General features: G+C 39.5%; 3 protein-coding genes across 9 annotated transcripts in view; 2 read left to right on the top strand and 1 right to left on the bottom strand.

The window, feature by feature from the left end:
• UROS (uroporphyrinogen III synthase) overlaps positions 1–9865 on the top strand; it is an 18002-nt gene extending 8137 nt beyond the window's left edge. For 3 of the 4 annotated variants that reach the window (XM_035329416.1, XM_035329417.1, XM_035329415.1), the window contains 6 exons: positions 618–692; positions 1940–2014; positions 4612–4695; positions 5193–5278; positions 7196–7294; positions 9060–9865. In XM_035329416.1, coding sequence (XP_035185307.1) covers positions 618–692; positions 1940–2014; positions 4612–4695; positions 5193–5278; positions 7196–7294; positions 9060–9227 — 587 coding nt within the window. In that variant the 3' untranslated portion in view covers positions 9228–9865. Of the gene's footprint in view, positions 1–617; positions 693–1939; positions 2015–4611; positions 4696–5192; positions 5279–7195; positions 7295–8409; positions 8487–9059 lie in introns of all 4 variants that reach the window. The other variant, XR_004751808.1, reaches the window with a different exon arrangement.
• Positions 9866–13067: 3202 nt separating this feature from the next.
• On the bottom strand, positions 13068–35524 carry EDRF1 (erythroid differentiation regulatory factor 1). 3 transcript variants are annotated; one of them, XM_035330298.1, is made up of 25 exons: positions 35376–35524; positions 35050–35276; positions 33986–34052; positions 33543–33668; positions 32905–33029; positions 32348–32507; positions 31006–31107; positions 30594–30715; positions 29517–29628; positions 28707–28854; positions 28512–28620; positions 28290–28401; positions 27252–27512; positions 25759–25830; positions 25496–25646; positions 23375–23563; positions 22228–22428; positions 21685–21903; positions 20546–20769; positions 19695–19853; positions 19287–19436; positions 18157–18310; positions 17795–17910; positions 16819–16982; positions 13068–13926 (listed from the first exon to the last, which is right to left on the bottom strand). In XM_035330298.1, the coding sequence occupies exons 1-25, from the start codon at positions 35433–35435 to the stop codon at positions 13755–13757; spliced, it is 3702 nt and encodes a 1233-aa protein (XP_035186189.1). In that variant the 5' UTR covers positions 35436–35524; the 3' UTR covers positions 13068–13754. The 3 variants fall into 3 exon arrangements, with proteins under 3 accessions (XP_035186189.1, XP_035186190.1, XP_035186191.1); XM_035330299.1 differs by having other exon boundaries at positions 35050–35258; XM_035330300.1 differs by lacking the exon at positions 31006–31107.
• Positions 35525–39083: 3559 nt separating this feature from the next.
• Positions 39084–44503, top strand: TEX36 (testis expressed 36). 2 transcript variants are annotated; one of them, XM_035330219.1, is made up of 4 exons: positions 39084–39204; positions 40014–40145; positions 42733–42813; positions 44146–44503. In XM_035330219.1, exons 1-4 carry the CDS (start codon positions 39154–39156, stop codon positions 44392–44394), a joined length of 513 nt encoding a protein of 170 aa, XP_035186110.1. In that variant the 5' UTR covers positions 39084–39153; the 3' UTR covers positions 44395–44503. The 2 variants fall into 2 exon arrangements, with proteins under 2 accessions (XP_035186110.1, XP_035186111.1); XM_035330220.1 differs by lacking the exon at positions 39084–39204 and adding an exon at positions 39603–39831.
• Positions 44504–71571: the final 27068 nt, after the last annotated feature.

The following is a 71571-nucleotide window of genomic DNA, read 5'->3' as shown; positions in this document are numbered from 1 at the left end:
CTAGTAATTTTGGTCTCTGGTACACTTTATTTTAGACCTAATATCTTTTGGTGTATGTTTAACATACAATCAGATTCTACATTTCCCCCATGTAAGAATAAGAGTTACTTTATAGAGTATGTAGTGAATACATATAGATTTTTACCCTTTTTGGTGTTATAGAAGATTAGTTCTTTGTCTAACCCTTCAATTTTAAATCTCCATCTGTATTTGATAGTTATAATGTTTAGGTTGAAATTCATCAGTTGGTATGTTGAAATCTCACTCTGTCTGCTGTTCTTTCTCAGAAGCTTTGTTTTAAAAAGTCTTAATACAAAATATAAATAAACATTGCAAGTTGCATATGATCTGACGTAAGGTGAAACACATTAAAAATGCTATTTTACATAAGCAGATAAGCGCTATTTACTCAAATTGAGCTTTTAACAACATGTTTTTGACTGCTATTTGCGCAATGAAAAGAATACATTAAAAATCCATTTTTATACTTCCCCAGATTGCTGAAACACATAGTGATGTATTAGTATTTTGCTGTACTTGTTGATTTTATCTGAAGTCCAAATACACATTTAGCATTCATATTTTGTCGCCATGTGCTTAAACTTAATGTTTTACAGCCTGGTCAAAATCTCTTAGACAAAGATGGAATACCAAACCAGCGTACGTGGTAGGGAAAGCTACAGCTTCTCTAGGTAAGCTGGAAGTTGAATGAAGAAGTCTTAAATTTGTCTTGTAAGTACAATTTTTGGAGTATTGGCAGCTGTTCAAGGGTGCTCAGAAAAAATATAGGTAAGATTTATAAATGGTTATTTTTGAAAACAGATAACGTGTCTACAACTATCTGAAGTAAGGACGTACAGATCACCATCTGGTCTTCAAGTACCTTTGTTGTAATGTGATGTTAACTACTTCAAAAATTTGGTCAAAAAAAACCCCACACCTCTCACTGTTCTTAATTCCCAGATTATTTTTTTTATTCTTTTTGGAAACAAAATTAGATGGCAGGAATTACAGCATAATTGTGTGAGATGGTAGGAAACTTGATGCACTGGCCCATCTTTTGCCTTCTGTGTCTGTCAGGTATTTGCCAAACAGAAGTCACCAGTATGCAATCCGTTGACTTCATCGGGCCAGCTGCTTTATTTGTCTTCACACTGGTTTTAATCTGATGCAATATAAATTTGATGTGCACAAATAAAAATTCAGTGTAGGTTTTAGTTTGTGTGAGACTTTCTTGTTGTAAAATTGCATAGAAGCTTTATCTTCCCGTTGAACGAGGCATGAAACATTACCAAAAAAAACTAACATTGGAGAACTCTGTCATGGTTTTTCTGCCTCTAGTCCAAAAATAATTTGGTAAGTACTGGCTACCCTTATAAGAAGAGTTTTTGCAGGCAGGCTGCTAACAATGCTGGATCATATAATGGTGACTCCTAGCAACCATCATGAATCAATTGAGTCTAACCCAAATTAGTTAACTTGTCAGGGATTCATATTATGCCTATTAACTTGCTTAAATAACAGTAGTGTTAAACTCTGAGATTTTCCAATGGGATTTCTGCCTTTGTTACCAACAACAGCAATAGTCTCACTGGGAAGCGAGCTGCAACCAAACCATGTCAGGAATTGCAGCCCATTCAGCAGGGTCAGGCAGAGTTTTCTGCTTCACCACTTCAGGTGTGAGAGTTAAACTCTCAAAAACAGACTAGCTGTCCCCAGAATTCTTATTTTGTACTCTTCGTGTATGTGTCTCTAGAGCCAAAATTGCATCCTTCATAGCATGTTACATGTTCAAATGCTCAGATTTTTTGCTTTCAAAGAAGTATTTGTTTCTAGATCAAATTGGGTCTCCCTTCTCAAGCTGCATGTTTCTGTGACTGTAAGTCTGAATTGCTCTTATTGAATTCTGTTACTGTTGTTTTGCTGCTTTTGGTTATAGTGGAAGAAATTGGCCTTTCCCCACAAGGAGAAAAGACTGGAAATGCTGAAAAATTAGCTGAATATATTTGTTTGAGTAAGTATCTAAAGTCTTCAACTTAAATTAAGCTCATGTGCATAGTTCATTACATATAAAGTCAGGTGGATCTTGAAACAGGGAAGTATATACTACATAATTCATCATAGGTAGAGTCCTTGAATTCAGCATCTGGGGAATACTAGTGTTATCTCTAAAAGACAATATTTTGAAACCCTTATTAAGAAATACTAATTTACATGAAATCTTGGACTCTGTAATTGAATACTATAAGACCCAGTAGACAAAGTGCTTTTTTAATTAATGGTCAGAGCTGTAATGATTTGCAGTTGCTGCTTAATCATGATTTAAATGATTCTGACTGTAGGTGTGCTGATTCTCTGTGAACTTTGAATGACCTGACTCTTTGCTTCAAACCAGCTGATGCTGGGCACTTTTCACCGAGCCATAATTCAAAGTAGACAAAGGGAACTCCTTTCCTCAGAATGAACACGCAGTTTCAGAGAGCTATTTTTCAGCACCGAAGGAGAGGGGTTCTAGAGTGGTTGTGAAGAAGCAGCAGCTTCTGACAGCCACTGGTGGGAAAGCAAAGGTTTACAGCCTTTCACATAGAATATCTTGAGCAGAGGGCAGTTTCTTACAAGAACACCAGCCAACTATAGAAATTAACACACTGCTTTAGCATTTTGATTATCCTTACAAAAATGACTGCCTTTGAATACCCTTCAGTTTTAATAACCAACCATTGATTTTTTCAATCATTGGAGACTGCTTGTTGTTGATAGATACAATCGTGCTTGGAGATTTATTGGATGGTGCATATTTATACCCTCACAATTTATAGAAGTGGCTTACAGAAAAAAATACACAAAGTAGTTTATAAGAACCTCTGAAGCACAGCTTAAATTATATCAAGTTCTGTATTTTGTATTCATTTTTCTTTATTCTTTTATTTGTTTTAACATAGGTAAATGAAAAGAGTAACTTAACATCTTTTATCATTAAAATTTATTGTCAGAATAAAAATAAAATCTGCAGCAATGATATTTCTTTGCTATTTGCTGTGCTTTGGTACCAACTTCAACTTAAGTGAAATAAAGGAGTTTACTTAACTAAATAGCCAGGTTTAAGGAAACTACTTGTCTTGAAAAGACACTAGTTTTTCTTAATGTGATGAGGAACCCGCATCTATTTTGAGAGATGATGGCACAGCTGTGTGCAGCTGTATACAATCTCACCTCTAAATTATCTCTGTAATTCTATTATTTGGAGAAAAGACAAGCTCTGCAAAGGAAGTCTGCTGTTTTAATTCCTACCCAAAACCATCAGAGCTTCTATTTTCCTTTAAAGGTAAAGGATTACTGATGAGTTTCAGTTTACGTTAAAGAAAACGATTTCTCTAGTTTCACTTATTTCTCATCAGAACTGCTCTTTCACAGAACATTTTAAACAATGTATTTTAAGCATTGAACGGTCAGTACACTTAAAACAATCACTGTATGGGCATCTAGTTTTACTAGGGATTTTAGGACTTTAACAGCCCTAAAATGCTGTTGTGTAAAAACCGAAGTAAGATAACGGTGTTTGTTATAGTGCTTAAAAGCTAAGGCTGTAGTAATGTTCAGAAAGTCTCACACTTAATCATTTTTATCTAATAAAATATAGTACTGAAAACTTTCCAAAATTAACTCATTTGAGAGCCCTAAAATCACCACGTTACCTAGAATCTCAGACAGTGCTATCTCATTCTTCCCAAGCCTGCTGTTGGCATTCCCCATCACTGTGTTTTCCCCTTCCTGTGAGTGCACTCAGGGTGCACAGAGTTAGGATGGCTGCAGGAATAGAGGTGTAACCCAAGAGACACATGTGAGTAACATTGGTAGGATTTTTTTTTTGAGCAGAATTTTTCTCCTCTAATTTATTAGAAACATAGAAGCCCTATGGAAACTGTGTCCCAGGTGTGTCATACTCTACAAGAGATAAGTTATAAACAGGACCAGAAAAGTCCTGCTCCCAAAATAACCAGGGGGCTTTCATGTGTAGGCAGTGCAGCAATAATCTTCTAATCTGAAGAAGTAAAGGATAAGAGGACATGAGGATACCCGCTTCCACTCTTGCTTTGGAAGTAGAACCATTTTTCCTTGGGGAAGTAAGAAAATAGACTTTCAGATTTACTGAAACTTTTCAGCAAAGTCCTCTTCTTTGACTGCCTGAGTATTCTTTTATAGGGAGAGTGCTGTCATGTACAAAGTGGGACTGAAGTTTTAGATACAAGAATTGGGGAAGATTGCCTCTCTGAGGGAGAGGAGATGAATTGTGCAGTACTTGTTTTTCTTTGTAGACTTTCAAGGGGAATAGAAATGCACTTTATCTTTCACAAGATCTTTTTAGACAATGTATTCATATTATAGTTGTGGAATATTTTTTAATTTACATGCTAAGTAGCTCTATCCTCTGAACTGTGGATGCAGTTGCACTGTAAATGTTTTCAGCCATTTTAGGGCTGTGTCTGTGATGGAGCATGCAGCATTTGCAGCAGTGTTCAACATTTGATACCTTTAAAATGTATTAAGTCTTATGTTTATTCTCTATTAAAAATGTTAGTTAATTAAATGTTTTTATTTTTGTATTTCCAGGAGAGAAATCTAATCCATCATGCCTTCTTTTTCCGTGTGGAGCCCTGAAAAGAGAAGTACTTCCTACAGCACTTAAAGAAAAAGGTTTAACATCCAATAAATGCTCATTAAACTAGTCAGCTATGGGAGTATTTGTATCTAAAGATTTTGAACCAAAATTGAATAAGTAAAAATTAAGCTTTCTATTATGTTGTATAGAGGATGGGAGTAAAAACTGTGAGGTTGGAGCGCTGTCCACAGTGCTTGGACTGAGTTGTAGTATGGCTTGAGCAAGGTTCTTTGCCTTAGTTCATCACCTTCCTTCTCATCTGTGAGAAGGAGGAAAACTTATTCACAGAAATGTTGCAAGACTTGCCAGTTTTTCCTAACATTCATCAAGGTCCTCTGGTTACTAAAGCTTTATTGTTTCTTGCATAATTGATAGCAGAAATAATCCAGGAATCCTTCACATAAATTTTTCTGTATCTTTTTAATCTTCTTAGCCTGAAATTTAAGTGCAATGGGTATGTTAAGAGTGTCTTACTGAAATCGCAGAAATTAATGAAATACTGTTTAGTTATGAATGTCTGTTCTGATTCCAGGCATACCTCTGGAAAGCCTTACTGTATATCAAACAACCCAACACACCAGTCTCCAGGGATCATTGAGCAGTTATTTCTCACAACAGGTATTGGATGCTGATGTAACTTGAGAATTTTTGAGGTCTGTGATAAAACATAGCAAAATATTTTCATTTTTATCATGTGTCTGCAAGCAACAATTCTGGTGATGCGTGAATTTCCTACATAGGCTTCTTTTCTTCTTACCCTGCTGACTACCAAGAAAAGTCTTTGGCAAATGCTACAGGCAGAGAGTTAAGTCCCTCAGTTACTTGTTCCAGCAATTATAAAAGTCTAAAGCACACAGTGCCTCTGAGGGAAGAAGAAAACAAAACCTTTCACACCTTGTCTAATTTCCAGAAGATAAGTAAATTTCAGAATCACTGAGAAGTAATGGCATAAAAAATGACACATTCACTTTCATCCTTTGAGCTGGATGACTGCTTTTTAGATAATACCATGTCAGAAATAACATTTAGTGAAGTTTTTGAACAGGATTTTTTAAAATTATTATTGTCACTAATATTTCTAGACAGCTTTAAAACTTTGTAGGGCAGAAAACTACTACTGCTTTTTGATTCATAATATAAAGCCAGGTTCCTTCTCTGATTATCCAGTTTACTAATATGGATCTAATTAAGTGTTAGAATTCCAAGTGACATGCTGTTGACAAACATACTGAGTTAATTTGATAGCGTTTTCATTATTTTTCTCCTTTGAGAACTGTCAAATGTCACTAAGCCAGGATGATTACATAGTAAATGATTTGAAGCTAGTAATAATTGACTTTATTTTGCCCAGATTGGCTTTCTGAATTTTCCATTTGTAAGAGTCTACGTTATATCTAGGATTAATTTCCTTCCAAATGCAGCCTTTCCTTCGTGGAGAAATTTGGCCTGCCTGAGCATGTTGCACCTCTCTTTAAAATCTGTGCATTGATGTCTTATTAAATTACATATTGATTTTTGAAGTCTTTTTTTCAAGAGGTCCCAAAAGGCTAAGGCATGGGCTGTCTAGCTGATACATTGCAATATCCTGCTATTCCTAGGTGGATATTACAATTCTAATCCCCATGGAACGTAGTTTATACCAGTTATAAAAGTGAGTCAGTAGTAAATACATATCCTGTAGCTTCCTGAGCTCTTTTTATGGAACTCCTTACTTGCTGCAATTAGTATGTTAGTTTCAGTGTGAAGCTATTAAAATGTGTTTCTCATGAGCTTTTTGGTTAAGTGATGATATTGTGGTTATGTAGTGCCTGGATAGCTGATACAATATGACAAGTGTTTAGTGCTTTGTGAGACAATGAACAGCACTGTGGTAAACTCTCATTCTCTTTTCTGTGAGCTTCCAAGTCATGCACCGTAAAATAACAGCAGATGTAGAGCGAGCACATCCTTCTAGCCAAACAGAAAATCATGATAAAGAAGGCATGTGCTTTGGGTCTGCAGGCTGGGAGCTTGGGACCTTCACGCCAGACAGAATTTTGCAGAATTTTCTTTTGGCTACAGCATGTTTCTGCTGCTATCTTAGGGCAGCCTTGTTCGGGGAGAGGAAGCCTTCCCAGTGGTGTGCAGTTTTAAGCCAGCACCTCATCTTTGTCACAGCATCTCTGGGTGGGAAGAGCCTAGGATAAGCAACATGAGCTGGGAAGCAGGGAAAATGTCCAGAACTGAGACTGAGAAAGGATTTAGGGAAATAAATTGTCAAGTTTATTTTTCTAACCAGGAAAATGAGTATGGCTGCAGAAAAAAATCCGTACTTTTATCACCAGTTTGTGTGACAAAGTATTCAATTAAAGTCGCACCTGGATTTCAGCTGACTATCTGCACCACAGGAAACCCTCTTTGTTGGTTTAACATCTGTTTCTCATCAACAAAAATCATGTCCATGTAGAGACGGTTAGAGAGGCTTGCATGAAAGTGTACTGATGATATGCTGCAAATGTGAGAAATCTGTGCCAACCTGTGGTTAATTTTACTCAGGGAATCCCAGCAAGTGTTGTGTTCTTCAGTCCGTCTGGTGTCAAGTTTTGCCTCCAGCACATTCAGAAGCTATGTGGGGATTTTATCAACCATGTGAAGGTACTTTTTCTTTTCAAATAGTGGTGAAGTATGATAGGGTGTAAGCTTAGGTTGGGAGACTGAAGGAGAGGGAAGCTGTTACACCCTTTACAAACTTCTATTTTCTACCAAGAGTGCCTTAGACCTGAAAAAGTGAAAAATAAGAAGTCTGGAAGGGGTAGGACTCTAAGTGTAGTCTCTAGCAATCTATGCAAGCTAAACAGAGGTTAAGAGTGCAAAGTGTCTGTAAAGAAGCAGCAGTTTATCTAGGTGAAGACTGCAGAACACAAAATTTGGAAATTGTTTGAAAATTCTGTTTTGGGTTGAGTGCAGAGGACAGCGCTCTGCTTGCTCACAATACAAAACCAGCCATCATAAAATAAGCACATGGAATATAATGACATAAGAATATTAAACTTTGAGAGCAGGTCAGAGAGAATTGTGTTATGAATGCTTTATTTCTTGAAAGTGATCAGATGTGTTAAATGTGAAGTAATGATCTGAAAACTCACAGAATAATTCACTTCAAAAACAATTGTCAATTAAGTCTAACAAAGCAATACCCTGAGAAATTGAAATTGGAAAATTTGTTTTCTAACTTACATTTTTAAGACAATAAATCTGTGTGAGTTCTGTCACAGTATTGCATAAAATGAGAGGAAAAAGCTAATGTTTTTGCTAGTTAAAAGAGTCAGAAGCATGTATTCTTGAATTAGGAACTGCTTTAGGCTCAAAGGAGAGGAGTTTGCATCAGTATTATTTGACACTTCTTAGTGATCCTAGGAATTAGTACAGAAATTCTAGGAAAAAAGGAAACAAAGCATTCTGTAATTAAGAGACTTTCATAATAGCAATTAGAGATGCAAAATAAATAATTCCAGTTCTAATGTCCTTTAGAGTTAGGAATATATAACCATGCTTCTCATTGCAACAACATAAAGAAGAAGAAAAACATCTTAGTGTACAGGATTTCTGAACTTTCTATTTACGTATGAAAATATGTAATTGTGATAGCGGATAAGAATGCTAGTTTGTTCCAATAAATTCCAGTAAAAAGAAACAAGTGACTTGCTGAAGCTGGTACTGGCACTTACTGATCATCTACCTTACATGTTTGTTGGTAGAAAAGCAGCCTGATTTCAGTGTGGGGGAAGTAAGGCCAGTGGCTGTCTCTCAAGGAAGCTCATAATACTTCTGTCTTCAGCGGTACAAGGTAGCTTGTAATGTGATTGTCCTTGTTACGTGTGTTCAGCCTAACCAGAGATGGGCTATCATTGCACCCATGGAGCTGTTCACACTGTATTCCTTGTAACCTCTACTTGTTCTGCTTTCTTATTGACACGCTATCTTATGCAGCTGAGAACCCTTTAAAAAAGAGGAGTTTTTGACCTAGATTTTTTATTTTCCCAATAACTTGACCAGTCTCCCCTGGGTAGAGGCTTTATCTCCTGGTCAAGGTGTGATTAGCTCTTGCTTGAGTCAGCAATTACAGGCTTAAGCATATTAAAATTCCTCTCATCTTTCCTGTTTTTTGAAAGACCAACTTTAAATGCTTCTAATGGTGGAAGAAATGATCTATCCTAAGTAATTTCTAAGTAGCTCAACTTGTAGGTAGTTTTTTGTACTGAGAATCTTCAACCTGAATGGCTAGTTGAGTAAGCTCAGACACGCAAGCTGATATACTGACAAGGCCAGCAAATAAAGCAGGATGCGTACCGAAGTCACTGTTAAGAGCTTGTACCATACCCGCCTACCCTAGTTGTAACCGCAGCCAATGTCGTTTCAGTTTGCTGCTATCGGTCCAACAACTGCTGAAGCCATGGAAGCAGCAGGGATCCCAGTAAGCTGTACTGCAGAGAGTCCAACTCCCCAAGACCTCGCTGCTGGGATCCAAAAAGTGCTTTGCCTACAGAACTGCGTTCTGTCTAGGAACGCTGCACATATTTCAGGCTGAGTATGGCTCTGTAGAAGGTTTTTAATTCTGCAGACCTGTTGTCCTGCAAGAAAGTATTGTTTGGAAACATGCAATGCTATCCTTACCAGCAGCTCATGAGAGCAGCTGACATCTAAATATCTAAGAAATCTAGAATTTGTCCAGCATGTTTTAAAGCCTCTGGCTATTCCCCTTCATCTTATTTACATGTGCAGTGTAAATATTTTATGTGGCCATTCCTGGAAAACTAGTTGCAAGAGGCTAATCTGCATCAGTGTGTTATGTTGACATTTCAGGTTCAGCGTGTTACCTCAGGTATCTTCCCCTAGTCCCCAGGTTTTCATTCCTGTGCATAGTCAGTTTTACAAGCACATCTATTTCTTTGGTAAAAGAAAATCATACTTACAATGAAGTATTTTTTTGTTTGCTTTAAAGCTTGTTTGTTTTGCTTTCAAATATTTATATTAAAATGATTGTAGATCTTCAATAGAATTGGACAGTTCCTGGAGTAAAGTTGCACTGTGTGGAGCTGATAGCAGGTCAGTTATTGACACTTAATATCCTTACAGTACAGGGTCTTAAAAATTAGGTTTTGATTTCTGATTCTGTAAAGATGGAGGATTTATTAACAGAGAAATAAACTGGCTTGTCATTGTTAATAATGGTGTTAGAGTTGTCTTGTTTGGTTGTGGCTTATGCTTTAATTGTTTATCTGTGAAAGGAGAAAAAGTAATCCTATTTAGTATTAATGTTACCTTCAGCCAATTCTATGAAATTCATAGATTTAAATCATAATAGACTCAATTATAATCCTCATGAAAGTCGCTCATGTTGTTAGTGTAATGCTAAGGTTCATAAAATAACAAATCCTCATTTGCTCTGAGTTTTTATTAGCTTAATTCTGAGCATATGACCTGAATTTCCAATTAGGTAAGAAGCTTTGTACCTAGGATAAGAGTTGATCTGAACCCAATTATGTTAATATAGACGGAAATAATTTCAAATTGTATATGTGGGTTCAGCAGTCAGACTGGGCACAATAACACAACCCTTTGCTTTATGAAGCAGTTTGGCTTCTTGAGATGAAATAGAATCTCAGAAGTATACTAATTGCTGGAAGATAATGCTGAGAATGCTGAGCAGTGGGAGGAATATTTCATTAAAGAACATCCTGTAGGATCCTGGGATCGCTATGGTAACTGGCTGGAGCTGCAGGACACCGTGCAGACATGCCCCCGAGGAGAGAAGGAAGAGAATGAACAAGAAGCAATTGTTGACTTTCTCTGACACTTTTTTTTAAGGATGATTTGAAGTTAAGCTGTTTAACATTCAGATACAGCTGGGTAGTGTCATTACAACATGGAGTGTGCAGAACTGTTCATCTCTGCATTCAAAAATAAATCTGCAGCAGACTGAAGATTTGGAAGTCAGTTCAAGTCCCCTGCAGTACTGCTCACAGCTGTAGCATTGGAATAGAAGACAGCTGGAGAAGATTTGTGTGAGCTAGTGTTTGGGGATAGAAGAAAAAGGAGAGGTAGGGTCAATCAGAGAAGAGAGCAAGAACTAGAAACAGAAAGCATTCACATGGGCTTGTGTTTCCTTGTACTATGTGGCAAATACTTCTGGTATCTAAGCCATATCTAATTATTTGCCTTGTTTATCAGCTCAGGCCCTTTCTACAGGTCTCTCCATGAGACACTATCTGTTCCCATCATTTCTAAGTAACACAGACTTACCACATTTAATATAACAAAAAAAAAGACCACAAAGGACTCTGACAGGAAAGTGGGTTGCCTTACATCTGCCACACCAGACTGTGTGCTCCTTCTTGACCTGTGGCAAACAGAAAACTCAGAAGACTTGATCTGCAATAGGTGAGGTTGGTCTAAGGGAGGCACAGCTGGCATTTGCTGAGGAATTTGGAGGCTGTGCAAACTGTAGCTGCAACTCAGTTGACAGTGTCTGAATTTCAGATTCAGATATACTCATTGTTTGTCAGTGAACAGGAAATACCAGCTCTATAGCTTGGTTCACTGTAGCACTTAATATATTTCATTAAAAAGAGAGAAAGGAAAAGAATTGCAGCCACTGAGTGACCTTTCCAGCCAGGTCAGCTGAGGCCTAGGCCTTTCTTGGCTTTATCCAATGAACCCATCGACAGCTGAAACCATTCCCAGGGCTTAGTTGCCAGCTGTGTTGGGGATTAGGATTTCATCTTTTTAGAAGACCTAGACACCCTTTACAATAGGCCATGAGTTATTTTATCCACTGCCAACCTGTCTCTGGGACATGGCATGAGCCTGCTCCCTACAGACAAACACTGCCTAAGGAACAAATCACTCTCCCAGGTGTTGACTTTGTGATAGCAAGCCTGCCTGTGTAATTAAGCAGCAAGAACTGTCCTGCTGTCTTACTCAACCACTGTAAGAGTCTTAAACCAGGGGGGCTTAACATTTTATTAGTAATACAGCACAGATGTGCTGTATTCTGTGTCTTAGAGAAATATGCTAGAGTATTGGTTCTCTTTTGTTACAGGAAAGCAAGAAGAGGTTACACAGCTTCCCCCAAAATCACAGCACCAGGCTTAATTACATACAGTGAGAGTTCTTCATTCTCAGGGCTTATGCTGAGGGTCTGCTCTTAGAGGGGTGTGCCAAATACTGAGAGCTGCAAGAGAAGCACATGCTGGTATCTCTGTGAGCAGCTGCCTCTAAAATGGAGGAGAGGTGACTGGTACTGGAGAAAGCAGTGCCTTTGAGCCCAGATTGGTGTAGTTCAGTGCTAATAAAACAGTCAGGAAAGGTCTCTGAAAAAGCCTGTTTCATCATATTTCCCGCCCAGGACACCCAGAGAAGACAGTGTGGTCTTACCCTTTTCTCTGGGATAGGCCTCTTAGACTTTTGTAGTAAAAACTGCAGCAGTGCATGCGCTGAGTTAGCCTGCACAATCAGAGCTGATCAGTGGCTTTCAGGGGACTTCTCCCTTAGTGCTGCCAGTGCGATCAGCACACTATTCACTAGCCAAGAAAAGTGTCTGTTCTCTGCACCCAAGACTGCTACTGATCTCAGCAGTCTTATTTAGCTACCCTCAGCTCTGAAGAGGAGGTTGTCATGAACATACTGCTCCTACCCATCCCCACTGCCAGGCTGCCTGAGGATAACCAATTCCAAGCACAGTTCTGTTAGGCATCTTGTCTCAGAAACCTGCTGTTCAATTTTCTGCAGCTTTCAGCTCACAAAAAGTGAGGGCCCTGTTAAGAGGTGATGGATAAAGGCAGGCCCCAGGTGGAAAGCAGGAAAGGACACCGAAAGCCCTGCCCCCACCCTGCCCTTGCTTTCAAATCAGTCACCCAAAACTGGAAGCAAAAGAAATCAGGTATGTAAAGCCTCTCACCTTGTGTTGCATCAGAAAGCTCAGCTGTCTTCTGAAGACAGATCTAAGGTAGGGTTGTAAAATCACATTAGTTGGAAGTTTCCATAAACTGCTGGTTATTTTTTTCCCCTCTGGGTGAAAAGAACCTGCCTATGAAAAAAGTCATTTCTCTGACCTTAAGTATCACTGCCTCAAAACAAGCAGCTTAATTTACTCAGCACACATGTAAACCATATACTTCTACCACCTAAAATGAGCTCACCTTCTCATTGGCAAGAGAAAAAGATTAAGTAAACAAACACCCACCCACAAAAAAAAAAAAAACAAAAACAAACACAAGAAGCAAGCCCCCCCTCTTCCTTGTTTCAAAATAGCAGCTGCCCTTCCTGCACCAGACACGGCCTTCTTCCCTTGCCAAGTCTTACCTGGTACTGATGCCATTGAGCAGTTTGCTTCTGGCAAAAGCAAGAAGGTCACAACCAATAAAAACAAGGCAGAATGGTTCATACGTTTATTTAATAAATAAAAAATTTAAAAATATGCTTTTATTCACAGTTTCAAGTCTGAAAAACATAATACTATTCTCCATCAAGTCAAAACACAGCTAAAACCATTCCGTTCCTGTTGTAAATGAAATACCAGTGATGGCTAATATTTGCAAGGACCTTGCATCAAAGCTAGAAAGGCACCCATTTTTGTGCAGGACAGTAACTGCAGTAAGAGAAACATGTCCCCATATTCAACAGGAATCTCCTTGCACAACTTCATTTCAATGTTACTGGTTAAAGTGTTCCAATAAAGCTTTGCTTACAAAGTATATTTCCTTAAATATCAAACCAGAGCAACTGTGAGATTACATTTTTATGCAAAATATTTGCATCACTGCAAAGCCCATTACCTTTAAGAGAAAAAAAAGTGCATTTCTCCAAGATAAGAAATTAAGTTTCTATCCAGAACCCCAACTTTGCATTTCAAACAACGAAATGCTAATAACCGAACCATTACGGAGCTATCACAGGATAATTAGGATCTCCTGTTCTTTCCCAGGTGTACTGTGTAACAGCATAGGCAATATTCTTACCACCTTTGATAAATCCAAATCCCACAGGGGAAAAAAAATACCACTGCTGCTACGCAGATGCAAGGCACTATTTCTGCTCGTTTGCAGCACTGAAGTCACTGAACTCCTCCGGTACCAGCTTCACTGCTTTGAGTCAGCTGCTCCAGCAGATTCAGGATTACCTCTATCCGCTCCAGCAGAGTCATGCTTTTGTTAGCGGTTGCACGCAACAGAAGAGAGTAAACTTGCTTGTTTGTTTTAAGTGTTATTTCTTCTTCATTAATGGCCCTGAAAAAGAAACAGATGAAAGCTATTAATCTGACCACAATACTTAATTCTACAAATTATCAAGACAATTATTACACAATAACCTTGATGATCATCTTTGAAACCCTGTGCTTGGTGCTTGGATTTGGGACTCATTTCTTTCGTTCTTACTTCCTGCCATTTCACAGCATTGCAGGCAGGGCCTCTGCTTACACTGCAGGAGGGATAAGGAGTTCCAGTTTCTCTTCAGCTCCAGTCTGGCCATTTTATTAAGTTATAATCCCAAAACACACTGTAAACCCTCCAGCCATTATCTCTGTGCCAAACCTCTGTGCTTTTTCAGAGTTAGGCTAATCTGATCAGGCCAAATGCAAGCAGACACCTGAGCACTCCTGAGATGCCATTTGCTCCTGTGCACTTGCCTCCCATTCACTCAGCCCTACAAACCACTACGGACATCAGCTTCCTGTTGCAGGCTGAAGCCCGTGATCTGGCCCCATTCTCTCAAGGTCCATACACCTAAATTACTTCCATGCGATAGAGACTTTTCCATGCCCAAAACCTTTACACCAAAGAGCTTTTCCTCTTTGCCCAGTCTGCAGTCAAAGCTCCCATTAATATTTGTCAAAAAGAGAAAATTGATGTAAATCACATCTGATGTAAGTCACGTATCACACAAGTGCCAGCTACTGCTTCAGCAGTGTCACCCCTCTTCTGTCCCACCCCCCGTTTAACATCCAAGACTAATAAATGACCTAAACCAGAAAAAAAAGAAAACTAAAAATGCCACTACTGGTATTACAGTTAAATCAAGTGTCCATGCATGCAAGTATCAGTCAGTTTAATTACAAATGCTTCCGGAATTAGAAATTTAATTAGCTTTACCTTTTTTGTAACACTTGGCAGAAATCAGGTTTATTTCTTAAACAGAACAGGTAGTCAAAAATAATAAAAGCCACTGAAATGTAAAGTATTTCCAGGATAGGCTACAAGAATTCCCAGAACAAAGTATTAATTTCAATTACTTCTTTCCTCCAATTTACACAGCCAAGTTCAGTCATGCTTATGCATTTAACTTCTAGAAGGTAAGACTGATTTCATTCAGTTTTATTGCTAGCCTGCAAGTTTCACTATCAAACAGCTTTACCACATGTTCTGTTCTCTGCCAAAATGCATCCAAGACTCTGAAATAGCATTCGTGAGCTCTAATTTCCTCCCTTTCCAGCTTGCCCATTATTAAAACCCAAGACGGACATCATTTTCTCTTTCTGTGAAGCAGAACTAAGGAAGCAGACGGAAAACCTATACAAGGTACGAGGCACTAGAAAGGTTAAATAAAAAGGTAGTCTGAAGCTGAGCCTCAGCCCACTGCTATTTCAAGAAGTTTGAAGACATTACAGCAACGTTTGCATTTCACAATACTCAAGTTCAAACTGCAACCTGTTCCCTACGTGAAACCTTCAGTACAAAGCCTCGTTCAAGAGAGATTTAATGGTAAGAAGTAAATGGGGAAAAGTCTGTTTCCCAACCTGGCTAAGTGTTGTTGAACCACAGAACCAAACAGTTTAGTCAGTTGCCTGGGACAGCTGCTTGGTTTGGTACAGGTTATACTTTAATCTTCTGCTTTTCACATATTCAGATTGCCACCTTGTGGAAGCTCTTTTCTTTAAGTGAATGCACCTCAGCCATTGCTAGAAGAAAATGCAGGCTTTCTTCTAGCCTCCGGTTTTTCCATTTACTTGTCTCCTATCAAACACCTTACTGCGCAAGATGAATTCATTTACAGCATCAAAATAACACTTAACATCAGCAGTGTTTCAACGTGACAAACAATTAACAACTTCCAACTTCATCTAGTAGATGAAGTAACAACTGCAGATTGTAGAAGCTACGGCAACATAACAAATTTGCAGCTGAGGGGATAAAAGGTGTTCTCTGGATCCCCAAAGCAACACCACAGACATTTAAATCTAACCAAATCAACTGAAGCAATAATGATACACCAAATTACACTGCCACACCTGATCACAGCAACACTTCAAGGTCAACATCAACACACAGGACAAGCTATGTGTGCTCTGAACTCCAGCAGCAAGACGGAAGGTTGTTTCTTCTTGCACTCCATTAGACATTGGAAAGATAACGACGAGCATTTTCCCCCCATACATCCTTCTGTTTCCAGCACTACTGATGCACCTACGTTCATCCTGAAGTGTTCAGGATGTTCAACATGTGCTCGATGATGTCACTGGTACATTTTATTATCAAAATCTATCTGAAGATCAGTCCTACACAGCAGTTTCTCCCCTCACTAACCTTGAGGTATCCTGCCACAGATGAATACCAACATCAGTAAGACAAAGGGCCCATTATACACGTACCCAATGCACTGAACAAACACTTCTATTTACAATAAATAGAATCAAGACAGTGAGAAGTACGCCAGCAGCTTACGGCAGTACAAGTTAAACTGCTTTGTGTGTGCATTTACACCTGTGAAGGACAGGAGATTTATATCCTATAAGGATAAGCCAGATGCTTCATGCTCTGATATCTGTGATTTGTAACTGTATAGTGCTTCTTATACAAAAAATTACAGCTTATTTTCTTGAATAGAGGCCATTCAGGCTAACATTATTTTTTGTCTGCTCTCAGCCCTGGACTTCTATCAGGAAAGGAGAGAGGAAAAACTGCCAAGCCTAGACCCACACAGTGAAAGTGTTTCTCAGTCACACCCTGCAGTTACATATGCACACACAAAAAACACAGGAAGTGTTCAAGCTTTAGATGATCAATCAACACACTCAAAGTCTACCCCAGAAAAAAATCACGCTAGCACGCCTAGAAATGTACAGTTTGTACAGATTTATGTACCCAAAGCACATCTACACAACACATCAAGGTTCAACTTACCCACTCTTCTTTTTTGTTGAAGTTAACAGCTTTATGGATTGGAGGAGAAGGAATGACATTCTAGACTCAAAAATACCAAGTAGCTTCAATACTTCTTCCTTGTTAAGGGCAGTGGAGGAATCATTAGGTGATGTATTTTCAGTACTACTCTCATCTTTACTTATCTACAAAAAGAGAAAAGCAAAAAAAAACATTTCACCAAACTCCACCATTAGAAGAACAGCGATTAAGTCAGATGACCATACTTGCAGGCTCGCTTACTCTTCACAGGCATGGTACCAGCTTCCCAGTTCCAGGTTATAAGGCCTCAGTAACAGGCTTGTACTCACACCTACACAAGTTATTAGAACTGCCTGTGCTAAGTGTATTTAATTATAAAAACACCAGGCACATATGGACTTGAATACTCAATCTGTTGCTCAAATTGTCAGTAAGAGATGAACGCACCAGCACACACAGTAAGTAGATGTTTATCTAGGCATCAAGAACACCGCCTACAGAAAGCCTTCCATGTTTTAACACTGAAATACTAAATAGATTTTATAAAAAAATCTAAACTTCAGCGGCATTATACAAAATGCTTTTTACAGAGGTTAAATGGGGGGAAAAAAAGTCTCTGAATGCAGCGATCAGCACATCAAAGAAGCAAGATAGAAGGGGAAGGAAAGTCTTGGAGAGAATTCTCGTTCTAAAAGCCAAGAACTTATGGTTCCATTCCATGCCCGATTATTAGTGTTGCAGCAAGATGTGGAACTTCTGACATCACTCAGATAAAGGCAGGTTCTAGAATATTTTTCATTTAATTCCACCGAACAGCTAGCACCACACTACAGTAGGCTCAAACCCAGTTTGTATCATTTAAGCAGCTAAGCCAACTGAGAAGCAGACAAGCAACACCTTAATCACCAATTGATCGATTTTATGTGAATACACCAGACAAGGGAGCAGACAATCAGGTAACTTGATTTCTGTTTACCTGTTCACTCTCTGCTGCAAGCTCTTTTCTGATGAGCTGGAACGCAAACTTGGTTTTAACCATTATATCAAGGGCCCCAAACAAAGTCTTTAGTTTTCCAGCGCTGCTGTTCTGACCTGAAAAATCAAGGACGCTGTTAATGGCTTACATTCTGGGTTGTGCTTTTTCTTTCATCCAAAGATTGAGAGTTCTCATTCAAAGAGCACATACCATTCTAGTTGATTGAAAAACAGTAAAATAAAAGCTCTCCTCTTTCAAAGAGGACTATTCTGAGAAGATTACTCCTGCTTTCATATACAGTTATTTAGAAGTGAAATAAGTTAACAGGATTTTAGAGGACTACTGCAGAAACACAGACTTACTTGCCATCTGGAATTCTGCAAACGCCACTCTTTCCAGCTGCACACGAAGAAACTCACAGGGTGCATCCTTCAAGAGTTGAAAGAGTCTCACTGCTTTACTGTAATGAAGATCAGCAAGTACACGGTGTTGTTTCCTCAAATGTTCATCACCAACCTGCACTCCAAATAAGGTACATAGTAAATGTCAGGCAATTTGTACGTTCATGAAGTATCCACTAGAAAAGTGTTATGGAAAATGTGAGGTACCAACTATGGTTCCTCATCCCGTTTCAGAATTGTTCCTGTGTCTGCACACTTCTAGAATACATCACTAGCCCATTATCACTGAAGTTACTGTATTTTTATAGTTAACACTAACAAATCCACATCAAGTAGAACTGAGTTAATCATAAAAAAAAAACAATAAAAAGCTAATAAATACCACGCAACAGTGTAGACCAGCATGATGCTTCCCAACAGCTCTAATTAGCAGACATCCTTCTGCTGGATCACTGGCAGAAGTATCACAAGAGTGACTTGGAAGCAAAACCAAACTGAAGATAACACTCATCAACAGCCTCTTATTCTAGATAGCTTTGCACATTCAGACTGAAACAAAGCTCAAACATTACAAAGGACAGGAGGGCCATGGGGCAGCCTCACTGCTCTCTGCTTCCTGTAGAGGGGAAATGAAAAGGGAGGTGCTAGTCTTTCCTCCTTGGTAAGCGATGATAGAATGCATGGGAACAGCACAAAGCTCAACAAGGGGAGGGTCAGGCACTAGGAAGAAATTCTTTGAGGGTGGACAAACACTGGAACAGGCTTCCTAACAAGGTGGTTGATGCCCCATGCCTGCCAGTGTTCAGGAGACATTTGGATAATGCCCTCAGTAACATACTTTAACTTTTCATTAGATCTGAAGTGGTCAGGCAATTGGACTTGGTGATCTTTATAGGTCCCCTCCAATTGAACTATTCTATTCTAGTTAGAAGTAACAGCTTATTTGCAGATCAGTGTGAAATACATTTCTCTGGTTAAATGATTTAAAGATATTCCAGCTCCGAGTAGGCAGATAAATATCAGTCTTCACACACATTACACATTAAGCATGGAAGCTATACAGAAGAAAACTGAATAGTTTGTACTAATACCTGATTTCTCAGGCAACTGTGGTACATGGAAGCAAGCCTGTGGTGGATGGTTGCAGCCCGATACTGGCAGAGAGGCTGCCGTGGAGACACTGTATCAATGTCACAGTATTTCAAGGACTTCATCATGGCTTCACTAACTTCCTTCTCTATCTACAAGAAAAAACAAAGCCACGTAGTCATGTTTTAGTTTCAAAGTAATCACACTATGCGGAAGTGTAAGGGTTAAATCTATTAAATAAAACCTAAAAACTTTATTCATATAGAGTTTTATGGTTTTCAAAAACTAATTCATACAAGATTTCAGTCTAATAAAGGTTTACAAGTTATTCCAGTATCAGCTGTCTGCTGTTCAGTTTGTCAAGAAAATAGCTTATTTTATCAGATTTTGTCTCAAATCCTCTTCATTACCTGTTCCTGAGCCTTTCTAGATAAGGGAGCATAATCCTGCTGTAGAGTTGCCATAGTGAAGTACGTCGTAGACAGCTCCCAGTTCACAGAATCCCAAACAGCTGGATGCATGTCTCTCTTGCCAAGTGATCTTAATGCTCTCAGATAGTAGTCAATAGCCTACAGATCGTAAAATAACGCACATATAGTTGCTGCTCGTCTTTATAGCCACTACAAGTTCGATTACCCATTCTCAAGAAAGCATTTCAAAATACACCTGAGCCTTCTTCAGTATTTTCCTTACACCCATTTTGGTCACAGCTTCAGTCCTAACCAATGCATCCCTTTCTCCTTTGTATGTGCTATTGCCATCTGGTAAGTATCAAGATCTGAATGTCACGGCACTTCACATATCAGAGCAATGGAATCAAACCTAAACACTGCCAAAACAGAATCTATTTAATCTTAAAAACCATGAGAAAGCATTTCTCAAGATAAATGCCAAAACATCAGAAGTGCCAGTTACATCATGGAAAGGACCAACTTTCAGGTCTGTTATTGCAACTGTCCCTCCCAGGTACACTAATTACTTTTTGCACTCTCCTCAGTAATAAGCCATCAAGGACTGTTCAGAACTACTCAGACATGGATTTGTTTCAAATAGTGTTTAAGGAGTTATATGGTTCCTTCAAGCATAATACAAGTTTCAATGAACCAAAGAGAAATTGTGGTTTTGTATCCTAGACACACAGCAATAGGGAGGGGAGGAAAGACTAGCCAATAAAAACATGCCACAGGGGACACTCTAGGAAAACATTCAGGTATGCAATTTCCCTCTACATTTAACTAACAAGTCAGAAGTAATCTGTTACCTTATTATAATAAAGGGCCTCTTCTGGGGAAAACTCTCTTTTGAAGTCACCTTCGGTCACACAGTGTGCTTGAGCACAAATTCGCATGAGTCTTCCCGTGTTGCACAGCAGGAGAGCAGCATTGGTTGCATCATCAATCGACTCAAAATTCTGAATTCCTTTTTCAAAGCAAGAGAAGCTTTTCTTCCAGAGTTGCTGCTCTGTCATCGATACGTTCTTACTCACTGAGGATAAAGACGTATGGCTTATCAGTTTAAATTCTCCAAAAATATCAAACAGCCATTACTATTATTTTCTCCCAGGCTTATAAAGATGGTCTTTTAGAACTTAAATGTGGTAAAATATTCTGAAAACCTAACTTCATGGAAAAACTGTTAATACCAGAAGTGCATTACACATAGGATAGATAGAAAGAATTGTAGTAACGTGACAGAAAATGTGAAATTAGCAGAATAAAACAATTTATAAAATGCTTTTCCCCCCACTACAGTAATATTCAGGATATGAAAATTATTTCTACAAACCTGTAGTACAAAACCAGCAAGAATTGATTTTTACAGACAAGCGAAATTCAATGTTAAGGTTTTTACTTCAGCTAAATCATGGTTCTGCAAAAACACGGTGATGAAGAACAATCACCAAATTAAAGTCTAACACAAGCTGCTTCAAAAATTAATCGGACAAAGGTCACAGAACTCAGCCAGTATTTAGGAGTATTGATGCTAGTTCGTTCCAGTTTAAATAATTAGTACTTCTAGCCCTTTCTTTTTTGAAAAGAAGCCAACCACCAATCAAAATAAACAAAGCAATCAAGCAAAATCTTTTTCTGAGGGCATTCACCATACTCAATACAAATTTCTCCAAGGCATCCCATTATTCAAGGTTAGGTTCAATTAATAAAGTATACAAGCCACAGCAATCTCTAGATCATATAATGGACGTTAATTATTATGTCCATTATAAATTATATAACAGATTAAACCTGTAACATCTGTTTCAGAAAAATACTTACTCCAAAGCTCTTTAAATGTCATCTTTATACTCAGGAATGCTTAAGATTTCCCACACTACTACTGAACATAATCATTGTTCTAGCTCAGTGAAACAGCGTACAGTAAGAAGTAGAAAAAAATGCTTACCCACTCTTTCAGTCTGCACTGCAGCAGCCTGGTTCATGTAAAATACTCCAATTTCATTCCGGATGTTACCCATCCTCTTCAGCACCTGTACATGCTGCTCAGGATTTTGCTTTTTTAAATTACTGAAGAGTAAAATTTCATAAGCTGCTTCGTAACATTTACAGCTGACTGAAAGTTGGCATTCCAGGTCTGTAGACAAGTCAGTAGCCCAGGCAAACACTAAAAAACAAAAAGCAAAGCCTGCCTGTCAAACAGTACTTCCAAATAAATGCAGGTCTGTGATACTCCAGATGAAGATGAGTATAAGACCAACGTCAGGATGATCGCATGATTTCCCCACACAAGCATAATCTATCCAGTAGGTAAACAATTTACATCTTCAGTGGGTTTACAGCTCAGGCATGCCACACAGTATCTTGATAACCTCTGTATTTGTGACAGGTATGGTAAGCTTTCTCCGAATAACACAATGAAACATAATCAACATTGAAATCACTTTGTCTGCCATACAGCTGGATCATGACAGTGATATCTGTAGCATACCTTGGCAGCTGGATTCTCTGTGAAGACTGTGTAGTATTTCCTGATCTTCCTTTGTCTGGTAATTATATTCTTCCAGATACGCTGCTCTGTTGTTTGCATTTTGAGCAAGCATTAATTGGATATCTCCACAAAGCGTTAAACACTGACAAAGAAATACTAATACTTCAGGAAGCATGCTGGCACAGAGACAACAGTAGGTATCTATCAAAAAAAAGCACACGGGTGAGGGAGGGGGGAGAAGAGAATCACACTTCAGAAGTTTTGACACAGTCTGACAGTGTAATTGCTTTTATGTTACTTATCCCATTTATTTTCTGTATCCAGACAACACCTGTCCTCCTAAGAACTAACCAGTTTTAAGATCTTGTTCTACGCAGCTGACAGCTTCAGAAGAGTGCGTGTTTTGTTAAAGATGAGCATCGATTGACAATTACAATGCTAATTTCAGATTTGTCTAAAACCAAGGAAAACCAAATTTCTACAGACCAACTCAAGTCAGATACAGCCTGAAAAATTATTTTTCAAATGGCACAGCTTCAGTGTAATTTTCAAGTCTTCCAAAGACTGGAAAGCTGAAGAATGTTTTGAGTTATTGATAAGCATATTGATGCTTTGAGCGAAGATCACGTTCTTGTTTTGTATGCTTTCTTTCACATACACATCCACCACCCTACAAATATGGGAGCAGAACAGCAGTACTGTAGCAGTAAGGTGATGACATTTTCTGATTACTTAATATCCCAAACAGCCTGATTTCCCCTTCAGCTGGTGAATGAGCTTGGTATTTCTGAAAAATCTGGTAAATATTAACATGAAATGGGAACCACCAGGCAATTCCAGAGAGTAATCCGCTTGTAGTAGTAGCACTAAGAACACAGAAGGCTACCTCTGTCTTGGACAAGTACAGAATGCTCTCAACTTCAGTGCTCTGAAGTTTAAGATCAGTCCTTTAAGTAAGAGTACTTTTCCTCCAAACAGAGAGTGAGTTGTTCTTACTACAGCCTTCTCTCCAGAGCACTGAGCTAGACACTTAAAAAACAGAGGCAGACTTGTCACTGCATGCCACTAGGCTAAATCATGCAGAGAAGCATTTGATATTGTGAAAGGTACGTACAGTCAGTGGCACTGATGACAAACAGCAGCTTACCGTGGCACTGTAAAGCCAGCTTGATGTATCGTAACGCTCTCCCATACTTCTGTAGAATCATAGCAGCATCAGACAGGACATAATAAGCCTTTGATGATTTCAGAATGAGCTGGAGCTTCATTTTATATTGCCACGATCCAGGAATCATTCCTGACTGACTGGAATGCTTACCCTTCTGGAACGAGCCCACTGTAACACAAACAGAACCTCATCAGTAAATCTCATGGCCATAACATAACCCACAAGGCACGGCCCAACTTCACCAGTATACAGACTGAGTGGAAATTGCCATATTACAGCTCTACACAAGGATACCAACTTGCCTGCTGCTGCATTTTTCTTCTGTAAAATGGACTCACTTGGAACTTTTCCACTTATTTCACCTGATAGCAGGATGTTGGAATACAGTGAGTACTGTGCCAGCGCAGCTAACCTCCCATGTTCTGAACAGCTTTTGAAACACTGGTGCAACAACCAAGACTCTTCCATTCAGCAGCATTAGAAGAGAATGAGGAAGTCACAGGCATAATTTGCCATGTTTTCTGCCAAATCCCTTTGATACATTCTGGTTTGTATTAATGTCTCAAACTAAGGAAGTCCCCAGCCCCAAGGAAACTGATAACCTAGTCATTCCTACAAGGCCAATGCCCTTCTCACACCAGTTTCAAGGCATCCTCAGCATAAGATGAAGAACGTTCCTCCTTCGGTGCTGCAGTAATTATGGAACCAGTAAGAACGAGCCCCTGACTTGAAGCACATTAGAGGCCCCGATGCCAAGGAACAGAACTTTGCTGCCCTGACAAGCAGGCCTGAAGCAAAATAAGAGGCTAAGTAAAATTGTGAGGATCTGCGCAATATTTACATCCCACATTATTTAGAAACAAGTGTTTCCCGGGTAAAAAAGTTATTATGTGGGCATTCTCCTTTCCAGCTGGCAAGCAGCTGCAATGTGTCATCAGCTCAGAACAGCAGAGACAGAAGATAGAGCCTGGCTGCAGCCGAGCTGAAATCAGCACACTGTTCTTACTGAGCTGACCCCAGTCACATTTTTCCAGTAGATCTTGGTAAAAACTAACCGCACATTCCAGATTAACAATACTGTGCAGAATTCATGCAAGCTTGACACAGCTAAACAACTATCAGAAACCTGCATTCTGTGGTAACAGATCTGATATAAGCTAAGAAAGCATTACTACATCTCCAGGTCATTAACGTTCATGAGAAACGGAATTGGAATAGAAACATCAGAACACCAAAATGAAACTCAGAAACTGAATTTGTTTGTTGCTCAGAGATTTAAAGGGGAAAGGAAGAAAAAAGGAAAGAATTAAGAACTTTAAAAAATACGCAAGACTCAAGTTTCTTTGCTTACAGGACTTATTACCCTGCAGAAAACTGCTTTCTTAAAAGGAGTCCTTCCTATACCCTTTTATGAGACTCTAGAGCAAAATAAAAGCTGGCTATAGCCTGAAGCTTCTGGACTTTGAGTATTTAAAAGCACCTTTCTTTCCTGTTTCCTTCCATAATTTAGAGCTACACAGAAAAAACAATCCTAGTTATATGTATGCATATGAATGTCTACCTATAATACATAACATGTATAATATCATCCTAGTATAATATACGTTAAATGCAACATATTTATATGCTTGCTGCTGGATATTATGTGTAACAGGGAAAACTGCCAGAAGTGAAAAGCTCTTTCACAAAGCTTCCAAGTCACAAAGAAGGGAGACTACTGAAACTAAACACACCACCACCCCCAGAAAGAAAACAAGACAACACCCACCCTACAGACAACTTAGAGTGCTCCCCACACCACATCTGATGCCCAAACTACTAAGTTTCCTTAGGGAAATCATCTGGAAGGCACAACTAGATAAGATCCAGCCCCATTATGTGTTTAATACAAAAAGATGCTTTGATATACAAAGTCTCCCAAATGTGCTATTCTCTTCATATTTAAAAAGAAATACCGTGTCCTCTAATTTGGTTTTTATGCAGTACATCTTTTTTGCTTATACAACAGAGTAATTAGCAACCTACAAGTCTTCTGTTGACAAGCTAAATAAAGTTGTGTTGGTGCTGGAAAGGTCTTACTTGCACAGCAATACAACTTACTTTTGTCTAAAAATAAGGCCATCTGTTTTTCCAGACACTCAGGACCACCACTGGTGGATTCATCTTCATATTTCAAAGGGATTGGCGTGCTGGGGTCAGCGGCAGGAAGGTCACTCTCTTTCTTAACACTGCTGTCAACAGACTTCAAGCCCTACAAGAAGAAATGCTTTGATTCACCTTGAAAGCAATACTTCACTAATACTGAAGACACCAAGAATCGTGTACGAGGTGAAATACCATTAGAAGTTTGACAGCAAGCTTACCTCCAGGACATAGCTAAGCACCAGCCGGCAGCGTTCCTCAGTTCCGTGGCAGACAGGAAACGTACAGCTGGGCTTGAGGGGGGCAGCAGGGGAGAAACAGGAAAAGAACAGAAGTTTAAAATACAAAATATCAAAGTTAGCAGCTAGAAGAAGCAAGTGACAGATTGCAGTAAAAAAAAACTTGCTTTAATGAAACATTTGTGCTCTACACTGGAAAGCACCACAGTATTTCTGTCATCTCAGAGAGCAATTCATATACCTGCTTACCTCTACACTGCTTACTTTAACATCTATGCTTGGCTTCTCTCAGTAATCTCAAGAGACAAAGCAAGGAGGAAGAGAGAATTTATTCCATAACATTAATTATGAAACCATCCACAGATGATCTGCAATGCAGACCCAGGCAGATTCAATACCAAAAGGAAACTGTTCCATCAGCCTGTAAATTGAAGCAGCACTTTCAACATTGCTCAGTTGCTTAGGGCTTTTTTTTGGTTTGTCTGTTTTCTTCTGGGGTGGAGCAGAAGGGGGAGAGGAAATGGGAAATTTAGTGTTTCTACACTCGTAGAAGCTACTGTGTTTTCAGCTGATAGATCCTGAAGTGTTAGAAATTCAGATGGTAAGAAGAGTTACAAATTTTCAAGAACGCTTGTAGGTTATTTCTGTCATCTTATGTAATAGGTAAGTAAAATATCAGAAGTAAAATGGTACGGACAATTTCTTTACTGGTCTTCCCAGTTTCTCATTTTCCTGTTTTTTTTATAATGAACAGAAGGCACATTAAAGGCAGCAGCATTGCACTTCTGCTCATTCATTTATGAAGTACAGTTATGCTAATGGAACTTTAGGAATATTATAGCTCTGCATCCAGCTGCCCTCTTAGGATGAAGATTCAAAAAGACATGAAGTTTTATTCTTCATACGTCTACAAGGAGTATGAAAGACATTAAGGCAATCAAACTGCCATATTCTGACCGTGTATCCTAGAAAGACAGATTAGAGAGGGAGATTGGAGACTAATCCTGTGGATTCAAACTGATGCTCCAGTAAACAAAAGCTGTTAATATTGCTCCAGAGGCAGGGGGAAGTAGAAGAGGCTTAGCATCCACAGAAATTTTTGGTCACCTACAGCTGTTAAACATGGTTGTAGTTGACTATTTTCTCTGCTGCTGTAATAGGTTTGGTTCTTCTTTTTTGTAACTAGCTATGCAGAATCATGCACGCCACAAAAAAAAGTGCAAGAAAGTAGAGCAAAAGTCATGTTTTACAATACATCAGGTTTAAGGTAAAAGCCTCAGATTCTATGAACAGCTAGAAAGTTTCTTTCCCTTCTGCCTCATACTTCTACCCACCTGAAGAAATCAAAAAAATACACACAAAAAAACCTACAATGATAGCCCAAGATAAAACTAACAGGTAACTGCATTTTGATAACAAGCCTTGCTGTATCAAAGCTTTCAAGAAACCCCCTAAAAATCCACAACTACACTTACACGTATTCGATGAACAGACTTGTATTTTTCTGGTACTGATAACTCTCCAACAGATTTGATTATAGCCACTGCTTTATTGTCATCTGGTGGATCAGAACTGTTGCTGTAAGAACCGTTTTCATCACTGTCTGGCATTTCTTCCTCCTCTTCACTATAACTTTCATCAGAGTTTCCATTTATAGGGAAGTCTGTACTGTCTTCTTTCTTAGGTTCATCCAACTGAAAAAGCTCTGATAACATGTAGTTTGCTGAAGCAATTATCTTTTTAAATAAGGAAAGAGAAGTCAGTGATTTATTTTCAAGTTAAGTTCTTCTTTTGACGGGCAACATCAATATAATTAGTCTTAGGCTGTATTTACAGGTAATCAACTACCTAACTGTACTGTTTGCTCCTCAGACTACGTTCTCAGTGTTTGACCATGCTTCAGTGCTAAATTTTTAAGCAACACTTAAACAAATCAACGAAGACAGTATATGTTGGCAGCAATTTGTATGTGCACACAGACCCTGCAGTCAAGCTTGCCTACATTCGTTTTTACCCACCTTACACATAAAAATGAAAGACAAAATCCCCCAACTTCTAGAGAGCTATTAATATTCCTTACAAGCAGCTTTAAGCTGTTTTCTTCTAACTCAAGTTTACTCACAGCCTAAATTCTTGCTCAGATAGCTCTCACATTCCTATCACAAGAGGAATTTTGACACTCAGAGATGAGTCACACTGCATCAAGTCTGCTAGGAAATTTGGGTCAGATCTGGTTCAAAAAAAAAAAATACACCACACCTACTGCCTTAAAGTGTTTGTATTTTAGGCATCTGGACCTTGAACTAGCCTAGAACTAGAGAGGTCTTCTGTTAAGTGCCTAGGCTCCACCTCAAATTAAGGACTCCTGCATACCTCAAGGAGTATCCAAACACTACGCAAAAGATTTCAGGTTTGAAGTTTTGGATTTAGGCATCCAAACAGGGAGGGATCTGATTGCCAAGAAGACTTTTCCACTGTATTTGCACAAAGATACACAAACACATTGTTCTTACTTGAGGATGTCTGCCATTGTCCAATAACTTCAGACAATTAAGAAGCAGCGTTCTGATAGTGCCATAGTGCTTTTTGTTCTGGTTTTTCTTCAGCATCATATTGCAAGCAACTCTAAAAGAAAAAGTTGAACAAATTATTGATCCCAGGATAATTTATTTGTGCTAGAAGGAAACAAAATCTTTAAAGCAAGTTTAAATCTTTAAAGTTATTTAAAAACTCACTTGTACAGAAGAATTGCCACTGGCATTGTAAAAGGATTTTGATATTTGTCTTCTGTTTCTTCACAAAGGGTGGTTAGGTCATAGAGCTTTACTATATCACTCCCACTTGCTGAAAGGCAAGACATTTAATTAATCAGCATGACATTAACATAAATGTTTTTGTTTTTTTTTTTAAGTTTATCTAAATTTGCTTACCCTTAAATAACCAGTAAGTATGTCCTTCTTTGGTGCAATTTGATTTCAGAAAAGATAAGATATTTTGAGCAATATCTTTTATCACTTTGGTAGAGAAATTAGAGTTTTCTAAATTGGGAATATCTTCAGTCTTGATCATTTCATATTTCTGCAAGGAACACATTTTAGAACAGGATTAGGAGGCTTTTCTGCTACTACCACACCCAAATCTATGGGTCAATGTCTCTACTAACTGCTTAAAGAAACAGTCTACTATTATGATACAATGTCCAGGTATTTTTTATGACTTCATCTTTTATTGAATAGTGCTATCAAGATATGCCTGCTTTTGAAGAGGACCCACTGCTATAATAAACTTATGACTAAGTATATAGAGAACAAAAGGTGAAAAAGAAGTTGTGCAGTTACAGTATCTACCCACTAAAAAAAAAAAAAAAACTTAGTGAACTACATGCTACCAGGTGCAACAAATGAACCCATCTGCAGGCTACTGTAAAACAGTAAATATAATCAAAACTTAAAAAGCATGCAAGTGAACATCACAGGTTTTAAGATGCAAGAAAATGGTTCATTTCTGCAGCTACATTTTTTTTTGTTGTTCTTCATGCATCTGTGCAAGTAGGAATCTTGCATGCGTGGAAGAGAGGAAGAAAGAAGAAAAAGTTTTCAAATGACTGTGTAAATGCTTTGCATTTTGCAATAAAAGTTTTGTAGTCTTTGTCAGAACAGTAAGATTAGAAAGAGACCTATTACAACTGCAACGATTTCAGAAAGTGAAGAAGTAGGCATAAAGCCAAGAGCCAGGCTTACCTGAACAATTCCATTAACGTGAAAGCACATCACAAGCTCTGGTACATTGCATATTAGGTTGTCCAACCAGTAGTCAATTCCTGTTAACACATTTATTGGCTTGTTGTTATCCCTAGAAACAAGTATTTCCAGTGTTATTTAAGTCCCTGTTTACACTCCAGCAAACAAGGTATGTTTACTAATGGGATTTAAGTCACCTCAGTGGAAGGATATTAAACCAATTATTTGTGAATTGTTATATTTTAAGACAAACAAGGAGTTGCATCAAATAAAATAAATGTACTAATCTCTCCAATAGAATATATTCACATTCCCTCGGCACTTTTGAGTTTTTGCCTACACTTAGCCTGAAGCTTTAACAAGCTTCACAAATCGCACTATTACCAAAATAGTAAGTACTTCTAAAGGCATGGCAGCATTAGCAGCATCTAATTATAGTGCAAGCCTTCTCCCAGACCTTCCAGAATTCCTTTCAAAGCAAGACTGTTAATTTCTAGATGTTTCTTAAAAAGATGACAAATCCACCAAGTATGTTTCAAGTTTTTGCTCATTCTCTGCCTATGCACAGGCAGGAACAGAAAAACCAATGACCAAGTAATCAACATCAAGCATTTTTGAACAGAAAACAGAACGCAGAAGTACTATTGTCACAAGTTTTTGAGTCCTTAAGAAGTACCTAACTAGCAGCTATTGAAATTCAGAATTCCAGTATGAGAAGTGCTGTTGCCATCTTTTATAGAAATGGCAACAGAAGGAGTTATGGACATAACTTTTTAAAATTCAAATGCATGCTAACATCAGGAAAGGTTGCAAACAGCCGCTACTTTGAAATAAAGATTTAGAGCTAGAAAAAGCACCAGAACATCAAGTCCCAGAGCAATAGCACAGCTATGAGACTTCCTATTTACCAGCACTTCGTAATGCCATTGCCATTTAAGTCTAAAGCATGAATTTTCTTCTTTAAACTGCACGTAAGAAATAAGAATCAACCAGAAGACCAGCAGATAGTTAAAGAGGAAAACAACACAAAACTCAGTCGAGGCTGGCACATATAAACTTGTTAACTTCAAAATTCACCTGAGACGCAAGCTCACAGCAGGGTATCTCCCACCTCCAAATATAGGCATATTTGATCCTACTAACATGTGGATATCTTCAAAGGTCCACAAGATGTTACGGACAAAGTCATTTTTAAGTCCCTTAAGAGAAAAAAAAAGATCTATAAATCACTGGTATGAACACACGTTCTCTGTGAAAATCTGCAGAATTACAAGAAAGCAAGATGCAAAAGCAGCAAATAAAAGACAGCACAAGATGAACTAGGCTATGCATTCACATTAACTTAAAAGACTGAGATCACAGATGCCACAAAAGCTACTTCTACAGGGGACTTAGTTTTTCTCTTGGCTCCAATTTAGACCAAATTCTTTAAAGTGTTGGATTAAATTAGAGGGTTGTGTTTGAGCTCAAATTTCACATATAAGCATACCTGACTGTTTTCCCCGTCACTGAACAAAGTAGTCAGGTTTTGTTCTTTGGGGGCTGAGGCCACATGCCCCACTATATATGAGGGTTCAAGAGGCACACTTCCCTGTGAAGAGCACAAGGATAAGGAGTGATTCTGCTGCTGACGTAAAGCTAGGCCATAGAAAGAGATTATATATTCTGAACAACAAAAGCACAGGAAGCAAAAACCTTCACCTCTACCATCTTTAAATAATATATTAAATTACAAAAAGCCTCTAGTCAGTGACTAGAATGCTTCTTTAGCTATAGCTAGTACCATTTTTTTTTTTAATTTCTTATATTCTCATGGGCCTTAGCAAGTTTTTATAGAAATGCTATTACCCCAGAGTCCACACCAGATTATTAACCTCGAGAATGTAAATCCTCTAGGCTGAGATCTAAAAAGAAGTCTAATAGAGAGACACTGCACAAATGCACACAGCTTCCTTACAAAGTCTGCTTTGTCAGTAATTCCTAATGAAGTTGAGAAAGAAAAGTAGCCCTTTTGGTAAGAGCACTGAAGTACTGAACTATTTTTCTACTTTAAAATATTCTGTCAGAACACATACAGTTATAATTTTATGACCAACGCAAGTTAGAGCCTTCCTAACTAAGCTACCCAAATCATTTGGCATACCTCGTGGTAACACTGTTTAGCATAGTAATTATAATCTAGGTATACTTAATACAACAGATATTTTGGCCTCTCAAAAATGTAATTCCTATATTGCATTACTCAAAGAACACAGGAATTACCAATATTCCTAAATAAGCTCAGCCACAGAGAAACCCTGGATTAGAGCCCAGCTTGTTGTATAAACACATATCGCAAATGGAAGGGAGCTGTGTTATCTCACAGCAAGCATTGTATACATTAACTGCTCTGCAAATATTTTCACAGATCCATATTTTCCCCTTCAACAATAAATTCAGGACCAAATAATTTATTTCAATGGCAAACAAAAAAAAAAGCTGAGAGCCTTGAGCTTCTATACACACCACCCAGATGTCAAGTTCCCCTACTTCTATGTAGAATCATTGATAACTACTCTTATCCAGATGTAGTCTCTCACAGATAAATATATACATATATGTAAATGCGTATAAGCATAAATATTGAGTACTACAAAAAAGTTACTGCTGAAATTTGGAGCACTGAAACACTGGCATGAGCTAAAATGTCAAGATCTAAGGCCTTAGTCCCATCTCGGAGGCGAGAGTATGTCAGTAGCACCTCTGAAAACCTGGAGTAATCAATATTCTACAGGGAACATAAGTATTCTCTATGAAAACTAATGTGTCCTTTAAAACACTATTATGCTAACCTGGTTAGAGGCACCTGGATCTTCAGATAATGAAGAAGGCATTTCAAATGGAGCCGGCCAGGAGGCCTGTCCTGCTTCATCACCCTCACCTGGAACAGGACCCTCCTGGTGCTGTTTTGAACTGGACGGAACAGGCTGAGCAGCTCCATCACCATTAATGCTGACAAAACATTAAAAAGGGGACAATATGCAATGAGAATGTGCTATAGAATTTAAATTTGATGCGTTAGTCTCAGACAGCTTTGGTAATACGCTTAAAGATTGGTATATTGGTCAGTTTTACAGTACTGTGGCAGCTGTCACGATACCTAGCATGTTTCAAGTCAAATTCAGTTTTCAGAAGGAATATCACGATAGGGCATTAAGTCATGTTATTTCATACTTCAGTATTTTAAAATACTGCAACACCTATTAAAAACACATGTTCTCATTCCTCTGTTTCCTCCATATAAAGAGGAAGCAGTAAATAAGACAGACCAATTCTAACATTTACTTCAAGAGAAGAAATGAGGCAGAAGTTGGTACAGAATTCAACACTAATGCAGACATAAGGTTACCTGTAATATAAAAATTTGGAAAGTATAGCCTTCTGGTACCAGTGTTCTTTACTCTTCTTTTTTCGTTGCCACTTCTGATCAATCAGCCTTTGATAAAACTCCTTCAGCCAGGTCCAGTCCCCTGTCTAGTCAATATCATAAATATCAAATTAATGTCAAGAAAGATCTGCGAAGTAAACTAAGTGCCTTATTACCTTGTGAATATTCACCCACCATCACTGAAAATTACTCCAAGGCTAAATTCTTGAATTGCTCATTTATTGAAAACGTATCTTCTAGAAAAGTTATTTTCTAAAGAAGTCAACTTTTAAGAAAGTCAAATACAAGGCAGAAGACTACATAGTAAAAATGATTAGTGATAAAAATCAGTAAGATAGCAATATAGAGGCAATTATAAAAAAGACTGACATGGAATTTTAGTTCTACAAGACTGTAAATAGAAAGACATCAGATTCTCCATTGCAGTTACTGATTAAACCAATTGCTGCAGAATAGCAGCATGTGCTTCAAGTAGATCTTCAGTACTAGCATATGGTTCTCAGGAATTTTGATACATACATGCTGTCTTGGTGGCTACACTACTCTCAAAATAATGCGTTTTGACCATATGGCATACTTAAAACAACACAAATGTTAACCTGAGACGATCTCATGAAGAGTTCTTGAATATCTAGCTCATCCAACAAGAGCGTCCGCCCAATGCGATGCACCGCCATGCTCACGTGTGACTTGCTGTATGGTATCTTCAGAAGCTTTTTAATATTCTTGCAGGAGAAAAGAGAACAGAGATTACATTCCATGTAATTACACTGTATCATAAATCACAATTCTTAGGGAACTGGAAGCAAAGGATACACCCCTAACACTGGAGTTTGGACAGAGATCTGAGTAAAAAGCTATCCAAAATGAACACAGATAAGTGAATATGTATCTTTCTTCCTCTGAATCATCTAAATTTTCCAAACTATTTCAATAGACCTTCACTTTTCTTCACAGGATACAAAGGTGACAGAAGCCGTGACAGTACTTTACGATAAGGTCATTACAACACAGAAGTCTGAAGGATGGAACTGATACATACCTCTGAATCAGACACAACGTCTACATCATTTCCAATGGAGTCAATGAAGTCATACGCCATTCCAAAGCTGTAGAGAACAGTACGGGTTAATATAAATAAATGCAGCATCACGTTAAACACAGACCTCCTTGTTCTCCAAAAGAGGTCAAACCTCTGAAAGCTTTTTCTTAATGAAAAGAATAGAATCTAGCTAAACGTTACCAGTGGCAATGACATCTAGAGTTAGTTAACAAAGCCATTTTGACATCCCACAAGTTCCCCAAATATATCCTTGGAAATGCTTAAATCCAAGTTCAAAATAACCTAAAAAGCAGTTTTGTTGAAATCGAGACAATCTGAAATATTAAACAAGTTGCGTATCACCTAAAATTTCATTATGATCTGAAGACACTCTGCATACTGTAAATTTCGCTAGCCAGTTAGTTTAGTGTGAATTTGCTTGTTCAGCATAGATTTAGGAATTATTTCTGAACACCGTGTACTCACTGCATTCAACTACTTAACAAACACATGGGACTGGGCTAGATGATCTTTCAATGCCCCTTCCAAACCCTAACATTCTGTGAAACATCCGTAGAGGAGGGTTCACCCTTTATATTACCATCTGGGTTCACTGAGATGACTATGAAGCACCTTTATTTTTTGCCACTAATTAGCTGAAGATCCAGAACAGCCATACGTGGGCTCCTTGCCTTCCCAGGGGAGCCGTACTTGCTCTATTTCCATCTCTCACGGAAAGCAGAGCGGCTAGCTGAAGCAGTCTCCTTTCCGACCAACTGACATCAGCCAACCAGAGAAGCACGTGAAGCCAGCGTCACTGACCCAGGCAAGGTGTCAACACGCACTTGAAAATGTAAAATTTATCAGCAATATTGGCACCATTAATCCTTTAGAAAGGAAACGATGTTAGAGCATAAAGTCCGGATAATGAGAAAGCAGACGAATGGCCAAGCAAAAGCAGAATCTAGCTGTTACCGAAGAAGCCTTTACTTAGAATTCTATAGGGTCTGAGCTCACTGTTAGATTTAGAAGGAGGGAAAAAAAGCCCAGCCCGGCGCGCTCACCTGGAGAAAGGCGTGCTTTTCTTGTTGCTGCCGAGGATGGCCGTGCCCGCCGGCCCCAGCCGGGCGCTCTCCCTCAGCCAGTTGGCGGGGGGCAGCTTCAGGTCGGTTTTCTCCTGCAGGCGGGCGAAGGCGGCCTGCGGCGGGGCGGAGGAGTACTTCACCACGGCGCTGCTCTTCACCTCGCCGCCTCCCGGAGCCGGCAGCGACCCCTCGTCCCCGGAGAAAAGTTCAGTTTTAATTGCTGGCGCAACGGCAATTACGCCCGCACCGTAATTAGCGCCTGCCCTGCCGCTCCCCAGCCCGAGGGGCTCCCGCAGCCCCGTTACCTGCTTGGGCTCCTCCGCGTCTCCTCCCCGCCGGGCCGCGGCGCCGCGGGGCTCCGCCATCTTGTGCCCGCCGCGGGCCTCCCTCCGGCGGCGGGGGCACGGCCCGGCGGCGGCCCGGGGGTGACGTCACGGTACCCACGTCAAGGCGCCGCCGCCTCTCGCGCGCTTCCCCGTGAAGTCCCAAGAGGCGGCGGAGGGCGGGAGGCGGCCAATAGGGGGCGGGGGCGGGGCCGCTGCGCTGAGGGGGCGGAGGCGGGACTGGGCTGACGGGACCGGTCGCGACATGTCCCGAGCTTCGTCACAGAATTATTAGGGGTGGAAAAGCCTTCCAAGATCATCTGGTCCAGCCACCCCCTACGACCGGTGTCACCACTGAACCTTGTCCCCAAGCACCACGTCCAGCCTCTCCTTGAACACCCCCAGGGACGGTGACGCCACCCCTTCCCTGGGCAACCCGTCCCAACGCCTGACTGCTCCTTCTGACAGAAATGTCTCCTCCTTTCCAGCCTGAACCTCTCCTGGCACAACTTGAGGCCATTCCCTCTAGTTACCTATGAGAAGAGGCCGACCTCCAGCTCCCCACACCTTTCAGGGAGCTGCAGAGAGCAACAAGGTCTCCCCTGACCCTTCTCCAGACTCAACACCCCCAGTTCCCTCAGCCGCTCCTCGCAGGACTTGTGCTCCAGCCCCTTCACCAGCTTTGTAGCCCTCTTTTGGCACATTCCAGGGCCTCATCCTTGTAGTGAGGGGCCCAAGACTGAACACAGTGAAGGGACAAGCCGTCTGGGCATGTGGTGGGGCTTTGGGGTATACTGAGAGGGTTCAGCGTTACGGAGACTGGCTGGACACCTGCAGGCACCTTAGGTACAGGGTAGCAAGCTGTGGCATGCTGGCCTCTGCTTGCACTCCAAATTTGGCAGAGGCTTCGCTGTGAAGTGTTCAGTGAATTACACCACGAGTAGTACCCACAGGCTTTTTCATACTCATCATTCATTGTTTTTCTATTACGTGGTATTGCTCCTTCCCTATGCCAAAGCCACAAGTTTTTCATGTGACACCTGCTTGCCACAAGGGAGCACAATTGGTGACTGGTCGAGAAGTCCACAAATTCCAGCTGGCTGGCATCATCCCCCAAACAATACACATACAGCCACTGGGCAGGGTCTCCCTTTGTTCACTGGGGTACTTCTCTGTCCTGCCACTGATCTTCACTCAGCTTAGATGGCCTTAAATGTCCTTGAATTTCTTCCGTTCTCTCAAAGTTCATTGAACGTGGCCTAAAGATTTGAAAATTATTAGGCAACTTGACAGACTGCAGTTGCATAAGCCTCGTTTCCCTTGTAAACCAAGCTAAACAAGTCTAATGTTGCATATTTTTACTAGCACAAAGTGAATCTCTTAGCAGTAATACCGTAAATACAGCAATATACTTCGGTATGAAAACATATGTATACAATTTATTGAAGGTATAACATTTCTTTAGAATACTGTTTCAAAGCAGTTTCAGTCTTTATTGAATTGGTCTTACGCCTACTGCCATTGCAGACTGGAAGAACACATAATTATTTATTCCTTACATTCATTTGGAATCTTTTTATGGTGTTAGGATGGGACCTGTCTAAGTTTAATCCTCAAATTTATATTTTTTACCTTTATCCATATCTTAATGGAAATCAGCTGTAAATATGTAAGCAATATGTAAGCAATATGTAAGCATTGTAGTCCTTCAGGAAAAAAAATAAAATAAAATAAAATAAATAAAATAGCTACCACTGGGTATTCAAAGCTAAAGTGCTTGTTTGTTTGAGTTTGCAATAATGGGCCTCAAGTTATTGAATCTGAAAATAAGGAGAATGGAATGAAAACAAACTGTAGGTTCATTCCGTGTCTGTCACATTCCTCATTATCCTTCTCTGATTGTTCTGTCACTGACTTCCTTGGTCTTAAAAATAGCAAGAGCTATCTGCATAGCCTTGTGATCTGATCCTGGCACACATCAGTACAGTTCATTACACTCAAGGCTGGGAAGACAATATAATCATGTAACCCTTTCAACAGATGTTGATCTTACAGTGTGTTTACAGGTTTGTTTGTTTTTCTTGACCTCAATTGCATTATTTGGAACAGCTTATTTTTCATAAGCCAGGTTTACATTAGCATATGTAAATCACCACAGAAGTCATTTTATGTTGTAATGAAAAGTAACTTACATCATGGCATCATTAATAATAACCTCCAAATTATTGTTCTTATCTATTACCAAAACTTCAGCAGATACCCAGAGACAAAGTAGGTCATTTAGAAGAAAGCCTTGAGAAATGGCAGGATGGCAGCTAGCGTTCCCAAATATCATTACCTGTGTCTGATAGTAAGATCGAAAATTTGACTTTCCTGAAGGAACTTTGTAATTTTCTTTACAGTAAATGTCTATGACTGTCTGAATCATTCATACTTAAGTAATGCAAGTACTATATTTTCTCTCACTTCATTTGCTGGCTATAGCATCTGAGTCCCACCAAAGTTAGCCTTGAATATCAGTATACTGGAAAACAGGCCAGTGCCACTTGCCATTCAAGTGTCATCTTCTTGACAGACTGTCAAGGCCTGGGAGACAAAGTCTTGGTTTGTGCTTGATTTAGTGAGGAGGTTTGCCTTGGCTACTGCCCATGAACAGGCTTATGTTGAGGTAAGCAAGGGCTTTGTCTCTGCCCCAGTTTTTCTTTCTGTGAAAGAAGCCTTACATTTCAGTCCATTCTCTACTTCCATAAAAACATTACAAAATGTTATATGTACAAAAAAGTCTTCTACACTCATCTAAGGGTCAGTAACAGGAATGAAAACACTGGGACTCCTGCAGCCAGCAGATAAGTGGCAGAGTGCAGATCACCCTAAAGCCGCTCTCCACCATGTCCAAGCTCCTTTGCAGACTCATCCCTGCTGTTTTCCCTCACCCACACCCAGCGCTCCTGAGCAGTGCTCAAGGGCCGGGTGTGCTGGCAATTACACCGTACAGGTGGTTGCAAGTTAGTCCTCAGACCTCAAGGCAAAAAAATCCCTCAGGTGCTGTCAGTTTTTTTAAACAAATACGGTTCGTGGGTAATTAAGGTGCATATGTGTGTGAAGCAATTTTGAAAAGTGCCTGAAATTGCATCTTAGAAATAATGTAGCTAGCGTCCTTGTTTTTTTTCTGCCCAAATGACTCTTCAGCTACTACCATTCAGATGGTAAAGTGTCACTGAAGTGCTGGAAGAATTAACAAATCATTTTAAAACTGAACTCCATTTCTCTCCCATTTGAAGACAGCATTCACTGTTGTGCCACATTTTTTCCTACTGCAGCGAACCAGTAAGAGCAGTGGTTTTGCTCATCTGTTGATCAGACCTTACTGAAATGCCAGCATCACTTGGCAACTCGGTCTCACTAAATACAAAGGCACAACACTAAAAATACGACTGTAATGAGCTTTGCCAACATCTGTTGGCTGGGGCTCCCGCACATAAACTACAAATCCTGCAAACTTTCCCCAGGGCCCAAGGTTTCGCAGCGCGGAGATATGACCCCTGCCCACTTTACGGTGGGGCCTCTCCCCACCACCCTGCACGGGTCAGGGCAGGAGGGCACGGGGGGCTCAGAAAGCACCCCGCTTTCTCCCCACACTGTCCCCTTGGAGCTCTGGGGGCTCTGGGAGCTTCCCCTCTGTGAGGGGAACAAGCGCCTGCCATGGCAACCGTGGTGTGCCAGGGCCAGAGTGGCAAGGGCCAGCGGCACGCACGGAGCCATGCCCAAGGACAGGTGGCCCAGCCCCAGCGCAGAGCGCCCCGGTGCCTGGGTAAGGGGCAGTGGGAGGGTTTTTCTTAACAAACAGAGCTGCACGGGACTATTTTTTTTAACCTTGAACTGGGTGAAAAGCAATATGCTGAGGGTGACGTTGGCCCTCAGCGAGGAGAGCCCCCAGGCTGCCCTCCCGAGTCACAGGTGTTTTCGGGGGAAGCGGCGCTCTGCGCTCCCAGCATTTATGAGGAAAAAGTGCCCTACATATTCACAGAAATTATACTAAAGCAGCCTCTAACTGAGGGTTTTTTGTTTGTTTCTTTGTTTGTTTTTCATTTTTCCAGCAATGCTTGAGGTCTTTTACATTTAGCCCTAATGGATGATCTCCTGGGCGATGCCAGCCGACATTTCCTCCAGCTCCCGCCCTCAGCGGCCTCCCGGCGCAGCGATGGCGCAGCGCTTTTTTCACTCCCTTAAGCCCTTGAGCCTAGAATTTCTGAGTCATTCCCAAAAAGTTTTGTGCTTTCAAGCCTCCTGTCGTACAACTGCAGGAGTAGCGTGGGGAAAAGAAGGAAAAAGAGACAAAGGCATTAAATCTTTTTACAAGGCTGAGTATCATTATGTAAACAATTTCCAGAAAGTTCCTGCAGAAATAATGTTCTTGTCCGTTTTACCGATGAACATCGTAACTTTGTGGTAGTGCTTGCATTGTGTGGAAGAGGCCTCCGATGCTTTTAAGAGCCACTAGGTGCTGCTCCAATACCAATAATTCAAAAACAACTGGGAAAATACAACTTTGCCCACATTTCTGATCAGATTTTTTTTTTTTTTTTTTTTTAATTAACCTCAATGTTCATTATTTCCTAGTTTGCTCATGTTGGAGGATGCCAGAGTCAACTTGAGTCAACCACCAGCTCTGCCCTGAGGCAGGCCCAGGACGCGCAGGCGGCCCAGCGCATGGAGGGCAGGGTGCCGCTCACGTACAGGGCTCGGGAGCAGGTGAGCTGCCGGGTGTGCAAAATACTGCCCGTTACAGACAGACTTTCTGCACGGTACCACTTGATAAGTTATCAGTAAGAATAGCACTTAGATTTGAGGTAGTTAGCAGGGCAGTTGCAGCAGACAGGCCGGCTTTGTGCCTCAGGGAGTGAAATGATTGCCGGCTGTGCAAAGGGAGAAATGTATTTCACTGTTACTTGGCAATAATTTGGGGTACTCAAAGATCTGCTGGTTTCCAGTGCCAGTTCCTTTTCACTTTTGTTAGTTATTATAGCTGTTTGAGACACGCTTACGTGCCAGAATATATTATGATCGATCTCAGTCCAAAATCTGTGTGTAAAGTAGCCCTACAAAAGCATTTAATTGAAATTTGATGATCCGTTTTGAATTGTCAGAAATTGTGGATATTCAAAAAATAATTATTTTTGCTTATTAAAAAGTTAGAAACTTACTATCTGAAACATCGTTGAGGTTTCCTTCATAATGAGATAATTTTTCCTTCATAATGAGATAATATTGGAAACAATCAGTAATTTTAAATCATATTTAAAGTATTACAGTTTCATAAGCACAGCTTTATGTCCTTGTTTTATCATCACGCTGAATTTTACTTTACACAACCATTTTGGGCACAGAATATTTTCTCTTTCCATTTTCTATAAGCATAGCAATTATACTGAGTTCATTTCACAAATTTTGCTATAATGAAGGGCAGAAGTGGGCAAGGAAGGAACGCTTAAAAGGGAAGCCTGTGGCTAGTGAAAAGGAGACAATTATAGTGTAACTATACATGATGCTGATTTTTTATCTTTATGAGGAGCATCTGGTCTTAACCACTGTTTGGAAAGAACCAGGTTAGACAGATGTTATTTAACACTAGTATGACTGTTTACCTGATGTTATGCCTTGCGTTGAGCAACCCTTCACTGCTGAAAAGCATTAGTGGAATTCCTCTCTCTCATTAATCAAGAATTAAAATGAGGTTAGTGCTAAGTACAAACAAGCATTGAAGGCTAAAATATGATGTCTTGTGAACAATCTGAGGAGAAAGATGACATTTTAAAAAGAATGCTGGTGAGTGTTCGAAGCTCACTGCATGTAAAGCTGGATGTTTCTAATCTCTTTGTGTGAGGGAACTCACTCACTGTAAGATTAATTAATTTTCTAAGAAAGATAGTACTTTTTAAGCTTATATTTTATTTAGTACTTTGTGGTAGGCATGTAAGGCTATTCTGTAAGACATTTTGTAAACATTACTTAATATGGGGAATCGTTCCAAGACATGATATTCAACATGTAACATCTTGGTTTTCAATTTTCCTGTAGCATATAGGCACCAGAAGTAAACACTACTCCTAAAATGTTCAGATTGATGGGTAATTGTACTGTGATATTTTAGTTAAGCCTAATATTTTACTGACCTTGAAGTTGTTTATTTTTGAGCACATCCAGAAGAATATATCTGTTGAAATGAACAGGCTACGGTCTGCTTAAATCTATATGAGAGAACAAGTGAACATGTGCTATCTCCCCTCAAATAGAGAGAATCTGTCTGGTGTACCATATAGCCTAAGATATGATCATGCAACTGGACTGCAATGCAATCAGGCAAATTCTGTATTTGGTCATTCTTCTTGCTCGGGCAGGCCTTCAGTTATATTTATATTTAGAACCAATTCAGGTTTTATCTCATAAAATCCACTTATTCTTGCAACACATTTAAAAATACATGTTTTACATTAAAATTTCTTCTTCTGTTGGAGGTGAATATCATAGTTGGAAGATGAAAAATGAATTCCACAATGGTAAAATGAAAAAACACTAGAGCATTTACAGAGAAAAAAAAATAAATTCCCAACATGAAACAGGAAAATAATGTTTAAGGAAGAATAGAAGCCACCTAGTAGTCTAGAAGAGCTTTCAGTGTTCAGTTTTTAGCTATTTTTAAAATATGCTAATGATATATAATAAACAAACTTTAAAAAATAAATATGTTGAGTTACTTTTTCTTTTTTTTACAGTTATTCTTTTTTCTTCTAAAATTCTTGTTTCATTTTAGAGTCTGGATGAACATTATGTTAAAAAATGGAATTATAAATTAGTTATGTGATTAATACCTCCTCCACTTCCCCTGCAACAAGCAGTGTACATGACATTCAGTACATAAATCATAGATTAATTCAGTTTTGAGGTCCCTTTTGTAGTTCATTTTAATTAGCTTTGGGCTTGCTAGTGAACAAAACAAGGCAATCCTGACATATATCTTGTATTTTGTTGCTTGTATGTAACATTTCTTATTTGAAAATTCATGCTTTTATATTAATCATGTATATGTTCAGCAAGTCAAGGGAACACAAATCCTCCTGATTATTTTGGAAAAAATAAAAGGAAAAGAAAAATACAGAGGGTCCGTTTTGTCCCAGTAAAATGATGTGTAAATGAAGATTTAACATATGAAAATGACTTCTGTGTTAGAATGGAGCAGCTGTAATTTCAGCATCTGCCAGAATATAAGAACTAGGACTAGTAGACTCCAAAGTATATGAAAATTCATTTTTTTTTTCAAATATATATATATTTTTTTCAGAGAGCAGTGAACAACAACTTCCCATTTTCTTCTCATGACAACAGACACTGCCTACAGAATGTAGGAGAATATTTTGATTTTGTAAGTACCCAGCGCTGAGAAAAATCTGCAAGATTATTATCTTTTCTCTCCCTTGCAAAAATTATCAATGCTCAAAACTGTGAGAAGACAAAAATGTAAATAGCAAAGAAAAACACACTTTTTATTAGTATAGGGATGTGACTTCTCTGGGACTGGCACATGTATACAGCAGCACAGATGGTCATTGAGAATTCAAGAGGAACATAAAACTCTGTGATCTGGGTCTCTGACAGGCATTTTCTAGCGGTTCTGCTAGGTATGGCTTACCATGATTTTGTACCCAGTTACGTGTCCTATAACTCAGCTAAAAGTGATTGCCTTTGTGATGAGCTTTTGGGGGAGTCTTAGCCACTTCACAGCCCCACAATTCACAGTCCCTTATATTTGGTTCAGACTCATCCTCATCGTAAGTTTAAAAAAAATCCATAGGACACCCACAATAAATCTTCATACCTTATTTTTCTTACTACCTTATTTCCTTTCCTTATTACTTTATTACCTTATTTCCTTCATACCTTATTTTCCATTCTGCTCTCTTGAAACAAAAGACCTGTTTAAATGTATGTTGCAGAAGCCACAACGTTGAAATTTGTAATTATTCTGGCTTTACTGTATGTGCAACAGGTTTGTGTTTTTAAGCTTTTGACATCTTTCTAGGCAGTGAAAGAAACTGAGCAGTTTACAAGGTAATGAATAAAGGAAGAAGAAGCAAACTGTGATATTGAAAGCCTCCCTGACTTTGGGCTGTGCTAGGCCTAGCTTTTGGGTATTCATAATTCATTAATACTGAGTAACCTCCATTTCTGTGCACTTTGTGCGGCGTCTCACAGTTTTAGAGATACTAATCAAACATAATTTCAAATAAAATTCCTGCAAGCTGTGAAAATCAGGCTCCATTTCTCAGCGGGGATAGTTTTGAAGATTCAGATATCATAGTCTGTCTCAGTTTCTTTGCTGCAGTCCAAACATAAAATTATTAACCTAATTCTCTGGGTTACTCTGAAGATTATTTTAGCCAAGTATAGCTAAATAGCTTCGAGTATATAGTATATAGTACACTAGAGAAATGCAGAGCGTAAGTGGTTTATTAGTAGTAGTAATGGATGGAAAGTCAACATATTTCCCATTATATATGCAACCAGAAATGTTCGTACAAGCAAGTCTGGCAATGTTATTTTTAACTTGCTAAAGATCAACCATGAGTTCTTGAAATCACTGTGGTAACAGCTTTGTTAACTTCCTGGTGGGGTAGTGACTGTTACAAGCTTCATCTGTGAAACTGTGATTGTAAGTCATATGTTTACATGCATTTTTCTTTCAATCGTTTTTTAGGGTATGGGCCGGAGAAAGGTGGAACCAGAGAGAAGGCAGCAGAATTCACAGAACTTCTTCCTGTGGGCTCACGAATCAGTTCCTAGCAGTGAGGATGGCTTAACCATTTATCAGACATCATTCGTGAAAGATCAGAAAACTGAGAGCCCATTCTGTAGGCGATACCCAAAACACCATACAGAAGAATCTCGCACTGACAAATCTGCTCCTGAGAATGGAAAAAACATGCAACTAAACAAGTCATCATAATTATAAGAACACCTTTGTAACACTGAGTTACATGATCAGAGCCTATTCTGGAGATCTGAACTAGTTGTCACTCGAATGAATGATGAAATAAACGTGTAAAGTGAATAAAGCGGTAGTATAGTTGAGAGTTCTTTGAAGTCAGGAATCCTGGGTTACTCTGAAAGCGTGCATCACTATAAAAAAATGAATGAAGAAAAGCATTATGAGGAAAAGCATGACTGTACATACTTTTAGAAATACCTGCTTTAGGAGAACAGAGGTAGTGACTATACTTGTGTTATTTGATACTGGTTGATCCTCATCTTCACACAAAAGCTCCTTCAGCTTCAGAATCAATGGCATGGCTGTACCTCAAGCAGCTGACAGCATCTGTGTTGACAGAAGTGTATAATGGAACTGGATCCTTGAGGGTTCACCACAGCAGGGAGCCAAAACTGCATGTTCAGATATAAGATAAACTTTTCTGAAAGGTTTTGTGGAGATGAAGGCATGTTGCTAGCCGCTAGGGAAACTAGATAACAAAGAAGCTGAGCATCAGATTGCTGTGCAAAATAACTGTGATGCTTTGCTGTAGCACAGCAGTTGCGTAAGTAAACAAAAGATGTGGCAGGCAGTGTTTGTGTGCCTGTGTGGTAATTCTAGAAAATGGGATTGTATGTATGTATGTGTCATTCATGGCAGTGAGGCAAAAAACAGCTCAAGCTGAAAGTGCAAGGCTGCGTAGAAGTTAGAGTTTCAAGCAGACTGGCTCTGAACAGAACTGATGGTTTTATAGTTACATGTCCCTGAGGAAGTGAATTCAGAACCAATCCTCCAAGCGCTCTGCTCCCAGGATACTTACTGACTTTAGTTACGGGAGGCATTACAGTCAGACCTCCAAATAATGTGTTTTCCCCTTCTGGATCATTTCCATTAATATCAATAAAATAAAAGGCCAAAGTATGTATCTTAAAATATACTATAAATAAGCTTGTTGCTATGCAAAATATTTTTTTCTTTGTTTACAAGATAAATGGAAAAAATAAACTCTAATCCCTTAGAATTTCTTGCACTGTAACAGATGCCAGAAAATGAACTATGTTAAGAAATGATTTCTTCCTTCCAGTAAACAGATACATCTTTTTGTATCGGCTTGCAACGGGTGATCTTTCTGTGTGCCATCAGCGTAGACTATATTAGAATATTTCCCCAAACATGTAGGAATTTTATGAGCACATGCTGAAATAATAAACTTTTTATATACGAAGTTTCCCTTACTAAAGTTCTTGGGGTACATACACAATATGCAGAAATGCAATAACATCACAGAACAATGTAAAAGCAGATAAAAGCCAAGTAACTTCGTGTTATTTAAAAGAATTATTTTTTTTCAAAGACTGTCTGCCGGACAACTCTAGTCAGAATTTCCAGAGCTTTAGCCAACAATTTCATCTCCAAACTGATTCAAAACTAACGTGTGTGCCAATCACATGGTAAATGAAGTACCCCATGCTGTTTGGCATACTCAAGAGGGCAATCTTGGACCTCCATCAGAAGGAAGAAACACATTCTTGCTACATTGGTAATGTTTATCTATGGTTTAACATTACAACTGGATATAGTGAACTAAATTGCTGTAGTTTGTTATGCCTTAAAACACCAGTGGGAAATTCCAGATTTCCTTTTTTTTTTTTTCACTCTTTTTTTTCTCAGATTTTGACTCAAATATAGATATTTGTTTTAGAAGTAACTGGATTCATCTAGTTACGTGTTTTCAGCATTATGATAGAGATGTTGGAGGAGAAACTGTAGAGCTCGTGCAACCTCTGTACAAATTGAAATTCACTGTGCTGGGTTAAACAAAACTGGTGATTCCCACATACCACAGGCTCTCACTGTGTTACCTTAGTAAATAACATGAGATACAATACACTGAATTTTGAACTGAATGGTAAAAGCCCCAGATAAATTCCCCAAAAGTCATAGCCTTGTATAGTTTGGGTAAAATCATTGATTTTATTTCATCTTGTCACAATAATATCTCTTAGAAGAAGTCCCTATTGAGTTAAAGCACTTTTTCAATATATATATATATTTTTCTTCTTTTTTTTTTTCTTCTTCTTGGGGGATGGGAGAAAGTGGAGGAGGTCTGGTAACTCCCATAAAGGTTTCCTAGTCAGTGCAGGAAAGCGCTGCCGGCTGGTAGTTAATTAGGATCAGATGGGTGGAGGTAGGCCGAGCACAATGAGCACGCTATGGGTTAACTCAGCCAAATACTGCTCTGGAGAAATGGAGGGTATGCTGTACCTCGTGCTCATACAGATGGGCTTTTCTGCACCTTTTTTTTTTTTTTTTTTTTTTTTTGAGAAGAAAAAAATATCATTTTTTTTGCAAAGTTTCCTTGAACGGGATCTTCAACAACTTGTACACAGCCAGAACCTCTGTACAGAAACAGACTTTGTCCTTGTGAACAAGCAACAGTCATAACGCTCTGTTTTTTTTCTCCTGAGCCTACATCAATTTGGGGACTGTCCGTACAGCTTTCTGAAGCAGTCTCTTTCACATTAATTTAAAAGTTACTTCGGTATGTTAGCTAAATTCACTGAATTCAAGCAAAATTAATCAAAGAAGTTTAATCCAAGGGGATGGATGCATGGCTAGAAGTTCCTTTGGTTCAACGACTTGATACTCCTCCACTGAACCTGGCAACTGGCTAAGATTGATTAATTAGTATGTTTTGAGCTGCAGAGCAGCAGCTTTGTCACTTACCTTTCTATGCCCTCATTCCAGAGAGCCCATTTCTCAAGTTGTATCAGGTCGCCTGCATTGGAATATGATTTTATCTTTGTGTTTGGATGGTTATGTCCACGTGTTTAAAGTATTTTTTATTTTTTTCTGCCATATGTGCTGATAACTAGATCTGATAAAGTGGTCTCACTCCAGGCTGCGTTTACTTGGAGCACGTAGCCGTCGGGTAAGCTGGGTATCAGCCTTCCTTCTGCAGTTGTTTCACTTATAAAATGCCGTGACCTATGAAATACGGTCGTTTAGACCCTGATAGGCAAACTGCTGACGTGGTGCGTTAGCAGATGAGTTTGATTTTCATACAATAGAGGGCAATATATAATTTTTTCCTTTTGTTTACTTAGCACCTTAAGGAAGGAGGACGCTTGATGCCTGGATTGCCCGCCCCGTGGGTTGGGTTGGGCAGGAGGTGGAGTGCTGCTGCCCGAGGAGCTGGTAATTCAGTGGGGACGCAGCAGCTTGACTTCCAAGTCATCTGCTGCTAATCGAATCACTGTGCTTATAATCAAATCCCTTCGTGTAGCTCAAATGTGGTTTCTTAGCGTGTGCTCTCAAGGTTAGTCAGAGTGAAGTAACTCGATATAAATGGTGCACTGAAGATGAGTATTTTTTCCTTCCCTAAGCTAGCAGTTCTGTTGGAGATCTGTCTAAACCCCCAATTGGTGCTGTTTTATTCACAGCGATGTAGTTCAAGAAGTACAATCTTTTTAGTGTAGGTAATATTAATCTTTATGAAATGTTCTTATACTGGTTGAGCTTTTCCCTAGCCAAGTGAAATACTAGTATAATTGTAACGGTGCTATTGTTGAACCCAAAGTATAGGTCTCTGTCTAATAGACAAGTGACCATGCTGGTTGACAAGAAATAATGTTCCTGATATACTTATATATATGTATATCTATATCCCAAACATCTTGCTTTATGCATGCCTTCCCGACAAAGCATGAAAATAATGAGCTGTTAAAACATTATCTCTGGAATATCAAATTAAAGGGAAGCCTATTCAGCAGGCGAGGAATCCTAACTGACCTTAATTTGGATGTATGGCAACAGTGGGTGTGAACGAACCATCAGAGCACCCGATTTATGGTTCAGACAGGCAGCTGTGTAGCATTTAAGAATAGCGCGTGGTCAGGTTGCTGCCCTGTCAGATCCCAGTTTGTTGTACTTCCACACCTGGAAGGGAAACATCGCAGATCATCCTCTCTGAAATGTTGCATACAGAAAGGAACCTCGTTTGAAATAGGTAATTTTCAGACCAACAGAATCAAAGAGGACCCGGGGGACACGTCTAGTCCTTCTTCCCACACAGGCCGGACTGGTGCCAGCACAGGATCGGCTTAGTTGCAGCTTTGTCAACCTGAGTCCGCCTGCAGTACCGAGGCAATAACATCTCTCAGCCTGCTAATGGGAGGCACTTCTCAAAGCTTTCATCTCCCCTGAAGCCTGAAACTAATTGAGTATGCAATAAACAAACAAATAAATAAAATTGTATGTGTTCCAAAAGTGGAAACTGTAGACCCTTCCAAGATGATTCATTTAAACCCCTACTAATCTGATAGTGGATGCTATTAGACCAATAAGTCTTCCACGGGTGCCTAAAATGCTGCTTCTGGAGAAGTCCAGTGTGCCTCAGTCTTGATAGCACCAAGCACAAACCTTTGTCAGGAAAAGATCCACAAATTAATTATTCGTATGTCATCACTGTGTTTTAAATCAAGAGGAATGCTCAAACATGTCAAGTTCTTCCGAGGTTACGAAAAGAGCAGCAGTGATCATGTCTTTGTATTAAACCTTAATTATTGCAACACCCATTGGGAAGAGGTTATTCTCTGTTCCTACACTTGGAGGAAGAAGGCTGTGGGTTTTTACACGGTGTTGCAAGTTTTCTTGGCCTCCCTCTTACTGAAACCATCTCATGTGCATGTAATATTTAGATGTTCATCAGATCAGCAAGGGGATGCTCACGTATGTACATGGGCAAGCATGATGAGCCAGCCCAGGGGTTAGGACACCCTCAGGAGAGGGGGTTGCCTGGATCCGGGTCCTTGTATGGATTTTAAATTTGAAATAAACATGAAGTGAAGCAAGGACTGGCACTCGGGTCTGGCTCCTCGCAGTTGGGCAACCCAGAGAAAGCCTGTGCTTTCTTTCAAGCCTGATCAATATTTAACTGTTTCATACAAAATGCAGCAGCTTTGGCAGAAAGGATGTAGGATGGTCTCTTCTCCAGACTACCCAAAGCAGTTCAGAAATGCAGAAGAATTTTAGGAATATATTTTTTTTCACCTTGCTGCGGAACGTGTGGAAGTAGTAAAATGACAATCATAAAGCACTCCACTAATTGTAACGAGTTAATCCTTACACTAGAGTAGCACCATGAAGTACTTAAGTAGCAGTACTCATTTTACAGATGACTTAATTGTGGCACACTGCACTGGCTGATTGCTTGAAGTCCCCAAGTCAGCAGCAAAGCCATGGCTATAAAATGGAGCCAGGACTCGACTTGTAGACTCTTGCTGCAGGCAGCGCTTCTTTCCCTGTGCACGGATTTCCTGTAGAGCTTCATTAAAGACCTTGTTGTCTGTCTGTGTATTTTTTAAGAAACTGATGGCTGTGTATATGCTTTTATAATCTCTTTCGATGTTCTATGGAAAGAGACAGATTTCATCACTTGAAGGATGCTATTTCCAAAATAGGAGTGTATTTTAAATTTATACGAACACACGCTTTCCCTCTCTCATTCTGCCACCCACCCCCTCCCCAAATAAAAGTCATATTTAGATTGTCCAACGTATTCTACTGCCTACAAACAGCGGTGCCTATGTGTGAACAGACCAACGGAAGTAGCACGTACAGCGTTCAGAAGTAAATTCTTGTGGGATCGGGGTCTATAATACTAACCAGACATTCAGGCCTCAAATGGCATTTTAGGCATGCATTAATGACCCTAAGCGACAGACCTTCTCATCTTATTGCTTAATTAATCAATGGCCCAGTGGCACATTGGCAGTACTCTTTTTCAAGCTGTGCCTCCCCTCAGATGATAATCAGATGGTATATGGCTGCATCTACTTATGGGAAAGTCAAAACCCAATAAATAAAGTTTAATTTCCTGATTCCCCTGGGATATAGTGATTCTTTTTAACAATGCTTCTTCAGTTGAGTTGAAATTAAAAAACAGCATGATCAACATATTGCATAATATTTCATGGATGGAGTTAAGTACCAGGTTCAAAGATTTGATTTAAAAAAAAAAAAAAAAAAAAAAAAAAAAAAAAAAGGCCAGAGGGGGGAGAAGACATTTGATATGGAGAAGACTGTTGATACAGAAGCAAGACATTTTTCAATCAAAATGCCAAATCCTAGCTTTGTTATTGGTGTTAAACTCTACACTGGCAACTTTAAAGCATTACTGTAAAGGTCTTCTATGCATGTGAGACATCAATTTTCATTCTAAATTAAGCTTGCTATCATTTGGAACAGAATAAACATTTAATCTTAAAATTATTTTTGTAATCTGCAATACAGCTAGGTACCATAGGAGGGCAGATGTGTTGAATGGCTTTACTTTGATACGTCAGTTTTACTTCAGTATGAAATCTACTGTAGCGAGTTGAATTACTGGATTTCTCCCAGTCTCTGAGCTCTGAATCATCTCAGAGAAATGCAACAATGGGATTCAGACGCAGAGTTAATGAAGTTGCTTGTCTTCATGGACTTAAACATTCTTTTCCAGTCATTCATTTTTGATGCTTACGAAGTTCAAAGATTATTTTATCTATAGTTATTTTGTTTTGCCTTTGAGAGTTTATAATCTGACGGCAGTAACTTTAATCAGAATGACAATATCCAGCAAATCAACAAAATTTGTTCTTTAATTTACTTACTTAGATTTAATTCAACTTTTTATGATGACTTCAGCTCCAAGCTTTCAAATTTATACTATGAATTTCTTTATGCTTGAAGTTAAATTCAGTCTTAAATACAAACGAGCTTTATCCTCTGAGTTAACTAATTGTGTATGAAATCTGAAATTTGAAATTCCATTCAATCCATGTTTGCCTCATCAAGAGAGGGGAAAAGTGAATGAAACTAACTTAGAGGGAGAAGTGTGTGTGTACTTTCATGGCTTAGATAATCCCTCTTTGGGATTGGAAGGGACCCCGCTGCAGTGAGGGGTCACCAGGAGCTCATGCTAACATTTTTTGGGAAGCCCTTGCTTACAGTTGTTCCTTCTCTTCCAGTGCTGCTTCAGACTACCAGCATCTTCCAAAACCATGTTTTGTGACTGTACCTCAAGGAGCAAGATCCTCCTCACCTTCATTCTCCCCCGTTCTCTGGTTGCTGTTGTCTTAATATCTAGGTTCTGATCTTATTGCCAAAATAGTAATGAAAAGTCAATATGGAAGCTGTTACACAGGCAAAGACGCTGCTGAAATCTGAAAGTAAAATTCCTGGGTCAGAACACTGCCCATTTGGTAATTTCACTTATCCTGATATGCAGGTGTCTCTCTCTTGGGATAAACTCTGAATAATCTCAGCCTGGTCTCCGCTGTACTCTAAATGTTGGTATCTAATGTGAATAAAATCTGTCACAACTGTTGGTCTGCTTATTGCGCTATGTATAGGAAGCCTGTCTTCAGATTTTCTTTGCACTGTAATAGAGTATTTAAAGCTTTTTTTTTTTTTTTTTTTTTTTTTTTTGTATAATGGAAACCTCTCTCCCATTTTTCTGAATGGCATTACTGTATGCTAACATGCCAACAAAGATGGAAAAACTATAATAGGCAGCTCTGTTTTGCTATTTCTTCCCTACTTCTCCCCACTCTCCTTTAACTCCCCCCAGTAGGATTTTTGCAATACATTCTAGAAATACTCTATGCACTCTGACACAAAACAATATCTCCAGCAGTAATAATAAATTAGACACTGTGGGAATTTAAGCTTGTTCTTTTGTCCAAGGTGATATAATGGAAGTCATTCATAATGAAGAAAAAAGTAATTGTTATGCAGCGTTTTTGTATTAAGCATGCCTCCCCAAATTATCCTGAGTATAAAAGAGAATGTTTTTAGAGCTTTGTTACAACCACAGTTGAGCAAAATGCATGTGAATGTCCTCTTATTTGCATAGCTGGGATTTCTTAAAATACAAACCATTCATATGTTGTTAAGCTCCCTCAAGCCTTGCAACCTCACAAGACATGTCATAGTTTTATCATTAATCAAAACAAAGCCAAAATCAATAAACATGCATAATCAAGACTCTCTGGTTCCCATATGCAAATACACTACATATTGATGAAATGTTTCTGAATCCAAAATAGTTTTGCTCTTTTTTTTCATCTCAGAAGTCCCTGAGCCCTTTATTTTTAACATTTTATGCATTGCTATGCAAACAGTGTAAGAATGAGTTCATATATCAGAGATAACAAGTTAAAAGATAAATGCTGGATGAATCTCCTAATACTTTTTGTTCACTTTGTTGACTTTAAAGGCGGTTTAGGCATCTGAAAGGCTGATAATTACTCGACCTTTCAAGGCCCAGTCCTGCACTTGGCAAAAGCCATTGCTCTACTGTGCACGTTCTTGCTGGCACCAGAGCTCAGGCAGTCAGTTTCTCTTCATGAAAATTTTGAGCAGGGCAATGGAAATTTTAAATAACGAGGGGACAGAAGTGCTGTTCAGTCGGGACGGGTTTGTGTCCTTGGTGTGCGGCTGAGACATTCACGGGCACTGCCCAGGTGAGATGCAGACCTCCAGTTCTCAAACTGTTGAGGCTCATTTCTTCTCTAACAGATCACGCACACGATTATTGCTCTGTACTGAGTGCTGCCCTATATAGTTTTGAATTCCTTATCAAACATGTCTGTTGTGATACAAGAAACATTACTGTCTGAAGGTGCATCCAAAAATGAACACTTAACAGAAGACTCGCTAACTTCATAGGTTTTGGGGGTGTTGCCCCACTATAGCTAAGAACTCGTTTCAATGCATGGCTCAAATTAATGCTGCAATTTCCTTTAATCTGAATCACAAACCTCAAACGAGTGAGCTGTAATGGGGTAAATCATACCAGCAACTCTGCTTACCTAGTTCTGAAGCTGCCCCTATCCACAGCCAGTGCAAAGCACGGACCCAGGAAAAAAAAGCACCAGTAATGAAAGGATAAAAATAAAACAAAATTCTGTGAAGGCCAAAGCTAAAGGAAAAGAAGGACAAAAAAGATCAGTGGTAGAAAAGCCAGGCTGCAATTAAGTTGAAAAAGTTCCTTGTTTGCTAGTCAAATAATAAGCCGTGTCAGAGCTGTAGAATTTTCTATTCGAGCATAATTGCATCTCTTGTGTATCTGTGGGACTCTGCTAACCGCAGGCACGATCCTCTCGTGAGTCATCCCCTCTGAGCTGATTTATTAACAATGTGAAAAGTTTAAAGGTGTGAAGTTTATTTTATATCATAATAAAATAAATGTGGCAGCGATCATAGATTAGGAGGCGTGGTTTCAAACTGCGAGAGTCTTTTAGGCTTATTAATTTGCTGCGGATGGGTTTCACAATGGGTACGTCTCTTTGCCAAGCCATGCTTATTTATATTTGCTCACGGCTTGTTTTCACAACTGTGGTGTACGAAAATTTCCTATGCCTTTGATAGAAATGGGTGCTCACGTGAAGCAATTAGGTAGATCTTACCTGTAGCTGCTCTCCTCATGGGTGGAAGAACCCCGGAGAAGGCAACGGGGCTGTTATGGATAAGCCAGGTAAAGCCGAGGGGTGCAGGGAGCTCCTCAGGTCAGGTACTTGCTGACTTTTATGAGAAAGGTTTAGGGGAAACTTTTTGTGGGTATTGTTCATTTATTTATATTGATTCTTTAGTGATCTGATCCAAAACTTTTCCTTTGAGTTTAAATTGTTACGGCAATTGCCGGCAAAGAATAAAGGTAACTGCAGCAATGGGATGGTGACCGAGAGGAACAAATGCTTCAGGCCACAACACCCCGTGATGTGGAGAAGCTTGCTTTCTTCACTTCGATTGCTTTAGTGCTGCTGCACAGTGCTCGAGACGGGTTTGCCTACCTGCCTGTGCTTTAACCACGCTGCGGTTCGGAGGCAGCAGCATGCCCTGCCAGGATCGCTGTGTGTGCTACCAGCGCTCCAAAGGGCATGGCAAGGCAGTCCTCAGCATCTGCCTCCCTGCTCAATTTCCTGAGACAGAGCAAGGAGTGGGAGCTGTTTCTGTTTCTTTTGCCCTTTGCTTATACAGTCTGAGGTGGGACTTAACCCCTGACCTTTTCCTTCCTCATCTTGGTAACGGTGCAGAGCTGCTGGTCCTGTGTTACTTCTTATATCATGTGCATGAGATAAGATGTGTAGTCCTCTACACCTTTGTTGTTTATTTTAATTGTAATTCGTTATTTTGATAGGTCCAAGGCTAATGAGTAATTGTTATGACCTGACGCACTTTGCACTTCTACGCTACGTCTTTTCGCACTCAGTTATTTTCAAAAGTTAAAAATTCATCAGTCAAATCAGGAAAAACAAGCTACAAAGCCTATCTGGTTTTGGCAAGGATGGCAGAGGAAAATAAAACTGAGGCCATTTTCTTATTGCTTGTGGAAGGTATTCAAATAAATAAGAAATTAGACATAATGAGAGTTGTGATTTCGAGTGATTCATATTTTTAAAGCTCTGGGGTTTCTTTGGCTCAAACTTTCTGAAAAAGGGTGGCGTATTACCATTAATCACAAACAGGGATCTTCGGTCTCCAGGACTGTCAGCCAAGCACCTCTTCTCATCGTTGCACTTGAAAAAGGGAGAATTCAAAAAGAAATTTCCTGGTGATCCTGAGACAAAGCCGTAGGGCAACAGAAAACATGATCTTCTCATCCAGGTATGAGGGCTGTAAGTCTGAACATCAGTGTGTACTGCAGCTCAGAGGACTGATGTTCAGGGGGTTATTAATCTCTAGCTACATGGAATACCATTTATATTTAGCCAAACACAGCGCTTTGTGTTTTGAAAATATTTTTCATGTGAGACTTCTGAAGTGCATTGTAGAGAATAAATGGACCTCTCCTCACCCTGGAGAGGTATAATTAACCACTTGGCAGGGATAGGATTGGAACCAAGGAATCCCCCTCGCCTTTATGTCCTCGCCCCACTCTGAGCATCTTCGTGACCTTTTTTGGGAAAGTTTTGCAAAAGTAATATCTTTTTTTTTTTTTTTTTCTTCACATCCTCTGTTTTGTTGCGCAGTGTGGTCTGTTTTAAATAAGCTCTACAGCGCAGTCATTTAAGGAAATGAAGATATTTCATAGCACGCCTAGCATTTGCATTTGAATATAGGCCACCCTGCTGTTTGATTAAACTGGAGTTTAAGAAAACTATAAGAATCGAGGTTCATATGCAGTGCAGTACTTTACACTCAGATTGCAAAGGTTGTTGAAGGAAAAAAAAATGATAATATCCTTGGAAGTACATGACTAATGAGAATATATATAGCACTTCTGAGACAGCTCAAATATATAATTATTGTGAGGATTTCACAGACACATAAATATAATGATCTTCAGCTAAGTAAATTGCTACCTACCAATGAAATAAATATGGTCCCTTCAGAATTTGAAATAATTCAGTACTGTAGGTGGTGGGAAATGATTCACCTTAGCTGTTATCTCTGGAACAGTAATATAGAAATATATCTGCCAGTACTGTTACATTTACATTGTTCTTCATATCCTGTGGAGTTTGTCAGAAGATCTGTGGTCCCCGCTGATTTCCACCCCCTTATTTTGATAAGGCTCTGCACAGCATGGCTCAACAATGGGATGGAGCAGCTAATATTGTTTACCACAGTAGGCATCTCAGCCATAATATTTTTCCAAGAAACACTGATGTGTTTAAAGGTCAGGTTGATACTGATTTGACTGCTTAACACGAATTCATTTTTTTCTAGGAGTAGAAGGGTGTACATGCCTTGGGATAAAGGTTAAACTGTTGTTTATGCACTCGATAGGTGGAAAACACAAGGCTTTAATACACAAATCATAATAGCTTATGCCGGTCAGTCAGGGAAATGTGGTGCTTTACATTTTAAATGGGAGCTTAGAACGCACAGGCGCTTTCTGACTATCTCTACAGAAGAAAACCTACCTAAAAGTTCAGTGCTTGCCTGGGAGACGATGACTTTGCAACCAGTTTAATTTCTTTGTGGGCACTGTGGTCCAGGCTACCTCCAGGTCTTTCAGCAGCACCGCCAAAACTCAACGTGGGGTGATGAGGTGCTGGAGTCTGCCCCCTCCTGCTGAGGTTAGGGCAGCGAAAGGAAGGCGGCAGAGAGATGACAGACCTACACGTGTGGATTTGCTGCTCTTGGCATTGCCAGTGGAGTGGGAGCGGCGTGGGAGTGCCTGCATCTTCTGGAAGAGGGGGTCCTGTCCCCGCTGAGCCACCCATGGCACGGGAGTCACGTCAGTGCGGCTGGCCGAGCCCCGGGCTGCTGGCTTCTGCTTGGGCCAGTCTGACGTTTCTGGGGCTGGGACTCGGGAGAAGATGGGGCCTCTTCTGGCAGCCTTGGCTGGGCTGCTTGGGCTCCCCAGGGAAACAAGCCCTAGCTGGGACATACTTGGTTCCCAGTTCTGTAAAGGTGGGCCGTGAGATGGAAGCGTGAGCACTCTGTGTTGAGCCGTGCTCTCTGTACCTCACCCTCTGTGCTTGATCTGCGGTGTCCTCTGGGCCAGGTGAAGAGGGTTGTGCATCCCAGAGCTGACACGGGGCCTCTACAACATGAGCACAAATAAAGGGCAGGGATACACACGCACAGTAGGTGTCTTATCTCATCGTTCTTTCCTGGTTTCCATGTTCAGGTACTTGTTCTTATCAAAATATAGTTTCCTCCATCCTCTAAGAAATCTCCAGAAGAGATTATATTCAAAGCCCAGTCCCAGTTTTGCGGGAAGTGAATTTTGCTTCAAAGAAACAGAGTTCTTTGCCAGATGTCTCCTTTCTTTCTAGTACCATATCCATCTCAGCCACCCCCACCTTTACCCTCCCTCTCCTTTTCTCTTCTTGCATCCTCTCAAGGTGTGGGTCACCTCACTGACCCACGCTGTCCATAGCTCTCCTTCCAGCTTTCTTCTCTTTTCTGTAATGAGAAAATCTTTGATGTTAGAACAAGCCAACTGCAGCCATGTGGAAAACTAACATACCTCTCAAAGAAATCACCAGCACTTTCTGATCACAGCACTGATTTTGTTAACCACGCTGTTTGTTTTTGGGGTAGGGCTTTTGGGGCTTCTTGGGTCAGTAAGAGGGACGGAGTCACAGATGTTGTACTGTTTTCCATGCAGTGCTCAGCACTTATTCACTGAGGCAAATAGATGCTGTTGAAGTAGACCAACACCATCTCTAAGAGATGTTTTTTAAGAGCTCAGCACTGATAAGCACACGGTTTCTGCTTTCGACTTTGCCTTGTAAAAGGATTAGTTCATTTTTCTGTTTGTTTTTTATGTTATTGATTCATACGGGTTGCAAACCCTGCTTGAAAGCCTCAAAGTCCACCCAGAATTTTTCTTATTGAAGTATCTTATAAATGTTTTCTAGATCAGCTGTTGTTTTTATTTTCTGCAGATTCTGTGTCTGCAAAGGCTCTGGTCCTTGCAAGGCAACTCAGGTCACTTCTTTGATCCTGTGTTCAGCGGGAAGTTCTGACACCTTGACCATCTTGGCATTTGCTTTGAGAACAGATGGAGAAAACAGTCTGTAATACGCCTGTTGGCCTAAAAGCAGAGGATCTAGTAGTGCCATGAGTGGCTTGCTGGCCGACATCAATAGCACAGGATGCTGTACTTCATTAGCTTTGCTTTCACAAGAAAGACCCACTGCATTGTTGAGAAGAATGTGTTCAGTTGTTTTAGCAAACTTAAAAATCCCCCGTGGCTATATAAATAGAACGTTCAAGTGACATGTCTGCAATGGCAGGGATAAAAAACCTTGCAAAATGCTCTGTCTGCAGATCACAATGAATCCCGAAGCTGTATCAGCTCACAAAAACTCCTGGATTTCTTTTTTTTTTTTTTTTTTTTTTCTTTTTTTTTTTTTTTTCCTTCTTCTTCTGAAGACGGATGTATCTGGAAACCCCACAGGAAGATTTCTGACTTAGCAAACAGAGCTTGACTGCATTTTGGTTTGGTATTTCGGCTCAGCGCTACAAATACTTGTGTCAAAGACCTTGGCTTGAATCCTGGAATTATTTCAGATGTGACGGTGTGATAAAAACAACAACAAAAGAATCTTCTCCATGATTTCCTGCCTGCCTCTTACTTTTGCCAGGTTGCTGTTACCGAAGAGGGAAATTTGCAAATCTAACACTGTATTTCTGCTTCTTATGGGAAGATAATTTCCATGGATGCTGTGTAAAAAAGCCTCTCAACTGTTTTAAAAAGGAAAGCAAGGCGCGCGCCCACGCAGACAAAAGGGTCACGTTAGGAAAAACAGCACAAGCTCGGCACTGAGTCCTTCCATTTTCTCTCTGCAGCATGTTTTTCTTCTCCCAGCCCCGTTCCCCACACCAAGGCAAAGTCCCATGGCCCATTTCCTGTCCTCAGAATTAATCATTCCTCTGCACCGAGAGCTTCTCGCTGCTTTCCTAGAAAGCCATCTACTTCCCGATAAGTGGGGCCTTATCACTTAAATGCTGAGCAGTTGAGACAGCCACTTGTTAGATTAATTCCAGATATGTATTTTGCAAGGGTAAAGCCAAGTTTCTTAAATTTTAATAAGTATTTTAAAACACTTTCAAAGACAGATATTACATCTAATATTTGCTGTTGTTGGTCTGCCTTCAAAGAATTCAAGTGAATGTTTGCATGTGGTTATTATTTTAGGATTTTATCCTACAGCTTTTTCTGGAAATCAGAAGATTGGAAAGTATAGGATAAATATCATTCCATGTTAAGGTTGTTTCAAAATAGGAATAAAGGGGAGCTGGGGGGGAACCTTAATCTGTTAGAGAGGTTCTAGGTCTTCTTTTCCTGTTCAATAATGAGTAACAGATATTCACCACAAAGTGTTAGTTTCAAATATTAGTTGAACAAAGTAGAGGATAAAAATTGACCTTCTGTTTGTTGGTAATTTTTCTAACATCCTTATTACCACAGCGAGTATTTTTGAGTCATACCTTAAGTGAGATAGCTGACACCTGTCAGAGTTTTCTTATCTCTTCCTATGGACTTTACACTTTGAATTGGTACAGTCTTGGTTACACACCCTTATTTATTTATTCTTTTTCTTTGAAATGTACTCAGCAAGCAAATGAACCACATAGTGAGTACTGAAAGAAAGAGTGTGAAGTAGATGGCGAATTTGGGGATCTGGAATTAATGATCAGAAGAGTAGGCTGAGAGATGCCTTGAGTCCAAATACCTCCCAGCTTTGCATCTGTTTCTAACCAGTGCAGTTATCATTGCTAGATAAGCTCTCTTTAATGGAAACCTAGTAAGTCTAATGGGTAAGGAGGATATAACAATACAATATAATGCCCGGTTATATAGGTTGAGACATAATATTGCTCAGCCACATTGAAACAGCCTTGGAATGAACTAAAAAACACCATGCTCTCTCAATAATAGCACGAGACAAGCCTTTAACTGTGAGATATTGCCAGGGCAAGTTGAAGGCCTATTTAATAGTGCAAGCAAAACAAACATCTGAGATTAAAAGTAAGTGAAAAGAATGTGGTTCTTGTTAATAGTGTAAGGCAAGGGTTGCAGACACCTTCGTATTAAAAAAGGCAATTAATATTTATTTCATATCAAAGCAGAGTACTAATTAGGGCTGTGCTCTTCCCATCCCCCAGGGAAATAATCAGATGAGTGAATCTCATCTGGAAAGTTCACATGTGGCAATGAGAAGCTCATCATAAAGATAAAACCAGGAAAGAACCTGGGCGACCTGATGAGATGTTCAGACTATCTCATAGTCTTTGCTCTCTAATGGGGTTTAAAAGACCTAGTATTAGTGAATTTATTTTCCTGGATTTCTGGTGACACTTTCTAAAAGGCCATGATTATATATAGCTCAGTCACTTGTCAGTGTCCTTTCATTAACATGCCTAAAGAATCTTAATTGCTCAATCAGAATAGCAGATTTTTCCTCTGCTGGTAAAGTTTAAGAGGTTATTCAAGCCAAACAGAGAAAATGGAAATCCTGCCCAAATGGATCCAATAGAAGGAACAAACTATTACAGGAAAAAGTCAAGCAGGCCTAGGAAGGAAATTGAAGAGCAAATAACTGAAGATACAAAGACAAACAAGAAATGATTTCAAATACACCTAAAGTAAGAGTATCAGGGAGTAAGATACAAAGGCAGTGCTGGATATTGATACCAAAAACATGACAGAGCTGAAATAAACCACAAAAATGAAAAACATCTAGTAAGCTAAACTAGATGGACTTCAACATTTAAATGTTTGAACTGTTAAATAAATTATGCAGACCTTCCTACCTGCTGGTTACATTGCTCTATGATGACAGCTCAGTGAAAATTGTCTGTACCTTTAAGTAAAATACCCAAGTGATTAAGTAAGCCTATCTTTGTACATGGATAACACTTGAAATGATAACTAGGAATGATACTACATTTTCTAACAAAAAATTGCTTCCCACCTTCAACTGCCACCCTCCATTGTATTATTATTATTATTATTATTATTATTATTAAGCCTTATCTGTATGTGTGCCAAAGCAGTTGTATTCCATTGGAAAATTTCAACTCTTGCCAGCCTTTCCAATAGCCCCATCAAGGTCCTCTCCTTGGAAAATTTAATCTTTGAGTTTGGGATGAAAAATTCTCGTTTCAGTTTTAAAAAATTGTTAAAACGTTCTTGGGGAAAATTCCTGTTTCCAGTCAGATGTAATCCTAACTGCACCAGAAAACATTTGGGGAAAAATACAGCTTCTTTTCTGGTCTAGTAGAACTTTTCTTGTTATGGCTACCTACTTAAAACAATGCACTTAGACTTTGAAATGTCCATGACAAGCTGCTAGAACAACTAAATTATCAGGGAGAGAGCTTTTCTTTCTTTTTTTTTTTTTTTCTTTTTTTTTTCCAATTCCGTAACTACTTTCTAATCTGGAAAAAAAAAAATAAAAAAAAAAAATCACAGCAACTTCTAATGTGTCTATTAAAAAAAAGTAAGAAAGAGAGGGGCAGAGGGAAATTCATATTACATCCCATTCAATCTCTTACCTTTCAGGATAAGGTATGAATAGAAAACTTACATATGAAACAAATTGCCCAATTCCTAAAGACTGGAGAAGCTGATGAAACTTTGGGGAAAACAACGTATATCAGTGTTTGAACATCGTAAAAGAAATTAAATTACGTGGTGCATTAAAGCACATTTTAAGAAATCATTAGAACTAACCATACAGTTTTTAAACCCTCTGGAGAAAGACACAGAAGTCCCTGCAGGAAGAATAATAGATAACCATTCAGAAGCATAACTTTCAGCAGTTAAATATAAGGCTGTTTGAAGAAATGTGTAAAAGTTGAGCTGTTGTAACGCCTTCTTCTATGCACAGCATAACCTGAATTGCTTTGCTAGTTTCTGATCAACCCGTATCAGAAAAGATTTTGTGGAAATAGAAGATATAACATATACTATTACAGCTGTGGGAAAACTTCCCCAAAGAATTTCAGTAGTACATAAACTCCAGTAAACAAAAAGCTTTCAAAATAATTCAAATAAAACCTGTTAAATTTAGTAAAACAACCATACAATTTTCATGACATTTTCCTGTGTGGGTGTACACATATTTAAACTTCTTCAAATTGATTCTTTGATGTTTTGTGGATTGTATTATGTGCTTTGAGGTATTTGTGTAAGGAAAGGTGAATAGCTACAATTTTTTCTTTTCTTTCTTTAAATACCTCATTTGCTATTTCAGATTTAACTGAAAGATAAAGTTTGCCTCCTAGATGCTTAATGTTATTAAATCAGCAGCAAGATGTCTGACATGGTTTGCCATTGTTCTTAGGAAATAATTAGGCTGTGTAGTGGAGTCAGCCCCAGCGGAATACAGGTATATCTGCTTTATAACCTTTAAGACTTGAGTCTTAATTACACAATGGCAGTAGTCACTTCACCACTTCAGTCCATTTTGCTGGATGTTGACATTACTAAATTATCTCATATTCTAAATGCAAAGTAGCTGATTTTTCCTAAATGTATTTCTTGGCAACCAAAAAGCAAATTGGTCTGGTTCCATTTTTAAGGAGGGCTTTGTCCTTTAATGGTCCTTAAATTAATCCCACTAATTCCACCTGAGAGGATGACACTTTCAGAAAGCACAGAACAAAATTAGGCATTGTATTGCTTGCAAGCATTTACAAATATTCTGTAGTCTGCTCCTACTTACACAGAAAAGATTTCTGCGGTTATTTAAGAACAGAGATATAAATAGATTAATGCCATTAAAGAGCAGCCTTCCTGCCTTGGAATTTAATGGTAGAGATGTAGAGGAAGTGGAGGACAGTTCGTCCTAGAAGATGCAAGTTCATTTCCAGCAGAACTCAATATCTTAAATTAGGTAACATTGATACATTTGTAGGTATACATCTTAAGAATTTTTAATATATCTCTATTTTATCTCCAATCCACATTCCTTAGTCTATCTTAATTCTTTGACCGATCCTTTGGAACAAGAGACTATTGTTTTATTGACTTGTTTTATCTAGTAAAGCTGTGAGGTTTCAGTGTTTGGGGATCTACATCCTGATATCCTTGCTCCTTTATGTAAGACAATTTTTTAGGCACAGAATTTCAGTGATTCTTCAGAGCTCAAAAACGTGTGTTCACACTGGGCTGGATGTTCCTACATCTCCTGATGCAGCCACGCTTCCTCCTCTCCTGCCACAAACACACAGATACCACATCTGCCTCAGCCTACATCAGCTTGTTATAAGCAAAGATTCTCTCTCCCAGACTGCTTGCAGTGAAAGGAGACTGTGTTGATTGTCTTTCACTTTCTACTACTAACCTGAAAAAACAAGAGAGAATGCAATGATGTGCAGTAGCCTAAGAAGAGAGGAGTTCCCTGTGTAGCATTGACTTCATAATATCTGCTCTGAGCACTATTTACAACAGTGGACAACGTCTACTACTTGAAACTGTTGTCACAACGTTTCCATTCTTTCCTTTTTTGATATGCAGAATAAATCTAGTGTAGTACAAAGTTTAGCAAGTTTCCCAGTAGATGGTGCTGCTGTAAACTTTTGTTTAACTCATCCCTCAGTAGGTACAAAGAGGGCGGTTTGTGCATGTGCACAGCCATAGGATGTGAGTGTTTATCACGACTTTCCCAAGGAGGGCTTTCAAGCTGAAAAGACTACAGGAAAAAAAATAAAATTAAATAAAATTTAAAAAATCTGTCTTTACTTAGCATAGCCTAACTTGTTTTCAGCACTGTAATTATAGCTACCCATGCCAATTAATAGGTAAAGCAGTGCAAAAGTTACTCAGCAATATACCAGCTCCATAATATAAGATCAGAAAGACATATATCTTGGTACTTTCAAATAAATACTTCCTTTGCTGGAAGGAAGGAAGGACGGAAGGAAGTTCCATAAAAAGGAACTAAATCAGTATAAACAAATTATTCATAAATCTGTAGTAGTTCAACAGGGAAAAAAAAAAAAAAAAGGGGGGGGGGGGGGGGGTTTGAAGAGCATCTGTACTTGTAATCCTCATGCCTGATTCTGTAAAGGTAATTATTTACAATTCTTCTGTGATGAACCTCATGTCTTTCTCTTAGCCTGTGATTCCAGGCTTCCAGGCTAAGACGCTAAGACAAGAACATGAGCTTCATGATATTAGACCAAGCTTTCATCCTGAATTATTTTTCTCTGGAACTTTACTTGGAAATTAAGAATTTCATTTTGGCCACACAAGAAGGAAGGGGTTTTAAAGTCATGGTTCAAGAGTTACACTTTCAGTTCAGTATCTAAATCTTTCTCTTAAAATCAGGACAGTCATGGGAGATGGTAGCACTGCCCTCAACCACCAGGACAACATAGTCCAGTTCCTCCTAAAGGCTTCGAAGCATGATGGGTTTGGAACAGCAAAGCATATAAAAGTAGATATTAAAGTGTCATCTACATCAGACTTTAACAATTATTGTAGATAAAGTTAGCATGATATGCTGATTTTAAATGAAAACTGCTAAAGTCCTGTTGTACCTCACATCGAACAAACCTCCTGTCAGAAACTGAATTGGACTTTCACCTCCCTGCTGAAATGCCTATTGCAACAAGGGCAATGAAGCAAAAAGCAAAAGCCATGATAAAATTTTCACCTCCTTCTTCCTGATACAGAGTCCTGTGTTCTTTCCATGGGGAGTGGGAGACTTTGTGCTGAATGCCACCAAGACCTGGGAGCAGAGTCCTGCCCACGTCAAGTAACCCACAGGGACAGGCAGAGCCAACACACCAAAGAAAGACTTCTGTGTGCATCTCCTGGTTATCTTCAATGGAACTGGGCCGACATTACAGAAGTAGGTAATAATGTATTTTGCAGCTGGATTAAATTGGTTTGTCCATGAGGCTGCCAAGAGGAGTGGTTTGGGCTCTCTCCTGGTTTGCAGGCCCATGGTCCCAGCCTGTCCAGCACTGGCAGCAGTACTTGAGGAATTATGCAGACCCTCTGATCAGCAAGCTGCTGCTGCTGAAAAACACTTGTGTGAGAAGGGAGAAGGAAAGGTTTTTTGCATGGACCACTGAAGCTGAAACTAAGGAAGCACTGGAGATGCACGCTCAGGACTGAAAGGAGGTCGAGATCACCCCTTTCACAGCTAACGTGGTCTTAAGTGTACTCCCATGGGCTGTCACACTGTACCTGCAAGCATCTAAAAATTATTCTCAAGTAAATGTAATTTACTAACTCCAAAATGGAGTTAGAGAAAAAAATTTCTGGCTATATCGACTTGAAGATGCCCAGGTCTTTAAATGTTTGTTTCTTATCTTTGTTTGCTAACTGCCTGAGAATCCTCCTTGATCTGAGTATCAGCTTTGGCAAGACCAAGTAAAAAGCTCCAAGCATAACTCAAATGTGATCCCTCAAAAAGATTTAGAGCTGTAGCTGGGGAAGGAAGGAGAGACAGCAAAAGGAGGGAAGTGACCCAAACACCAAAATGTCTTGCAAATAGCTGTGATCAGAGTACTTTTACAAATAAATGGTATAAATAGATGTAATGTGCTACATAAATAGTGAATGATGTATATTCCATTTCCTCCTTTGGATAGGGAAATTCAGATCTCTTCCCTCTAGTGAATTATTTGAGTTGTAGAGGGATGGGCCAGGAGCACCACTCATCTTTCCATTTCAAGAACCTTTAGTCCAGTGAACACTAACAGGAGTCCAACTCTGTATGTAGGGCACTTGGTTGGAAAAGGCTGAATAAGATCTGTCTTAAATCCAATGACTGTTTGGCTCAATATACAGCGGAGAGATGATCTAAAGGCAGTCTAAAACCTATTCTATATTGAGTTGCTCTATCTCTGGAAAGATATCAAATCCTATTAATCCTTACATCAGATCTTAAAATATTGATTGAGGGATCACAACTTGTGCATTTATCTGAGTTTCATACTATTTTCAGTCTAGAGCTCTGTCTTCTTATGATCCTTGGCATTGATATGATCAGACCAGGAATACACCAAGCCCTTGAACAGAATGAATGCTGTCAGTTAACTTCCTGCTGCTGTGTGTGTGTGTTTGCACTGCAGCTGAATCAGCCACCTACCAGGACAGTAGACGGCTGGAAATCTCAAGTTTCAGGCACTCCCATGTGAGAAGTGCATGTACAAAATGGGGTTGGTTGATTCTGCAGAAAGAGTGTTTGGTTCAACCTGAACAGGGACTTTTTGAGACCAAATGCGCTTTGGAAGCATTGCTTGAAAGGTGGAGGCTAGAGAGTTGGTTGTTGCTATTTATCTGAGGTGGGGATAGGGAAGATTTTAGAAGGGATAGCGATACATGCATAATGGCATTGATTTTAGTACAAGCTGAACTCTGCATCTACTTCTGGAAGATGATAAAAATGGGACTCTTTCCCCATAGTTGTGGTTAAATACCTGCCCTGTGGCTGCATTTCTGGTGTCAAAATTAACTAAATATATTGGACATTGCTTTTATTGAAACTGGCAAGTGAGCAAGTCGCTAATAGTAACAGAGCTGTTGTGTAATCAGAGCTAATCCTTACCCATGGTAAGAATCAGAGTCAAAAGCCTATAATCCTACTGTAGACTACATTCCTCTGTAGGTTTCTTCTTAATATCTCTTGTTTTTTGCTCCTTGTGAACTGTTTTCTGTATTTTTAGATGAAGTTCTTGACCTAAAATTTGTATTGTTGTTTTCTGTGATTTTTTTTTCCACGGGGAATGTGTTCTTTGAGTTTGCCTCAGTGCCCTCTTCATTGCATAGCAGCCTGCCTTTATGTCTTCAAAGACAATCATGCTACTGGCGGTGCTAACACTTTTCATTGCAAGCCTCACTCTATTTGCTGCATTGCTCACATTCCAGGTTTTTAAATTCCTGCTTTATTTCTGAGAGTCTCAGCTTCTATTTAATAAAGTAAGAGGAAATAAAGTCTTTGTGGCTATGGAGAAAAGTCTACTGTGAAGGTCTATAAAACGGGAGGGGGGGGTGGGGGGGGGGGGGGGAAGAACTTCAGATTCAATCCTGTATTTGTGCAGAGCTGTTTCAGAAGTTTTGAATACTTACAGCTAAGTATCTTGACATTCAGTTTATGGCAGGTAATGGTTAAAAGTGACACTGCACGTGTGCAGGAGCACACATAGGCTCTTGCCAAGCCTTTTCCTCTTTCACCATCTTTGACCAAGTATTTCCAGGTCCTCTGTCCCAAACAGCCCCTTGGTTAGTGGTTCTGGTAACAGTTGCAGGAGATTAATTATAACTCCTTAGTGCATGTATATGCTGATTTCCTGATGTACTGAGTTTATCAAATCAGTAATTAATATGTAACAGCTGTTCTGTGGCTTCTTCGCAGAGTTATTTTTAGGAATAACTGACATCGGCTGTGATCCCTGACTGCAGTGTAGGGTGTAGGCACTGTAGGGCTTCAGTGGCTACGCTGGAAGGGACTGGAGATCTCTCCAGTTTGCAAACCAGTCCCTGGCAGGAGTTACCATACCACATCTGAAATCCAGAGCAAGCAGACCACAGTGCTCAGACTGTTCACCAGCGCTGCTCATGTATGGCTGTGTGGGAAAATTCCTCTGTGAGACCTGCAGGCGATCACCTTACAGCCTGGAGCATGAGATTCAACCTTCTCATCATCTGGCTTTGAATAGACACAAGCATCACAAAAGGTGGAGAAGTCCTCCCTCGCTGGTGACCTGTGGCAGGAGGGCCCTCTGCAGAGATGGTCTGCCTGCTTGGATAAGCAGGTCTCCTTGCACTCCAACGTCAGGCAGGGACTGCTGTGTCATAGACTGTGGTGATAAAAAGGAGAGTTAGCTGGCAAAATCATTGCCTAAACTCAAACTGAACATTTTCTGTGCATTTTTTTTCTTCTTCCTTTCTGCTGTCTGCACATCTTTGATGGACTGATCTGGGTAGTACTAGAAACCCAGTCCTGAGGTGGTGGTGATTTAAGCCTCGGGGGGGTCACCTAGCAGCCAGCTTAGCAGGTTGCTCCTGTGCCTCTGTATGCACGGTAAGGTTCAGCCATAGAACCTCTTCTCCCCTGCCCCTAAAAGCAGCTTCCAAAGGTTGGGGTCCAAAGCTGGGTGTGCACTCCATGTCCTGCTCCATGCCCAGAGCTCCTGGGGCTCACCCCTGGAAAGGCATTTGTGTGCAGGGGTCAGTTCTGCCAGCCACAGTGGTTACACTGGTGTTGGGGCACGGTGTAGTTTTCTCCTGTGTGCAAGAAGTGGAGCGGCAGGGCCACTTGGCGTAAGAGGTTTGAGTAAGGGGCACCCCAGGTGAAGTCTGAGCATGGTAAGGCCAGATGACTATAGCTGTAGATGGCATTTAAAACCCTAAATCAGGCCTTCTAAAATTCTCTAGAGACAATTTATTGTTTTTCTCTTCTCTCTTCCATTCTCCCACTTCTGTTTTCCCCATAAACTTTTTAGAGTTGATCATTTTGGGGGCATTTTTCCTTTCTGAAACTTCATATAATTCTTGCAAATATTATCTTGGGAGGTGAAGGACACTGAATGGAATCACAAATCCTTTCCTAGGCAAAGAGTAGCCAGCATGTGAAACAGAGCTGCTCTAAAATCTTTGTTCTGCCTTAAATATAAAATGTGTAAAGCCGAGGGAAGAATACCGTGTTGGTCAATGATGAATTGAATGAGTAACTTTGTACATGGGCACTCATCGGTGATTAATTTGATCAGAAAACAAGATTAATGACCAGTTTTCAATTTACTCATACTATTTTAAACTGATTTAAACTGAATAAAATGACTAAGACTGGTTTAAAGTGATTTAATTATGTATTAAAGTTATTCAACGTTGATGGAATTGAGATCAGCATCTGTTTCAATCTTGTTTCTCTTTGAGTTGCTTTAAGTGGAAAAGAACAAGAAAAAAATATCTATGAATTTTTGTGCTTGTTAGAGCTTCAGGTACAAAACTCTTCATTGGACACAGTGCCATACTCATTCTTTCACCTGCAACAATCCACACTTCATAATCACTTGCCTTATAATCTGGAAATTTAATTACTACCATTAATTGCTACCACTGAATAACAATTTCCCACCACTTATCCTTCTCTAACATAAGACATGTACTAAGCTTCATGTTCATTGTAGGAATTAAGTAGGAAACTTTCTATGGAGTTCCAGACAGGTATTTTGGATTTGCCTGTTCATGAAGAACATCCTGAAATGTTGTGTATTTTTATATGCAGGCTCTTCTATTTCCAAATAAGCTATGGTGGTGAAATATGAAACCAAAAACACTTGATACTGTGTGTCTTGAAGTCATGGGGAATTAAAATAAAAATCAGTACTGTCTAGCAAAGCATGCTCGTTACTTTACATTAGTAGCAATAGATACTCTCTTTTAGAGTTTTGAAAATCTCTTCCACTAGACAACCATGAGTGAAGAGTTTCTTCACAGACCAAAGCGGTTATTATTATTATTATTATTACTATTTAATTAGCGGGAGTTTTGTCTATTTTGGAATGCATAGTTTCACATGAAGCTTCACCATAAATCATTTTAAATACAAAGGATGTTATAAAGGACGCAAGGCATTGGCACTGATTTTATGAAGAGGTTGTGGTGTATCCATCCATGGAACTGGTTGGCTTCAGAAGTTATTAGGTATCATGATTCTGTCTGTGGTTTGGGATGAATTAAATGACCCTGAAGGGTCCCTCAGAATTCTGTTATTTTGTGATTAAGCAGTAGCTCATCAAAGTTTGATCTCATGCATATCTTGTAGAAACTGAAGTTCATACCTCTCAGGTAGGATAAGGGTTTATACCAGCATGTTTCATCATCCTAAGTAGGCTCAGCAGCAATATTTAATTACCACTGATCTTACAGAAACACTAAATTAGGGAGAAGACAACTTCTCTTGAAAGCAAAAGAGGTGTGTACCAGACAGCTTCCTTGTGGGAAGGTGAAGTAACCCAGGTGAGGCAAGGTGGTATTGCAAGCAGCTACAGGAATCGGTTATGAAGTCCTTTCAAATTCACATAAGACGTACGTTGTGCTGTGTTTTGGAATTATGCCTCTCAAGGAATGAGGGGCTGTTTAGACAAGAAGTGAAAAAAAAAAAAAAAAATTAGGAAGGCCCAGAAAAATCATATGGCAGTTGTCTCTTCCATCCCCATGTTCTATTTTTGATAGATAGTCTTAAGATACTATGAAAAAAATAGAAGACACTGGACTATGAATATAAAACATCAAGAGCAAAGACACCATGGATGAGTATAATGAATGGCAAAAGAACAAGAAGAAAATGTCAGCATATATTGTACATAGAGACAAATAGCTTTTTAAAATCAATAGTTTATTTTGCTGAATTTTGTTCACTGCTGGCATGTAAGTTAAAGGATCAGAAAGAGTTAGGATGCACTTCATCTCTGTTAGCATCCATAATAAAGATTGAATCGGTGAATATTATGGTGCGTTTCCATCAGTTTAATTAGTTACCTCTTCTTTCACATGCATGCATTTTCTAACCGCAGCAATTAACACTTGTGGTTCAGAACAGCCCCCTTAATGTGAGTGAGGTTGTGTTTTTTTAATCTTAAACTGAGTTACACATAATACATCTCTTGCCAACGGAGGTGCTTTGATAGCAATAAACATCCTCTTCCTGCTATCAAGAGTTTGGCCCTGTGATCTGTCTTCAGCTTGTAGCTGTCTTACTCTCGTGTAGCTTGTGATGGGAATTGGTATTTACTAACTCCGCAGACAAGGTGAAACACAGAGATCCAACAGAAAATGACAAAAGCTCCACCGCAGACATTGCAGCATTTTGTACACATTTATGGTGCAGAATGGTGTTTTACTCTATTCCAGCTTTCAAGTACTGACTGAAGAGTAATTTTGTATTTAAACTAAGTAGACATTTTAAACTGGCTAAACCACTTTATCTGTCAACATTTGTGCCTCCTGTCAAATGGCTAAACCTTGCCCTCCAATGCATTTGCAATTTCCTTTTAACTATCAGGCGTTTGTGGAAAGTAGATGGCCCATATGCTACTTCCGGCAAATCTGTTGCTTCATTTAAGCCAGAAAGGGTCATTAGACCCTGCTAGTTTAGTCTTGCATGTAACAAACACTGCAGGATTTCACCTGGCTATCTTATTTTTGAGTGCATTAATTTTTCTTTTTCATTTAGGAGGAAGAATCTGAGTTCCATTTATTAAAACAGCCCTTGTTCTCATGTAGGAGGAGGATATGTAGTCACAGATAATCTTTATCTCTCATTCTCTTGATATTACGGAAGAGTAGCTATCATGAGGACTCGCTTTCAACTAGAATGAAAAAAAATAGTGTTCTTTCCTTCATGTAATCTAACTTTTAATTTTCAGGTAATTAGAAAATACAGACAAAAATTAAATGGAGGAGGTCATGTACTTATGACCACTGCAAATAATTTTTAAATGCATTACAGGTAGCTTTTGTGTTATCAAAAGGTTCAAAATGCCTCAGCTGACAAATATATTTAGCTAGAGTGCATGATAAAGTGAACAAGTCAACAAAGCAAACAAAAAAATAAGAGATTATTCATTTTGCATGGAATGCACACAAATTGCAGCTGTTGATGGAGGTACTTAATCATCAGAACTAGCAGATTAATCTGCACCTAACGAGGACTATGCTCAGTGCAGGAGGAAAAGTTT

The sequence above is a fragment of the Oxyura jamaicensis genome, chromosome 6 (genome assembly GCF_011077185.1).
Source record: "Oxyura jamaicensis isolate SHBP4307 breed ruddy duck chromosome 6, BPBGC_Ojam_1.0, whole genome shotgun sequence".
NCBI classification, from domain to species: domain Eukaryota; kingdom Metazoa; phylum Chordata; class Aves; order Anseriformes; family Anatidae; genus Oxyura; species Oxyura jamaicensis.
The sequence above is the reverse complement of the archived record's forward strand: the minus strand, read 5'-3'. Positions and strand labels throughout refer to the sequence as shown.

Bases quoted from the DNA above. Each gene is read 5' to 3' on its own strand.
- EDRF1 (XM_035330298.1), bottom strand. From the start codon at position 35,435: ATGGCGGAGCCCCGCGGCGCCGCGGCCCGGCGGGGAGGAGACGCGGAG. The intron at 28,402-28,511 runs GTGAGTTTTTAA...TTTTTCTTTTAG, and splicing joins GTGGCAATTCTTCTGTACAA to AGTTGCTTGCAATATGATGC. The intron at 21,904-22,227 runs GTATGCTACAGA...TTTGTTTTTTAG, and splicing joins CAGAGAATCCAGCTGCCAAG to TGTTTGCCTGGGCTACTGAC.
- TEX36 (XM_035330219.1), top strand. From the start codon at position 39,154: ATGCCCAAGGACAGGTGGCCCAGCCCCAGCGCAGAGCGCCCCGGTGCC. The intron at 40,146-42,732 runs GTGAGCTGCCGG...TATTTTTTTCAG, and splicing joins CGTACAGGGCTCGGGAGCAG to AGAGCAGTGAACAACAACTT. The intron at 42,814-44,145 runs GTAAGTACCCAG...ATCGTTTTTTAG, and splicing joins TAGGAGAATATTTTGATTTT to GGTATGGGCCGGAGAAAGGT.